The sequence below is a fragment of the Peromyscus californicus genome, unplaced genomic scaffold, assembly GCF_007827085.1.
Source record: "Peromyscus californicus insignis strain IS unplaced genomic scaffold, ASM782708v3 Scaffold_4__1_contigs__length_199733344, whole genome shotgun sequence".
NCBI classification, from domain to species: domain Eukaryota; kingdom Metazoa; phylum Chordata; class Mammalia; order Rodentia; family Cricetidae; genus Peromyscus; species Peromyscus californicus.
Genome location: NW_026294562.1, coordinates 193,702,677 through 193,767,679, shown reverse-complemented (window position 1 = coordinate 193,767,679; position 65,003 = coordinate 193,702,677). Strand labels below are relative to the sequence as shown.

Sequence of the window (65,003 nt, the reverse complement as noted above, 5' to 3'; positions counted from 1 at the left end):
ACAGCCTTCGCCATGCTGCCTCTGACCAGCATGGTTCCCTGCACATGCCGGATACCCTCAGGAGTCCCGTGTCCCCCCCCTTCCCCCGCCCCGCCTGCTCACAATAATTCATAACACCCTCTACTCCCCACTGTTATGCCCAGATCAGGGGGACCCCCCCAGAACAGGGGGACCCCCCCAAATACCACCACAGAGACTGAATCCTACAAAGAGCCTTTATTTCAAGATTGAGTTTAGACTCTCCATCTGTGTGACGCAGTGGTGAGAGCAGAGAGCCCTGAGCCCTGTTGGGGTAGGGTTTTTATCATAGCAAGGTTGGGGTGAGGGAATTTTCAGGGTTCAGGAACCTGATTGGTTGACATTTGTTTAGGGGGATCTTGGGACATCTGTCAATCTTATCTAATGGTTGGAATGTTTGGAATGTCAAGTATTTCCCCTTAGATGCTGGCCCATCCCTGGCTTTTCCTGGATGCTGGTGCTGCCTGCCAGTAAACTGAAACTCAGGCCTACTTTTTGGCTGGTTTCTATTAAGCCTGTCATGGCAGCTATGTGGCTAAGCTGCTGCTTGGGTCCCGCACCCATCACTCCACTTAATACTTGAACCATTTCTGCCCCTAGCATTCTGTCTTCCAATTTCATCTCACCTATCTACTATCTATCCTACTATTCTACTATCCATCCTCTCTTTTCCATCTCCCACTAATGGTCCATTTCTAGCTTCCTGACTTCTATGTGTACTCTTACTGTACACAGAGAACTTAATGTTTGATGCTAGGATTAAGTTATGACAGAGAACATGTGCTGTTTAACCTTTGGGGCCTAGATGGCATCACTCATTATCATATTTTCTATTGCCTACATTTACAACTAGATTTCACAGTTTCGTTTTTTATTTACAACTAATATATCTTTGTAGATATGTATCGCATTTCAATTACACATGTGTCAGTTGGTGGGCATTTGAGTTGATTGCATTAGTTTGAAAAAAAGTAGCAACAAATATGATGGGTGGCTGCTCACTGGTAAGATGTAAAGTCCTTGGACTTCATAGCCAGGAGTGTTATTGTGTATCAGTTTCTTCTGATTAAACCCTTCCACCTTGGATGAAGCTCTTTAAAATGTGGGGTGTCAAAAAATAGATAAAGAAATGCTCTAATGGGAGGTGATACATTCAGTCCTACAGAGAAGCTCCCAGAGCTCAGAAATAAACATCTTAATATCTTCAGTAAGTCAGAGAAACTAGCAAAACTCACTCGCGCCCTCCTGCCTCAAGCATAGATAGTCGGTAAGGACTGCTGACACTGTCAGACAGCTGAGCTGCACAGAAGATGCTCAGACCAGCCATGGAGCAGATACCAGTCAAGATGCCTGGACCAGACAAGACAAGCTGCCTGGAGGAGGTAGTGAGTGGCTTGAGAGACACTTCCAACCTCCCTTGAGCTGCCTGCAAGCTGTGCAGTGATCCCCACATTTCCAGCTTCATTAGCCATCACCTGCAAAGGGTGATGCAACTGTCATCAAATCCTTTCTGCTTCTATGAGTAACCCCTCACCTACACTCTTGTAAGGGACCCCAATAAAACTCACTGGTCGACTTGACTTTAGAGATGACTCAGTGGTTCAGAGCACTGTCTGCTCTTTCAGAAGACTCCCTTTGAATTCCCAGCACCCTCACATGGGCACTCAATGTGTAACCTCAAGTCCAGGGCATCCAATGCCCTCTTCTGGGTCTGTTAGCACTAGAAACACACATGGTGCACAGACGTACATGCTGGAAAAACATATCTGAAAAAGGAAAGAAACAATTCTCATTGGTTCACCAAGATAGACTTTGTTGGTTCCCAACTTTGGTTTTTATTGGTTCTCTTGTCTACTTTAGCAGATGTTTGCTATTGTTTTCACAGGAATAGTGTCACACATCAGTGCTGTAACTGGGTAGCCGGGTAGTTTTCTTTCTTTCATTTATTCATTGCTTTGAGAATATGAGACTGATTTCAAAAGTTGATTCTCTAGTTCTCACTCCCACAGCAGTGTATGACTTCCTTTCCTCACATTGGTGCTAACATTAGGTATCATTTCTATTCCTGATGATGGACATTGTAGCTAGGGCAGCATGGAGGCTTAAAGGAGTTCTAGTCTGCATTTCCTGATAGGTATATAACATTTGAATATTTGTGTTGATTTTACTTTGGATTACTGTTGTTTGTTCATTGTTTTAACATTTAAAAATTTGAGTGTATTATATAATCAGAACATTTCTCCTCTCACTTTTCTCCATCCAAATCCTTAGATGTACCCCTTCCTGCTCTCATTCAAGTTTGTAGCCACTTTTTTCACTAACTATATTGCATACATACACGAGTCACACATCACTGCTGTAATTGGGTCACATGGTAGGTGTCTTTCTTTCCTTTTTATTATTATTTCTGGAACATCTACTTGACTTTTAAAGTTCATTCTCTAGTTCTTGTTCCCACAGTCTATGACTGTCTTTCCTCACACTTGTGCACATTTGATATCATTTATATTCCCAACATTGGCCATTCTAACTGGCAGTGAGTCCAAGTCTTGCTTTCCCTGATAGGTTTGATTTGTTGCTTGTTTGGTTTGGTTTTAGTTTGGTTGTTGTTTGTTCTTTGTTTTATTTTTGTTTTACTTTGGGTTTTTTTGTTGTTGTTCTTTCTAAATTTTGAGCTTATAGTATGTTACAACATTTCTCCTTTCTCATTCCTCCCACCAAATCCTCCATCTCTTTCAAACCCGTGGCCTCTTTTTTTCATTAACTGTTATTACATATATATTTCTCTGTCTATACATATATATTCCTGTATATACCCTAGTCAGTCCATGTAATGTTACTTGGACACATGTTTTCAAGGCTAGCCTGTTGGCATTGGATAAACAGTGAGTGTGCTCTTCCCTTAGGGACAGTATTTCTCCAGTTCCCAGTATTCCTCAGCTGCCTGTGGTTCTCTGTGTACAGCTGAGGTCCTGTGGCCTTTTCACCATTCAGTTTTTCATGTTTGGTGTTTGTGTCCTTGCTTAGTTTCCCTTTTGGGTGGTCATGGCGGTGAGATTTTATGGATGTAGCTTCTTGCATTACTAGGAGACACAATCTCACAGCAAACTTCCTCTTCTGGCTCTTACAATATTTCTACCCCTTCTTCAAAAAATATTCCTGGAGCCTTATGTAGAGGAGTGTTTTGTAGATGTATCCACTGGGCCTGACATCCACACTTTTGCATTTGATTCCTTCTGGTGTGGCGTTTTTGTAGTTGTCTCTGTCTGTTTCAAAGAGAAGTTTCTTTGAGGGGAAGTTAAGACTAAGCTAATCTGTGGGTACAAGGACAAATGTTTATGGTTTTAGAGGGATTGTGCAGGGTTAGTAAAGTAATTGTAGAGAAGTTCTCCTCCAAGATCCATAACTTCACCAGCACTGAGTAGGTAGCAAGGTTTCCAGTACCAGTCATAGTTTTCCTTTTGTTATGAGGTCAATTTTGTTAATCGGTCTGTAAGTCCAATTAGAGAGCTGTTGGTTACCACCAAGTTCTGATTGCAGCTACTGCACCTTTAGGGTTATTCTGCAATGATGATCTTTGATGTGCTCCACAGGCATCATCACTGGCTAGGACTGTTGCTTGGTTCCCTCCTCTGGAAGCTTGCATTGTACTTCCGGTAGCATAAATGCTATTCATCAGGAGTGACTTTGCTTTATTTTGAGACAGAGTCTCTCTGTGTGTTCCCAGCTGTCCTAGACTCACTAAATAGACCTGAGTGGCCTTGGACTCAGAGCTTCCTTTGCTTCTGCCTCCTGAGTGCTGAGTTTAGGGCTTGCATGACCTTGCTCAACTATACATAACTTTTTCTTATCTTGTCTTGAAAATTACTCAAGGTAATTGCGCAACCTAATTGAAAATCGGATGATATTATCTTATCTCTACTGATATTAAAGACCTCTATCCCACTGAATTGTATACTCTAATTGACCAGGTTGTCAGGATTCTATCAGAACTTCTTTTTTTTTTTTCATCTTTTTTCCACTTTTTTAATTAAGAAATTTTATACTAATCCTACATACTACCCACAGATCCCACCTCTTCCCTCCTCCCACCCCCCAGCCCTCCCTCCCAAGCCACCCCCCATCCCCACATCCTCCAAATCAAGGTCTTCCTTGGGGAGTCAGCAGAGCCTGGCACACCTAGCTGAGGCAGGTCCAAGCCCCTCCCCACCGCACCAAGGCTGCGGCAAGGTGCCACACCACAGGCACCAGGCTCCAAAAAACCTGACCGTGAACAAGGGATGGATCCTGATCATCGCCCCCCGCCCCCCGCCCCTGCCCCCGCCCCCGGCCGGGTGTCCCCCCAAACAGTTCGAGCTAAACAACTGTCTCCTGTATCCCGAGAGCCTAGACCAGTCCCATGGGGGCTCCACAGCCACTAGTCCACAGTTCATGGGTCTTCACCAGTGTGGCAGTCATCTCTGCTTGTCTTCCCATCATGATCTGTAAGTCCCCTGCCCACGGAATCCCTCCTCTCTCTCATCAACTGGATTCCAGGAGCTCAGCCTGGCACCCAGCCTCGGATCTTTGCATTGGCCTCCATCAGTCACTGGATAAAGGCTCTATGATGACAGTTAGGGTATTCACTAGACTGGTCATCAGAGTAGACCAGTCCAGGCACCCCCTCGATCACTGCCAGCAGTCCAAGGTGGGGTCATCCCTGTGGATTCCTGAGAGGTTCCCCGGTACCCTGCCTCTTCCCACTCCCATGATGTCTTCATTTATCACTGTATCTCCTTCCCTGCTCTCCCACTCCGTCCCTGCTCCAGCTGGACCCTCCCATAACAGAGCCTGCCAGACTGGACTAAGCGGTGAGCCTTTATCCTCATACCTGAACTCACCAGCCCCTAGGCTTTGGGCCCAGGCGCACAACCATCTATCAGAACTTCTAAGGAGAACTAACAGCAAAGCTACTTACCAATACTTCTTGACTGGAAAAAAAAAAAAAAGACTGTTATGGACATTTAAAAAAACTATTATTAGCTATTTCACACACACACACACACACACACACACACACACACACACACACACACACACACATCTCAAATACTGTCCATTCTCATTTCCTACCTCTCTCCTATCCTGGTCCACAATTCCAACAAATCTCTGTTGTGTTCATCTCCATTCCTTTAGCTTTGAGATCCACTGAGATTATCCAGGACCATCTGTGAGACTGTGGCTTTGGAGCTGTTGGAGTCTGGTGGGCTCAGCAGAGGACTGCAGCTAAAGGCAGAGATTCTTCTCCTACACTCTATCTAAAGCCAACATTTGAAAGGTAAAGAGTGGGCTCTGTGAGCCTTTTCCTTTCCTAGACTGATTGTGGTCTAGTGTGAGGTCCATGCAGGTCAGTACAGCTGCTGTTGGTTACTGATTACAACAGCTGTGTGGAGTCTAGAGACTGGCATGTCTTAGCCCTTCCTCCTCTTTCCCTTCTTACTCCCTTTCCTCCCCCTCTTCTTCAATGTTCCTAGAGCCACTGACTTTTTTAGGACTCGGACCACGTACCTTACTGATTTCTGAGACAGCAAGTGTCTCTGCATCCACTGGAGGTGCAGGGTGGGTATGGATAAATGGGGATTAAAGTTGTATCTCAGACTTTTAGCCTGAGTCGCAGAACTTGTTCCTGAGTTAGTAAAATGCCAAGACCACCATCTAGTGGTGAGAACAGTACAGCGCGGGATGAACTCAGCACTGGGCTGACCACTGATTTACGGAGCCACGTATTTCTTTTCAAAATTCAGGTTCCTGTAATGTCTCTCCCCAAGTCACAACTGCAGTATTTGCTTTTGGCTTGTCATGTTTGTGTTAGCGATGGAACGCTGGCATCTGAATTTAGCGGGTTATATTTTCTGTAAGTTGAAGCCCCTGAGGCTGGTAGTCAAGTCGAGGTTAGGCTGCCTGTCTTTTATCTGAAGGGCTCGGAACTCACTGTGGGGATCACATACCAGGGTGCAGCGTCCTCCTATCCAGTTCTGTGGGGAGGCTGTGCAGAGCGGGTCCAGGGCAGCCTGACAGCTGGAGCTGTGTGGAAGGCAGCCTGAGACCGAGTGGGAGGGACGGGTCTCAGTGGGGCGGAGACATTCACCCGGAAACAGAGGTCGGAAGGATGTGGCTCATTAGGTGGGTGTAGACGAAGGGTTGAGAGAGGGAAGAGTTAAGAGAGTGAAGTGAAGGAAAGCTGAAAACCGTGTGGGAGAGAGCAGGGAAGTTGTAAGGAGGATAGAAATCGGAAGTGCCAAGTGCCCATTCTCTGTCGTTGCACCAGGTCCTGCACCGTGGGGATTCTTATGGTGCAGACCCGGGTGTGGAGGACACGGCGGGGTGTCGCGGGGACCTGAAACTCCCCGGAGCCGCAGTCGCCGCGCGGGGCGGCCTGGGAAAGTCACCAGTCAGCAGCGCAGTGGCGGGAACCGCAGCCCGGCGGCCCTGGAACCTCCCAGGTCAGAGGAGCTGCGGGGCTGGGACACGGGAGGGGAGGGACCGGGGGTGCGAGCAGTTTCTCTGCTGTTCATAAGGAACTGAAGTTCTGTTGTGGATGTTTCCCTTGTGGATAAATTTTAGACCATATGAACTGGACCAATCTTTTTTTTCCCCATTTATCTTCTGATTAGATTGCCAAAATGTTCTTATAAAATACTCTTATATAATATTTGAATTTATTTGTTGATATTTGCAAACACGATTCCTTTCCCTCTGGTGAAAAGATCAAAGCTCTTCAAATTTACATACATCTATGCTAACTTCCGTGTTATATCTGGGGACTTGGGCACTTAGCATCCCTGGAGAGCTTTTAGATATTAGTCATGGAAGGAACGACTGCAGATTTAATTGAATATGAAAATATCTATTGGCGACTTTTATATGTATGGTTATCAACATTAACATTTAAAAGTAAACTTTTTACCTATCGTTAATTTTTCACCTGAGACATATGCACTCTGTGATGTAAATATAGCATTCTCAAAAGTGTCTTAGCCATACCTGGTGGCACAGGCCTTGAATACTAGCATTCAGGAGGCAGAGGCTGGTGGATCTCTGTGACTTGGAGACCAGCCTAGGTTTCAGGACACCCATAGCTACATGGTGAGACTCTGTCTCTAACAAAACGAATAACAAAGGGGCAGGGGGCATGTGTCCTCTTGTGCTGAGTTCTTAATGTTGTACTTTGGAGTCTGGAAAGCACAGTGTGCTGTTTGAGGGTGTCAGGTCACAGTATTTTCATAGTTAGAAAAGGCATTCTGAGCCAGGCGGTGGTGGCACACGCCTTTAATCTCAGCACCCCCAGAGGCAGAGGCAGGTGGACCTCTGAGTTTGACGCCAGCCTGGTCTACAGAGTGAATTTCAGGACAGCCAGAGCTAATGATGGACCAGCCTGACTCCACCTTAAGGATGGAAGCCATTTTGTTACAAGGTCAGAACAAGTTCGTTTGTTTGCTGCCAAATTCAAGTTGACCGTGCTTTAACCTGTTTCTGGAATTTGACATGCTCCCCACCCTACGGGGTTTGACTCACAGCTTGAACATACCTTGATAAGATGTTCTGCCAAATAAGTATAAAATGTCCAGCCAAATTCCCTACTTAACAAAAGTTCCTCTGGAAATCCACCAGCCCTTGAAAACCCCCTTGCTCTGCAGTTTTGGGGGGATATGTGAGCCCCACTTCCTTCTGTGTTCAGTGCTTTATTTTCAAACCCAGCTTCAGGAAGATAGCCCTCTCTGACAGAAAATAAAGCTTGTTTAAGTTGCTCAAAGAATTTGGGTGATAGTCTTTACTCTCCTTCAGTGGGATAACCTACACAGAGAAACCCCATCTCAAAAGAATAAAAGGCTTTATAGTATAGGATGATATTAGAAAGCATCTTTCGAATAATTATAATCACTCATCTATATCAGAAAAATGTCTGCGATAGTCTTGTGTCTCCTCGGTTCAAGACAAGCACTCTGCCCATGGACACATTGTGGTGATATATTGTGAACCCTAATAAACTTGCCTGAGGATCAGAGGACAGAGTCAGCCACTAGATTAGACATAGAGGTCAGGCAGTGGTGGCACACACCTTTAATCCTTTCACTCAGGAGGCAGAGATCCTTCTGGATCTCTGTGAGTTCAAGGCCACACTGGGATACATGAGATTGATCCAGTACAGGAGAGAAAACAGAGCCAGATGGTGGTGGCACACACCATTAATCCCAGCACTTGAGATCTCATGCTTTTGCTTGGGAAGCACACATGCCTTTAATTCCAGGAAGTAATACGCCAGGGTGGAGAAAGGTATATAAGGCGTGAGGAAATGGGAACTAAAGGCTCCTTTTGACCGAGGCCTTTTGGGTGAAGACTCAGAGGCTTTCAGTCTGAGGATTCCTGGAAACAGGATCAGCTGAGGAGTTAGCGAGGTGAGGTTCGCTGTGGCTTGATCTGCTTCTCTGATCTTTCAGCTTTCACCCTAATATCTGGCTCAGGGTTTTTTATCATAGGACCTTTCAGGATTCGTACAACAACACATGACCAAACTGTTAGTTTTTGGTTCTTGTGTTTGCTGTGTTTGCCACCTGAAATCACTGTTTCTCTGTCAGGCACACAACTCACATGTAGACCAGGCTGGACTGGAAAACACAGAGTTCCACCAGCTTGTTTCTCCCAAGTGCTAGGATTAAAGGTTCGCACCAACAGGATGATTCAAACTGTTTGTTTTTTTTTTTTTTTTTTTAAAGATTTATTTATTTATTACGTATACAGCATGTATGACTGCAGGCCAGAAGAGGGCACCAGATCTCATTACAGATGGTTGTGAGCCACCATGTGGTTGCTGGGAATTGAACTCAGGACCTTTGGAAGAGCAGTCAGTGCTCTTAACCTCTGAGCCATCTCTCCAGCCCTTTTTTTTTTTTTTTTTTTTTTATTTTGTGGTCTGTTAACAGCCAGTGATGCGACTGTGAACTTCTCCCAGGAGGAGGGTCAATGCCTGGACCCTGCCCTGAGGTCTTGGTACAGACACTGAATACTGCAGAATCCCAGCAGTTTGTTTCCTGTAGGTGAAAACAGTTTGCTTGCGGTCTCCCTTGTGCCTGCTCAGGGTTCCTAGGAAAACTACTCTGCATGTGTGTGACCTGTGTGTGAACCAATCTCACATCTCACAGAGTAAAGTGGATCCTCAGAGGAACAAAAAAGAAATGTCATCTCTTCTTGTATGTGTCCCTTTGGGAGGAATAAGGCTTCCATCATTTTTGGTCCATGATAAATTAATAACCTCACCGGTGTACAATATTCTCGTCCCAGTCATTCAGTTCCGTTTCTCCCTGAGATTTGACTGAATTGTGAATGGAAGTGGGACTCAAGTTACACTAACTGAAAATGCTTTCTAAATGATTTCAGTATTCTGACCTTGCAAGACATTTGGGGACTCATTTGTGAATCCTCTATCTGCTGAGTACATTACTGTGTTTGAAATCCAGTTGCTTTACTGTACAGTCTTTTTCACATGCAGAGTTCACTGATCAGCCAGACCTTCTCACCTGTGGAGCAGAACAAAGAGACCTGGAGGATGGAGAGGGAGGAGACAGTGGCTAAGGATCCAGGTTTGTTGGAGGGATTGGTGAAGGGATGGCAAGGGGTTCAAGTGAATGTGGAAGTGGGACATGAAATCAGTTTTGCCGTGAGTATTTTGCTTGTGTGTATTACTGTATATCATATGCAGTCTAGTATTGTATTTATGGACAGATGGGAGCCACTGTCTGCGGTCTGGAAATGGAATTTGGGTCTCTAAAACAGTAATAGACACTCATACCCATTGAACCATCTCTCTAGCCCTACTAAGTTTTACTTAAGTGAATAGCAATAACATAAAGCCCTTATAAACACTGTTTATATAGATGATCTAAAATATTGACTTGCACAGGCAGCTTTTATTTCTTAATAACTTTTTCTTCCATTGTTGTTGTATGTTTGTGTATATTCCTAAACATAAAAATACAACCTACTCAGTCTGTATGCTTTCATGGTATTGGATAACCATATGGTGTACTCTGCTCTGGGAAAGAGTATTTCTCCAGCTCTCAGAATTCCTTAGTGTTTACCTAGAGTTCAGGCCTAGTGAGCTTTCTCCCTTCCATATTAGCAAGTCTCTTGGTGTTGTCCTTGTTCTGCTCATGTTTAGGATGTCGTGTTTGTACAATTTTATGCATATAGCATCTCTGACATTTCTAGGAGAAACAATCTCAGCAAATATCCTGTTCCTCTGGCTCTTATAATGTTCCCATTCCCTCTTTCTTACATATCCTTGAGCATGAGGTGCAGGAGTTGTGTTGTTTATGTGTCAGTTATGACTGAGCATCACAACTGTGTGCTGCTAAAATAACTTTCCTTGATGAAGTGTGAGGACTACATTTATCCGTGAGAATAATGGTAAATATTTAGAATGCAGTTAGGGATTAGGATGATTTAGTAAAGTAGTGGTTGTAGGCTCTCCTCCAGGATCCTTGACTTCACTAACTAACCCTGGGGAAACAGGCTAAGTTTCAAGTACCAGGCATGATTTCCCCCTTTTTGAGAGGGTCTTAATGCAAATAGAAGCTGTTGGTTACCACCAAGGTCTGTGTGACACTCTTACACCCTTAGGGCTATCATGCAGTGCAGATCATTGGTGTGGTTCATAGGTGTCATAGCTGGGTAGGTCTGTTGACTAGCTCCCTCCTTTGGAAGATTGCATGTTGCCTTCTGGTACCGTGAAAGCTAGTCCCCAGGGAGGAGGCTTTAAGGTCATATCCATGTGGAGTTCTCTGGGTTTTGAGTCTGAAGTGCATGGCTTCTTCAACAACAGGGACTTACCTTCTGCCTCTGGAAAGCCACCGTGGGCAACAGCAATCGCCTGGACTGTTACTGGAATGTGTTGGGCAGCTGTTACAAACAACGTCAAAGCAGGCTTCTTACACCTGGTGTTGGTGGTTTTGTTAGAAAACCTATGGCTCTTGTGAGGAGAATTATCACCCAGATGAGAACTTTTCATGTACACACCAAACCTATGTGCTTATACAGACTTATATGCATTATAGGCATTTTTTGGTAGATGATAATAGTATGACTCCTTATGACTTTTTAGCCATCCTTACTGATATTTTACCCTCATTCTGTGTTTATATCTGTCCCTTCTCCATAATTAAATCCCTCCCTGCTTTCCCATTTCCCCTTTCGGATCACTTGTTCCGTTACTCCATTTCTATTACTCCCCATCACCCCCAGTGATCTCTTCTTACTTTTCTTGTTGCTGCAGTTTCTCCAGGTTGTGGACTCACATCTGAAGATTTGGAGCTAGGAACTTCCTATGAGAGAGATCATGCAATGTCTGTCTTTCTGCATCCAGGTTACCTCACTCAATATGATCCTTTCTAGGTTCATCCATTTACCTGCAAAGCTCATGATTTCAATTTTCTTTACAACTGAATCATATTCCATAGATTATATGTACCACATCTTCACTATCCAATTGTCAGCTGAAGGACGTTTAGGTTGTTTCCATTTTGTAACTATTGTGATTAGAGCAGCAATGAACATGGCTGAGCAAGTGTCTATGGAATAGGAAACCAAGTCCTTTGAGCATATACCAAGGAGTGGAACAGCTGGGTCATATGCTAGATTTATTTAACTTGAGGATTTTTTTTTTATTATTTAATTGAGGATACTCCATATTGATTTCCAGAGTGGCTAGAATTTTTGTTGATAGGGTTTTTGTTCCCTATGTTTTTTTTTTTTTTTATGTTGTTGCTGGGTGTGTTATTGGTAGCATTCTTTCTTATCTTTGAGAAATAGTGTTTTGCTATCTTGCTAATGGATGATTACTTCCCATTTCTCCACTATTTATCTATTGTTCACATGAAATGTATTACTTCTCATGTTCTAATGGATAATTTCTCTTATTTTCTGAGTATATTTTTTCTCAAAATTAATATATGTTATGCAGTTTTAGTTAAATCAATTGTGTTAATTCGAGACTATCCTGAAATACACTTATGTCTCCATCAATTTTAAGAATATTTTTCTAGTTATAATAATACTATTGATGGTAATTTTCTCTTCAAGCTTTAAATGTGTTTCCATGCTCTCCTGGCTTTGGAATCATTGACCAGATACCTGGTGAATTCTGTTGCTTGTGTCTTTTCATGTGGTTTGACATTGTTAACAGCTTTTAGTATTAATTTTTGCTTTTTCTTTTTGACTTCTTATATGAAAGGGCAGCAAGCCATCCATTCATTGTTCCTGAAAGAGACACTCAAAGAAGAGAAAGAGGAAGAAATGGCTGATTCTCTAGTAAGTATGTCCCAGGTCAGTGGTCATGTCTACTATTTTTCTAGAAATGTTATATTTTTAGACATTGAAAGCATTTAATTTTCTACTTCTGATGTTTTTAAACTTTGTTGTAAAAAATGTTGCAAACAAACAAACAACAAAAAATTCATGTTTTGAAATTAAGCAGACATAAAATGTATACAACTCAATGTACTTTTATACAGTTGGAGTAGTTATTGGGAACAGAAGCTGTGCAGCCCCACATGGGATTTTATATTTTCACTATCAAATATATTTTGTTGTAATTATATACCACCCAAAATAAAAAAAAATTAAGCCGGGCGGTGGTGGCGCACGCCTTTAATCCCAGCACTCGGGAGGCAGAGCCAGGCGGATCTCTGTGAGTTCGAGGCCAGCCTGGACTACCAAGTGAGTTCCAGGAAAGGCGCAAAGCTACACAGAGAAACCCTGTCTTGAAAAACCAAAAAAAAAAAAAAAAAAAAAAAAAAAAAAATTAAAAAAAAAAAAACAGTGACAGAATTAGAACTAGAAAAGCAATTAGTTGCTGGGTGGTGGTGGTGCATGACTTTAATCCCACATTCAGGAGACAGAGCCAGGCGGATCTCTGTGAGTTCGAGGCCAGCCTGGTCTATAGAGCAAGATCCAGGACAGGCACCAAAGCTACACAGAGAAACCCTATCTCAAAAAAAAAAAAAAAGAAAAAGAAAAAAAAAAAGAAAAGAAAGAAAGAAAAGCAATTAGTTTTATATCCTTTTTCATAACTGGTGTTCATTACCTGCATTCAGTCCTGCCTCAACCCCTAATATTTAGCCTTTCTTATTCTTTTTTCTCCATGTTCTTCTGTTCTCACATATACATTGTTTGATTCTGCATATGAGGGAAAACAGTTTCTTTCTTTCTGACACTGTATGACCTCATTACATATTCTGAGTCTATTCATTTTCTTGCAAATTTTTATTATATTTTCCTCTTCAAGTGAATAGTATTCCATTTTATTTGTATACCATTTTCATTATCCATTCATCTGTTGATAGATGATTAGGTTGAGTCTAGAATTTTTTTTTTTTTTTTTTTTTTTTTGGTTTTTCGAGACAGGGTTTCTTCTGTGCAGCTTTGTGCCTTTCCTGGATCTCGCTCTGTAGCCCAGGCTGGCCTCGAACTCACAAAGATCCGCCTGCCTCTGCCTCCCGAGTGCTGGGATTAAAGGCGTGCGCCACCACCCCCGGCGAGTCTAGTATTTTACTGTGGTAAATATAGTAGCAGTAAATACAGGGTATAAATATCTCTGTATTGGGGTGTGGAGGTCCCTGGGTATATGTCCAGGAGTGAAAGAGCTGTTCATACATTAGTACTACCTTTAACATTTTAAATAATCTCCAAACTGATTTCCACAATGGTTGTATTAATTTGCAATACACACACACACACACACACACACACACACACACCAACAGTGAACAATGGTATCTTTCTCTCTTCATCCTCTCTAACATTTGTTGTCAGATTGGTTGATGACAGCTATATCTCAAAGTAGTTTTAGTTTGCATTTCCATGATGGCATTTTAGGGATTATAAACACTTTTTGCCATATTTATTGGCCATTTGTGTTTCTGTCTTCACAAAGTGTCTATTCAGCTCATTTGCCCATTTGTTGATTAGCAGCTTTATTTCCATGGTTTTTAATTTCTGAAATTGTTTGTAAATTCTAGGTGTGAGCTGCTATTCAAAGTGTCACTGGTACAAATTCTCTCCCACTCTGTGGGATGTCTGTGTGCTCTGCCGATTCTTTCTTTTGATAAACAGAAACGTTTTATATTCATGTATTGATACTTGGGATTAGTTCTTATGCTGTTGGAGATTTTGCTATTCAAAAAATTCTTCCCCATCCTGTTTCCTGAAAGGCATTCCCTATGTTTTCTAGGTTTCTGTGTTTCTGCTTTTAAAAATGTTTTTTGATTCATTGTAGCATGATCTACAAGTACAGCATTTGAAATCACATTTTCCCATCACAGATTTTCATTCTGAGACATGTCTGCTGTGATCCTGTGGAACATAAGCACAGCATCCATAACAGATAGATATCCATATCCGGACCTTAAATGTGTGTCTTGCTTTATGTGTATTGCTTATGAGACGATTGTGTCAACCTGTTTTCACAGTTAGAGAATCCATTATATAATGTAACTATGTTAGAAATCATTTTTTTGTGTAACTGTCTTCAATCATCTACATCCCTGACTTCCATAAGTCACCTTATACCAGGAAAGCACTCTTCTCAGTATCATGTGGTCAAACTGTACTTTTTTGTTTCAGGGTCTGTTGACATTAAGGGATGTATCTGTGGACTTCTCGAAAGAGGAGTGGGAATGCCTGGACTCTGCTCAGCGGTCTTTGTACATTGATGTGATGTTGGAGAATTACAGCAACCTGGTCTCTGTGGGTGAGTACATTTTGCTTGTAGAATTGCTAACTCAGGGTTTATATGTACCTACTTCATAGGTTTGCAAACTCTCTGTTAAGCTGTCTTGGAAACAACAGGAGACTAGGGAACATTTGGTAGTAGAAAAAGAACTTTTTTTTTCATATTTGTTGTTTTCTTTCCATTTTCCATTTTAGAGATGTCATGCACCCTTCAGTTTGGTTCTAAGATGCATTCAGAAACTCAGTAGTATATAATATTTCCACCTATATCTTCTTTTTCATATTTTTCTTTTATTGAAATAGATTCTTTCCTTATACAATGTCTTCATTAGGGTTTCTATTGTTGTTAAGAGACACCATGACCACGGCAACTCTTATAAAGAAAAACGTTTAATTGAGTTTCAGAGGTTTAGTCCATTATTATCATGGCTGGGAATCATGTAGGCTATGAATATGGTGGCATGCACACTTGCATGATGCTGGAGAGTAACTGAGAATTCTATATCTTGCAGGCAACAGAAAATAAACTGTCTCACTGGGTGTGGCTTGAGCATATATGAGACCTCAAAGCCAGTCCCATAGTGACAGACTTTCTCCAGCAAAGCCACACCCACTCCAACAAGGCCATACCTCCTAAAAGCATCACTCTCTATGGGGTCATTATTTTTTCATACCACCACATTTCACTCTCTGGCCCCCACAGTCTTGTAGCCATATCATAATTCAAAAATGGATTCAGTCCAATTTCAAAAGTGTCCGTAATGTGTAACAGTCTCAAATTTATTTAAAAGTCTAAAGTTCAAAGTTACTTCTGAGATTACTGTAATCTCTTAACTGTAATCCCTTATAAAATCAAAGTAAAAAAAAATCATGTCATATACTCCAACATGTAATGGCACAGGATATACATTACCATTCCAAAATATAGGGAGGAGAGCATAGCAAAGAAATACTAGACCAAAGCAAGACCAAAAACTAGCTGGGCAAACTCCATACTCTGCATCTCCATGTCTGATGTCAAAACACTCTTCAGATCTCCAACTCCTTTCAGCTTTGTTGATGGCAACATACTTCTTTCTCTTAGGCTGGTTCCACTCCCTGTTAGCAGCTTTCTTCAGCAGGTATCCCACAGCTCTGGCATCTCTAACAACCTGGGTTCTCCAAGGCAATCCAGGCTTCAACTTTACACTTTAAAGCAATGGTCTCTCTGGGCCTCAGTTCAGGGACACCCCTGACAAATGCCTGGCCTCAGCAGCTTTCCTTAGTCTTGGGGGCAGATTCCATAGCCTGTTTCTTCTGTGCTTAACTTCAGAACCACAAGCAAGAAGCTGCCAAGTTCTGCGGCTTGCTGGGGCTGGAACATGGACCCTTTGTTCAATCACATCTTCACCAACTTTCAGTTTTTGATTTCTTTTTTCACTGCCTAAGCTTGGCTCTTTGGCAATTTTCTCTGTAGACCAGGGGGCCTCAAACTCAGAGATCTACCAGTCTCTGACTTCCTACTGCTCTGATTAAAGGGGTGCACTACTACACCTGGCTCTAAACTTTTCTTCAGTTCCTTTTTACAGGTTGGAAACTTAGCTAAGTGAGATCTTGCCCTGATGTCACCACTCCCTTTATTCAATTTCTTAATCTGTTTATCTCCCTGAAACTAGGACTTGGCTCCATTGCACTTCCTGGTGCTCCTTATCCCCTCAAATTTTACTTTTTCTTTCTCCGTTTCATTATAAATCTTCGTTAGAGTTAATACTAATAACCACACAGCAGTCTATACTAGGCTGTTTTGAGATTTTCTCTACCAATGGAATTCTTCCAAAACTCTTCACTTTAGCCTCAGGTGTTGTGCCCAGATCGTGACCCCCAGAGAGACCACCAAGGACGAGCATACCAGAATGCAAAAGCAAGGTTTATTCTGCTACAAGTCATGACAGGGAACTCAACTCACTGGCAGTGAGGCAGGGAGGAGTTACTCTTTCTTGGAGAAGTTAGTTTTTATAGGCAAAACCCATAAAATTTCTTAGAGGGGACGGGGTTAGTACAGGTCCATCCTTGATTGGTCCAGTTTTTCCCGGGCCTGGACTTTGTCTTGTTTTAGCTTATCTGTTTGCCCTGTCAGGAGTTTTACAACTCATCTCCGGGGTCTGGTCATGTTATCTCTGGAGAGGGGCATCTCGTGGTTAATTGGTTACCACCAGACATCCTGACTTGGTTCTTTTGAAAACACCTGTCTTCACCCTCTCCAGGAAGGGGGAACTGACTCATTTTTAAGATATCTCTTTCCTCAGCTCTTTTGGGTTTCTGGGGAATCTGTGTCTGGGTCTTTTATCTCCAGTGCTGAGATTAAAGGCGTGTGTCACCATATTCCCATCCCATTTGGTTTTGAGACAGGATCTCTATAGCCCAAACTGGTCTGTGTTATGCGCAGATTGAGTCCCCAAAGCTGCCACTGGAGACTTTAGGTACAGAATGCAAAAGCAAGGTGTATTCTAAGTTTACAAGCCTAGGCAGGGAGGCTCGGAAGGGAGACCCGTTCCAAATCTCTCACACTCCCCTTTCTTTGTGAGGCTAGTTCTTAAAGGCACAGGCCATATAATTCATTTCAACCCACCTCCCTTTTTTAGTCTTTTGGTCGAATATCCTGACTCTGTGTTTTTCAAAATCCCTGTAGCAGATACAGCCACCTGGGAAAAAGGGGTCTAAGTTCTTACCTACACTTAGGAATCCTGGTTTAAGCTTCTCTTTCTCTGTAGGGGATAGAGTCGGGGGGTGGTTTACTGAGGTATCACACAGGTAGGTTCTGTGGACAAAGGCAAAAAGCAACCACTCTGTTCACCAAAATATCACAAGAATGATCTCTAGGCAACATACAAAAATTCTCCTCTGAAACCTCTTGAGTCAGCTCCCCATATTTCATCAGCACCATGCTCCTGCTACTATGGCCCATTAAGCAGTGCTTAAAACTTTCAACTGCTTTTCAAACCCAGAGTACCAAAGTCCAAATTCCTCCAAACAAAAACATGATCAGGCCTATTGCAAGAAAACCCCACTGCTGGTACCAAACTTCTGTCTTAATTAGGGTTTCTATTTCTGTGAAGAGACAACATGATCATGGCAACTTTTATAAAGAAAAACATTTAATTGAGGTGTTGACTTATAGTTTCAGAGGTTTAATCCATTATCATCATGGCCAGGAACCGTGTCGGCTGTGAATATGGCGGCATGCAGGCATGCATGTGGCTGAGAATTCTACACATTGCAGACAACAGGAAGTGCACTGTCTCACTCAGTATGGCTTGAGCATATATGAGACTTCAATGCCTGACCCATAGTGACACACTTCCTCCAACAAGGCAACATATCCTAATAGTGACACTCCCTATGGGGGCCATTTTTTTTCAAACCACCACATACAGTATATCCTGACTATACTTTCCCTACAACTTCAACTTCCTCCTCATATCCCATCCCCTCAATTTCCACTCCTTTTCTGTCTCATTAGAAAAAAACAGCCTTCTAAGAGACAACAACCAAGCATGACAAAATAAAATATAGTAAGATAAAGCAAAAACCATCATATTGAAGCTGGACACGGTGACCCAGCAGAAGGAAAAGAGTCCTAAGAGCAAGCACGAGCATCAGAGACCCATTCAATCTCATACTCAGACATCCCATGATAATACTAAGCTTAAAGCTACAACACCTATGTAGAGGGTCTGTTGCAGACCCATGTAGGCCCTGTGCCTGCTATCCAGTCTCTGTGAGTTCACTTGCACTTGGCTTAATTGATGTGAGAGTAATGTGGGGATTTAACAAGGCAACTCCACATAGTTAAAAAGGTTGTTTATTTTGGGGTAACTTACAGCCAGTAAAGGGGTTGGTTACAGGATCCGGGAGAGGTGAGGTGCAGTCCAACGGGGTTCTCTGGAGAACTCTGACTCGGTCTTCCATCCAGCATCCAGGATCACCAGGAACCAAGAGGCCCGGCCCTTGGGTCTTAAGAGCTTAAGTCTTAAACTCTTGGGTCTTAAGAGCTCATGTCTTGGCCCCGCCCCAGGGGTGGGTCATAGGTAGGTGTGGCAATTACCAGAAGCCTCACTAGGGGTAGTACTTCCAGGTGAAAGCTGGAACAGCTACCCACTACATGAGGGTCTTGTAATGCCAGTGTCTTCCTTCCCCTCTGGCTCTTATACTCTTTGTCTCTTCTATATGGTTCCTTAAGCCCTGAGGGGAGGGATTTGATGGACTCATGTAGACTCTCTCTCCACATACGTCTAGCTGTGGCTCTCTGCATCTGTTCCCATCAGCTGCTAGAGAAAACTTCTTTGATGATGACTGAATAAGACAATTATCTATGAGTATAGCAGAATATCATTAAGACTCATTTTATTGATACTTTTTTTTAGATCAGTAGTTTTTGATATTACCCTAGGTCTCTGTGCTATCTAGTTTCTGCCCTCAGTTACCCAAGCAGTTTACAGTATGGGTTTGTCTTGTAGATTGGGCCTTAAGTCAAATAAAACATTTGTTGTCTACTTCTACAATTTCTAAACCCATATTACCTTAGCATATCTTTTAGCAAGAGAGATTGTAGGTCACAGGTTTTGTAGCAGGTTCCAGCCATATCTTAACGCTCTATGTCCATCATTGCATTTTACATTGTTTTAATTGTGAGAAATACTCACAATTAAAAATACTCACAACTTAAAATTCTCCATATATACGCCAAAGATTCTGTTAGGGAATAGCAATTGGGAAATCATTCCTATTCCCTCTACTTTGTGTTCTCTTCATGTACTGAGCCCAGTACTGTGTTAAATGTATTCTTATTTAAAATTCTGCCATAGGTCCTGGGCTACCTCATAGGACATGTGGATTATTCTGTGTAATGTAGGCCTGGTCACCTGTCCAGAGCAAATGAGATTGCCCTGGAATGTGGATAGGAGAGATAGCCACCAGGGTAGGACAGCGAATGAGTGGGACAACAGTGTTGGCTTTTAGCGAAAGAGAAAGCAAGAGCTGAGAACGCACTTGCAATATTCAATTCCACTTGAAAGGATTCCTGAACACTGAGCGTAAAGTAGTGTCCTGGTGCCAGGGCGAATCCTGTCTGTTGTGACTGTTAGAAGGTGTGGTATCTATTGCACTTGAACTATGGTAACTTAATACTAGTGCAGAATGTAATTTTATTTGAATGTGCTGACATCAAATTGGAATAATTTTATAAATTCTAATGTTAGTCCATGAGGAAAATTATTCTGTAATTGCCTTCTTTGCATGTTTGTCTTCATATTACATGTTTCAGTTTCGTTCCAGTGGAGAATACACAGACACCCTTCTGGGAAATAATCTCAGCAGTCCGTGTACAGAGGTGGACTTGAGAATAACCCTGTGAGGAAAGTTAAGGAACACAGCAGTGTGTGGAGCTCAGACAGTGGAGGATAGAAATAAGCAATAGGTGCCTATGACAGCCCTGCCTCAAATGACCTAGAGTTTCTGATGTCTGGCAGAATACTGTCTTTGTATCGATTACTTTTGAAGAATCTAATGTGTTTTCTAGAGAGAAAAACCCTTTGATGCTTTTGAGTAAGCCTTTAATCTGAAGAGGACTTCTGAACAGTACTCCTCATTGCTGTACATTAGGAAGTACGAACACTGTGAACCTGGAATTGGATTAAACTCCTCTTCATCAATATCTGAGGAAATAAATATTTAAAAATAGAGACATGTATTCTAATTATAATCAGTCAGTGAGCTCCATCCCAAGGACTAACTACAGATTTCTCAAATATTGCTTTATCTTCCATGAAGGTTGTCATCCTGTTTTTTTGTAAGATTACACATAATTATAGTGAAAGAATATGTCAAATACTGGGAGCTCTATTCTAAATAGTTGCTGTTTGACTTCCCTTAAGAGAAAACTTACAGAGACAATCATTTATCAAATGTTTAATCTTGGAACAAGCCAGTTAATCTGAACTGTACTCATTTTCAGAGAACTATTGCAAATGTGATCCTGTCCATCAAGATGTGAAGACTGAAAAGGAGTCTTGTCAGTGGAATGCACTTGTCAAAGTGCTTCATGACCCCTCCATATATGCACTTTATAGAACAAGTCAAACTACAGAAATCTCTAATAACTACACATGCAGTAATCACAGGGATGCCTCTATTGACTCCATCCCAGAGAGACATGAAAGCATGCATATTGGAGAAGAACCTTGCAAATCTGAAGGCTGTGAAAAATCTTTAACTTTGTTTTCCAACATGACTCAAGATCAGAGATTCTACACTGCAAAGAAAGGGCATAGACAGGAGGAACACAATGACTATTTCAGCTCTACACACAGTCTTTTACAACAAACAATCTACATTGGAGCAAAACCACACCAGTGTGGGAAATGTGGGAAATGCTTCAGTACTGCCTCAAGCCTCACTGTACATCAGAGAATTCATACTGGAAAGAAACCCTACAAATGCAACATTTGTGACAAATCCTTTAACCAGTGTGCAAATCTGAAAACACATCAAAGACTTCATACTGGGGAGAAACCTTACATATGCAAGGAGTGTGGAAAGTCATTTCGTCAGTTATCAGCACTTAAAAACCATCAGAAAATGCATACTGGAGAGAAGCCTTACAAATGTAAGGAATGTAAAAAATCCTTTACTGTGAAGTCAACTCTTACAAAGCATCAGAGAATTCATACTGGAAAGAAACCCTATAAGTGCAATGTTTGTGACAAATCCTTTACTCAGTGCTCAAGTCTTAAAACACATCAAAGACTCCATACTGGAGAGAAACCTTACAAATGCAAAAAATGTGAAAAGTCATTTCCTCAGTTGTCAGCACTTCATAGCCATCAGAAAATGCATACGGACAAAAGGCATGCTGGAGAGAAGCTTTACAAATGCAATGAGTGTGACAAATCCTGTAGACACTACTCATCACTTAGAAGGCATCAGAAAATTCATTCTCTAGAGAAACTATACAAATGCAAAGAATGTGGTAAGTCCTTTCTTGAATTGTCACATCTTAAAACACATCACAGAATCCATACTGGTGAGAAACCTTACAAATGTGAGGTATGTAACAAATCGTTTACTACAACCTCAACTCTTAGAACACACCAGAAAATTCATACTGGAGAGAAACCATACAAATGTATGCAATGTGACAAATCTTTTACCCAGGACTCACATCTTAGAAGACATCAGAGAGTTCATACTGGAGAGAAACCTTACAGTTGTAAGGAATGTGACAAATCTTTTTCTAAGTGCTCAACTCTTAAAGAACATCAGAAAATTCATACTGGAGAGAAAACTTACAAATGCAAAGATTGCGGCATATCCTTTACCCAGTATTCAAATCTGAGAAAACATCAGAAAGTTCATTCTGAAGTGAGACATTACTTCTGTAAGGAATGTGACAAATCTTTTACTCGAAGCTCATATCTTAGAGTACATCAGAAAATTCATACTGGAGAGAAACCTTACAAATGCAAAGACTGTGACAAATCCTTCATCCAGCGTTCAAATCTTAGAACACATTACAGAGTTCATACTGGAGAGAGACCTCACATATGTAAGGAATGTGGTGAATCTTTTACTAAGTCCTCAACTCTTCGAGCTCATCAGAAAATTCACACCAGAGAGAAAAATGCCATTATAAACAATGTGATGTAGCATTTATCTGGTATTCTCTGCTAACAAATCACAACAGTGTACAAAATAGAAACAAAGAAACTAGTGAAAGCCTTTAGAGAATGTTCAAATCTTAAAAAAGTACCACAGTATTTACATTAAAATAAAAATCTGCAAATGTAACTTGTGAAAAGCTTTTGAACAGAAATGTCTATAGATATTTTGACTGCATGTGTGTTTATACATTATATGTATGCTTCCTGCCTTTGGAGGCTAAAAAGAACTTGTTTGAGTTAGTCAAATAACAAGACCATCATCTAGTGGTGACAGCAGTACAACTAGGCATGAACTCTGCCCACTGACTTCTGGAGACACCTATTTCTATTCATATTCAAAGTTCCTGAAATGTCTCCCCCAAGGCACAATTGCAGAATTTTGTTTTTACTTGCCTTGTTTGTGTTGTGGGTGGGACGCTGACATTTGAATGTAGCCTGTTATCGTTTGTGTAGGTATGTATGTAGCCCAGGAATCTGGTAATCAAGTCAGGGTTAGGCGGCCTGTCTTTTGTCTGAAGATTTCAGAACTCACTGTAGGGCTCAGATACCAGGGTGCAGCGTCCTCCTAGATCCAGTTCTGGTCCAGGCTGGCAGCGAGCATGTGGGGAGGCTGTGCAGAGCGGGTCCAGGGCAGCCTGAGACCTAGTGGGAGGGACCGGGCTCACAGAGGCGGGGACACACAACGGGAAACAGCGGCTGGGAGGATGTGGCGTATTGGCTGGGAGTAGAAGAGTGGAGTGTGGGTGGGATTAGGGAGTGACGTAAGCGGAAGCTGGGAAACCTCGTGGGAGAGCGGGGAGGAGTTGGACTGAGGAGGCAAAGGCAGAAGTGTCAAGTGTTCATTCTCTGTCGTTGCACCGGGCCCTGCACGGTGGGGAGTCCCGTGGTGCAGACCTGGGAGCGGAGGACACGGCGGGGAGTCGCGGGGACACAAAACCTCCCCGGAGCCGCAGTCTCCGCGCGGGGCGGCCTGGGAAAGTCACCAGTCAGCAGCGCAGTGGCGGGAACCATAGCTTGGCGTTCCTGGTTGCTGCTCGAATGGAAAGGGATCCCGGCAGTCGGGAGCCAAGGAATACCACAAGTCACTGTAAGTCCTGCTCCAGGGAAAAGTTTCGCCAGCGAAAGTGTGCTCTGCTCCACTGCCCAGGCCGGGTCTCTGCTCAGCAAAAGAAGTTCCTCACCCAAACCTCATTCAAGAGATTTATTAGGAAGGAAGAATGCAGAAGAGTAGCTGCCTCTGCTGGAGGGGGAAAAGGCAGCACCAAACTGAATAGATTCACAGTTTATATTAGGCTTCTTAGGGGCGGAGTTTTTCCAGGGAGAAGATTTTCAGGTTAGGAATTGGTCGGATTTCAATCACTTTGAGTTTGAACAAGCTCAGATTGGCTAGATTTCATGCTCAGGGATTGGTTGGTTTTCTGCTCAGGGATTGGTTGGTTTTCTGCTCAGGGAATGGTTGGTTTTCATGCTCAGGGATTGGTTGGTTTTGTTCTCAGTTGGTCAAGGGGCAGATTTAGCTCTGGTTGCAGGGCCAAAGTGTGTTTCTTTGGCTCTGGGTTCAGAGTCAGAGTATGTTTTTTTGTTCTAGTTTCAGGGCTAAAGTGTGTTTCTTTCACTGGCTCCGGTTTCAGGACCACGGTGGGTTTCTTTCACTGGTCCTTTTACCTTACAGCAATCAGTCGCTGTTCATAAGGAAGCCGGCTGTGAAACATTGCTGTGGATGTCTTTTCTTGTCTGTAAATGTTAGATCATTTGAACTAGACTAATCCTATTTTTTTTCTTTTTCATAGATCCTCTGGTTTCCAAAATATTCTTATAAAACTACTCTAGTAGAAAGTCTGAATTTATCTGTTGATATTTGCAAACACGGTTCTCTTTGGTGGAAAAGTCAAAACTCTTCAAATTTACATTCATCCACACTAGCTTCCTTGTTATACCTGGGGACTTGGGGATTTAGCATCATGGGAGAACTTTTAGGTATTAGACATGAAAGGAATTTTTGCAGATTTAATCGCATAAAAAATATATTTTTGCTAGTTTTACATGTATGGTTTGTAAACGCTAACACTTGAAAGTAAACTTTTTGTACACCATTATTCTTCCATCTGAGACATATGTACTCTGTGGTGTAAATATGGCATTCTGAAAAGTGTCTTAGCCAGATCTCGTGGCACAGGCCTTGAATCCTACCACTCCAGGGGCAGGGGCAGGTGAATCCCTGTGTTTGAGACCAGCATAATGAGTTCTAGGACACCCATTCCTACATGGTGAGATACTCTGTCCCAAACAAAGAAAAAAGCAAACAACAACAGAAAAAAAAAAAAAAAAAGAGGAAAGAAAGAAAGGAAAAGGGAAATGTGTCCTCTTGTGCTGAGTTCTTAGTGTTGCACTTTGGAGTCTGGAAAGCACAGTATATTGTTTGAGGGTGTCAGGTCACAGCGTTTTCAGTTAGAAAAGGCATTCTGAGCCAGGTGGTGGTGGCACACACCTTTAATCTCAGCACCCCCAGAGGCAGAGGCAGGTGGACCTCTGAGTTTGATGCCAGCCTGGTCTACAGAGTGAATTTCAGGACAGCCAGGGCTAATGATGGACCAGCCTGGCTCCACCTTAAGGATGGAAGCCATTTTGTTACAAGGTCAGAACAAGTTCGTTTCTGTTTGCTGCCAAATTCAAGTTGACCGTGCTTTAACCTGTTTCTGGAATTTGACATGCTCCCCACCCTATGGGGTTTGACTCACAGCTTGAACATACCCTGATAAGATGTTCTGCCAAATAAATTTAAAATGTTCACCAAAGTTCCTAATTAACCAAAATTCTTCTGGAAATCCACCAAACCTCAAAAACCCCCTAGCTCTGCAGTTTTGGGGGATATATAAGCCCCACTTTCTCCTTTATTCAATACTATATTTTCAAACCCCACATTAGGGATATAGATCTGTCTGACAGAAATAAAGCTTGCTTAACTGGATCAAAAAATTTGAGTGATGGTCTTTACTCTCCTTCAGTGGGATTATACTACGTAGAGAAACCCTCTCTCGAAGCAAAGAAAAAGCATTATAGTATAAGATGATATTAGGAGGCATATTTTGAATAATTATGATCACTCATCTACATCAGAAAACGTCTGCAATAGTCTTTTCTCTCCTCAGTTCAAGAAAGGCACTCTGTCCGTGGACACATGACCAAACTATTCGTTTGTGGTTCTTGTGTTTGCTGTGTTTGAGACTCAAAATACCTGTGTTGCTCTGTTGACCCCAAAATTCACCATGTAGACCAGGCTGGACTGGAAAACAGAATCCACCCACCTGTTTCTCTCAAGTGCTAGGATTAAAGGTGTGCACCAACAGGACGATTCAGACTGTTGTGTTTTACTTTGTGCTCTGTGGACAGCCAGTGGTGTGACTACGGACTTCTCCCGGGAGGAGGGGCAATGCCCGGACCCTGCTCTGAGGGCTTTGTACAGAGACTGGATGTTGCAGAATTGCAGCAGTTTGGTTTCTGTGGGTGAGAACAGTTTGTTTGCAGTCTCCCTTGCTCCTCCTCAGGGTTCCTAGGAAAACCAGTCTGCATGTGTGTGAGCGGTGTGTGAAGGAGTCTTCACACCTCACAGAATAAAGCGAAATCCTCAGAGGAACAAAGAAAGTTGTCATGAAATGTTCTCTTCTTGTGAGTCCTTTTCCGAGGGCTTCCATCACTTTTGGTCCATGATAAATTCAGAACCTCACTAGTGTATGATATTCTCATCCCAGTCATGCGTTTACATTTCTGCCCCTGAGATTTGACTGAGCTGCGCTTGGAAGTGGGATTCAAGTGACACTAACTGAAAATGCTTTCTAAATATTTTCAGTATTCTGACCCTGCGTTACAGCTGGGGGGGAGTCATTTGTAGAATCCTGTGTTTCATTTTCTCCTCATCTACTGAGCACAGTCCTGTGTTAGAAATCCAGGTGCTTTCTGAAGAATCTCTTTCTCTTGTGCAGGGCTCACTGATCACCCAGACCTGCTCACCTGTGCAGCAGAACAAAGTGGCCTGGAAGGAGAGAGGAGACAGGAGCTAAGGGTCTAGGTATGTTGGAGGGATTGGTGAAGGCGTGGAAAGGGGATCAAATGAATGTGGATGTAGAACATGAAATCAGTTTTGCCAAGACTGTTTTGCTTACATGTATGATTGTATATCATGTGCAGTCTGTAATTGTATTTATGGACAGATGGGAGCCACTGTCTGGGGTCTGGGAATGGAACCTGGGTCTCTAAAACAGTAACAGATGCCCATACGCAATGAACCACCTCTCTAGCTCTATTAAGTTTTACTTATGTGAGTAGCAGTAATAGAAAATGATATAAAGCCCTTATACACATTTTTATGCAGATGATCTAAAATCTTGACTTTGCAAGGCAGTTTTTATTTCTTAATAACTTTTCCTTTTATTGTCATTTTATGTTTGTATGTATTCCTAAACATAAAAATATAACTTACACAGTCTGTATGTTTTCAGGAATGAACATTTGGTATTGGGTAACCATATAGTGCATACTGCTCTGGGAAAGACTATTTCTCCAGCTCTCAGAATCCCTTGGTGTTTGATTAAGGTTAAGGCCTAGTTTCTCCCTTCCATGTCAGCATGTCTCTTGGTGTTGTCCTTGTTCTACTCATGTTTAGTCAGCCATGTTTGTAAGATTTCATGCGTGTAGCTTCTCTGACATTTCTAGGAGACACAATCTCACAGCAAATGTCCTGTTCCTCTGGCTGTTACAGTGTTCCCACCCCTCGTTCTCAGTGATCCCTGAGCCTGAGGTGAAGAAGTTGTGTTGTTTGTGTCGGTTGGGACTGAGCATCACAACTCTGCATTTTCACTGATTTTGGTTTTCTATAATAATCTCCCTTTGTTGCTAAAATAGCTTTACTTGGTGAGGGGTGAGAAACTACATTTATCTGTGGGAATAAGAAAATATTTAGAATGCAGTTAGGAATTATGCTGATTTAATAAATTAGTAGTTCTAGATTCTCCTCCAAGATTATTGACTTCACTAACTCTGGGGACACTGGCTAGGTTTCCAGTAATAGGCCTGATTTGCCCCTTGTTGACAGTGTCTTAAATTCAGTTAGAAGCTGTTGGTTACCACCAAGGTCTGTGTGCCACTCTTGCACCCTTAGGGCTATCATGCAGTGCAGATCACTGTTGTGGTTCATAGGTGTCATAGCTGGGTAGGACTGTTCGCTGGCTCCCTCCTTGGGAAGCTTGAATGTTGCCTTCTGGTATTATGAAAGTTAGTCCCTAGACAGGAAGTTTTAAATTCTGATCTACTCAAGTCCTCTAGGATCAGTGTGCAAAATGCATGGCTTCTTCAACAATAGGGACTTACCTTCTACCTCTAGGAGGCAAGTATGGGCAACAGCAGTAGCCTGTAATGTTTCGATAATCTCAAGGATAGTTGTAACCAACAACTTCAAAGCAGGCTTCTTACACCTAGTGTTGGTGGTTTCATTTAAAAAAAAAAAAATTGTGGCACTGTAAGGACCATTATCAGCCCAGATGGGAAACTTTCATTTATACTCTAACTCTTAACTGTATACACAGACTTATGTTATAGGCATTAATGGTAGATGACAATAGTATGATTGCTTATGACTTTTTAGATATTCTTAGTGTTATTTTACTGTCCTTCTGTGTTTACATCTGTTTCTTCTCTATCATTAAAACTCTCCCTGTTTTTCCATTTCTCCCTTTAGATCACTTGTTCCCTGTTCCTTCCCTCTCTGTTAGTCCCCTATATCCCACTGTGGTCTATTTTTATTTTACTTGTTACTGTACTCACTCCAGGTTGTGTACTCCAATCTGAAGATTTGGAGCTAGGAACTTCCTATGAGCGAGAACAAGCAATGTCTGTCTTTCTGGGTTTGGGTTACCTCACGCAATATGATCTTTCCTTGGTCCATTCATTTACCTACAGAGTTTAGGATTTCAATTTTCTTCGAAGCTGAATAATATTTTATAATATAAATGTACCATGTTTTCACTATCCATTTGTCAGTTGAAGGACATTTGACTTGTTTCCCTTTTGTAGCTATTGTGAGTAGAGCAGCAATGACCAGAATGAGCAACTACCTGTAAGTAGGATGTCAAGTCCTTTGAGCATATGCCAAGGAATGGTACAGCTGGCTCATGTGCTAGATTTGTTTAAATTAAGGATTTGTATATTTGGTTTAAAATTCTCTGTATTGATTTCTAGAGTGGCTAGAATTTTTGTTCATCGGATTTTATTTCTTATGGTTTTGATTTTATTTTATTTTATTTTTTTTTGGTTTTTCGAGACAGGGTTTCTCTGTGTAGCTTTGCGCCTTTCCTGGAACTCACTTGGTAGCCCAGGCTGGCCTCGAACTCACAGAGATCCGCCTGGCTCTGCCTCCCGAGTGCTGGGATTAAAGGCGTGCGCCACCACCGCCCGGCATGGTTTTGATTTTAATGTTGCTTTTAAGCGGAAGTTTCCCTGTCCCACAACTGCTCTCAAGTAATCACTCAGAGTCTTATATTAATTGTAAATGCCTGGCTAATAGCTCAGACTTATTACTAACTAACTGTTGCAAATTAACCCATTTCTATTAATTCATGTACTGCCCCAAGACTTTTGGCCTTTACCTCCATCCCATTTTGTGTGTCTAACTAGTTCTCCATCTGGGTTGGCAGCTCTCCTAACTTTCTTTTTCCAAGCATCCTCAGTTTGATTTTTCCGCTTAGCCTTGTCCTGTCCAGTTTTCAGCCAATCAGCTTCTTTATTAAACCAATCACAGTGACAAATCTTCACAGTGTACAAAAGTTTTCCACGGCAGTTGCTGGTTGAATATTTGAGAGTATTGTTTCTTTACTATGAGAGTTAGTGGCTTGCCTCCCATTTCTCCTCTACTTATCAATTCTTCACATGAAATGTATTACTTACCATGTTCCAATGGATAATTCCTCTGATTCTCCTCTGTATATTTTCCCTCCTATTTAATATCTGCTGTGCTGCTTTATTGAAGTGAGTTGTATTCATTCATGCCTATCTTGAAATGCACTTATGTCTCCATCAATTTTAGAGACTATTTGTCTGGTTGCAACAATATGGTTGATGATGATTTTCCCTCCAGGCTTTAAATGTATTTCCATGTTCTCCTGTCTTTGGAATCATTTACTGGACACATGATGAAATTCTGCTCCTTGTGTCTTTTCATGCAGTTTGACATTTTTCTTTGTCAGTTTTTAGTATTAATTTTTGCATTTTCTTTTTGATCTCTTATATGAAAGGGCAGCAACCCATCTATTCATTGTTCCTGAAAGAGAAAGTCAAAGACGAGAAACAGAAAGAAATGGCTGATTCTCCAATAAACATATCCCAGGTCAGTGGTCATGTACACTATTTTTTCTAGAAACGTTATATTCTGAGACATTGGATGCCTTTAGTTTTCTGCTTCTGATTTTTTTTTAACTTTGTTTTAAAAGTCATTCCAAACAAACACACAACAAAAAATTCACTTACTGAAATTAACTATACCCAAAGACTATACAACTTAATGTAATTTTATACAGTTAGAGTTGCCATTAGGAATAGAAGCTCTGAGCCTCACATGTGATTTTATATGTTTACTATTGAGTATGTTATGTTGTAATTATACACCACCCAAAACCAAAAGACGTGTCACAGAATTAGAACTAGAAAAGCAAGTAGTTTTATATAATTTTTCATAACTGGTGTTCATTACCTGCATTCAGTTATACCTGAACTCCTGATTTAAAGTTTCCTGTTCTCTTTACTCCATGTTCTACTGTGCCCACATGTACATTGTTTCTCATATACACATATTATTGGCTAGATTCTACATATGAGGGAAAACGTGATTTCTTTCTTTCTGACTTGTATGACATTACTTACTATTACATATTCTAAGTCCCACCATTATCCTGAAAATTTTTATTACATTTTTCTCTTCAGCTGTATAGTATTCCATTTTATATGTATACCATTTTCATTATCCATTCATCTGTTGATAGACAATTAGGTTGATTCCAATTCTTTGCTTTGGTGAATAAGCAGCAGTAAATATGGGCTGTAATTATCTCAATAGTGGAGAATGGAGTTCCCTGGGTGTATGCCCAGGAGTAAAAGAGCTGTTCATATATTAGTTCTATCTTTAATTTTTTTCAATGCTCTCTAAACTTATTTCCACAATGGTTGTATTAATTACACTACACTACACACAAACAGTGACTAAGGGGATCTTTCTTCCTCGTCCTCATCCTCTCTGACATGTGTTGTCAGATTGCTTGATGTCATTCTGCCTGGGGTGAGATGTATTTCAAGTAGTTTTAATTTGCATTTCCATGATGGCATTTTAGGGATTCTAAACACGTTTTACAAAATTTATTGGCCATTTGTGTTTCTGTTTTCACAAAGTGTCTATTCAGATCATTTGCACATATATTGTTTGGCAGTTTCATTTCCATGGTATTTAGTTTCTATAATTGTTTGTAAATTCTAGGTAAGAGCCCCTATCCAAAGCGTCACTGGTACAGTCTCTCTCCCATTCTGTGGGGAGTCTGTGTGAGCTGCTGATTGTTTCTTTTGATAAACAGAAACACTTTATATCCATGTAATTCCATCTGTTGATACTTGGGATTATTTCCAGTTCGGTTTGTGTTTTTTCCTTTCAGTAAATTCTTGCCTATCCCATATTCTGAGGGTATTTCCTGTGTTCTTTAAGTTTCTGTGTTTCTCATTTTAAATATGGGTTTTAATCCACTGTAGCATGATCTACAAGTACAGCATTTAAAAGCACATGTCCTCATAACAGATTTTTCTTCTAAGACATGTATGCTGTGATCCTGTGGGACATAAACACAGCATCCATGACAGATAGATAACCATGTCCAGACTTTAACTGTGTGTCTTCTTTTGAGTATATTGCATGTGAGACTACTGTGTCATCCTGTTTTTCACAGAGTTAGAACCTTCATTATAGGATGTGACTGTATCAGAAATAATTTTTTTGAGTAATTGTGTTCCCTCATCTATAGCTCTAATTTCTTCAGGTCTCCTTATATCCAAGAAAGCACGCTGTCCAGTATCACATGATCAAGCTGTACTTTTTTGTTTCAGGGTCTGTTGACATTCTGGGATGTAACTGTAGACTTCTCAAAAGAGGAGTGGGAATACCTGGACTCTGCTCAGAGGTCTTTGTACACTGATGTGATGTTGGAGAATTACCGCAACCTGGTCTCTCTGGGTGAGAAATTTTGCTTGTAGAATTCCTAATTAATCCTTTGTATGTACCGACTTTATAGGTTGTTAGCTCTGTGTTAAGCAGTCTTGGAAACAACAGAGGACTATGGAAACTTTGGTATTACAGAAGAACTTTTTCACGATACTTAATTTTTCCCTTCCGTTTTCCATTTTAGAGGTATCATGCACCCCTCGCTTTGGTTCCAAGATGCATTCAGAAATGTCGCCGCATATAATGTTTGCACCCAGATCTTCTTTTCCATTGTTTTCCTTTTATTGTAGTGGATTCTTTTCTCATACAGTATATTCTGATGATACTTTCCCATCCCTCTACAACTCCTTCCTCCCCATATCCCCTCCCTTCAATACCTACTCCCTTTCTGTCTCTCATTAGAAAATAATAGCCTGCTAAGAGATAACAACCAAGCCTGACAAAATAAAATATAATAAGATGAGGCAAAAACCATCATACTGAAGTTAGACAAAGTAACCCAACAGAAGGAAAAGAGTTCCACGTATAGACACGAGCACTAGAGACCCTTTCATTCTCACACTCAGGCGTCCTATGAGAAGACTAAGCTTAAAACTATATAAATACATATGCAGAGGACCTGGTGCAGACCCGTGTCGGCCCTGTGCCTGCTGCTTCAGTCTCTGTGAACTCTCTTACACTTAGCTAGTTGGTTCAGAGGGCCTTGTTCTTCTGTTGTCCTCTATCCCCTTGGGATCTTACACACCTTTCACCTCTTCTCTGCATGGTTCCGTGAGCTCTGAGGGGAGGGATTTAATGGAGACATCACATGTAGACTCTCTCCACATACTGACCGACTGTGGGTCTCTGCGTCTTTTCCCATATGCTGCAGGAGGAAGCTTGTGAGATGGTGACGGAATAAGGCACTGATCTATGAGTATAGTAGAATATCATAAGGAGTTATTTTATTGACACTTTTTTTTTCTTTTTATACCAGTAGTTCTTTGTTTTACTGTTGTTCCCTGATCTATCTAGTCTTTGGTCCTTGGTTACCCAAGCAGTGTTGGCTATGGGTTCAGTCTTGTAGATTGGGCCATAAGTAAATTCAGACATTTCTTGGCTACTCCCTCACTTTCTGCTGCACCATTGCCCTAGCATATTTTACAGACAGGACAGATTATAGGTCACAGGATTTGGGGCTATTTCCACCTATATCTTAAGTTCCATGTCCATAATTGCATTTGACATCATTTTAATTATGAGGAAAACTCAAGGTATAGAAACTGAAATTTCTCCCTAAATATGTTTAGAATACTTACAGGAAATAACAATTGGGAAATCATTCCTATATTCCCATACTTTGTGTTCTCTTCATGTACTGAGCACAGTACTGTGTTAGATGTCTGTATTCTTTCTAGAAACTCTGTCATGAGTCATGGGCTACCTCACAGAACATGTGGATGGATTATTATATGCAAGGTTGGCCTGATCACCTGTCCAGAGCAAATAAGATTGCCCTGGAATGTGGAGAGGAGAGAGTAGCCACAACCAGGGTGGGCTCATGAATGAGCAGGACAATGGTGGCTTCCAGTGAAAGAGAAAGCAAGAGCTGAAAATGGTTTTGCTGTATTTAATTCCACTTGAAAGGATTCCTGATCATTTAACTTACTATAGTGTCCTGGTCCCGGGATGCATTCTACCTGTTGTAACTGTTAGAAGACATTGTGCTTTATTGCATCTGAACTATGGTGACTTGATACTAGTACAAAATGCAATTTTATTTGATTATGCTGACATCCAACTGGAATAATTTTACAAATTTTGTGTCTAAAATGAGTCCATGGGGTAGAATTATTCTGTAATTGCCTTCCTTGCTGTCTGTCTTTATATCACATCCTTTTTATATTTTTCCCAGTGGAGAACACACATACACCCTTCTGGGAAATAATCTTTGGAGTCAGTGTACAGAGTGGACTTGAGAATAACCCTATGAGGAAAGTTAAGAAACACAGCAGTGTGTGGAGCTCAGACAGTGGAGGGTAGAAATAAGCAATAGCTGCCCATGACAGCCCTGCCTCAAATGACCTCTGATGTCTGGCAGAATACTTGATTTGCATCTATGAATTTTGAAGAATCTAATCCCTTTTTTTTTTTTTAAGAAAAAAGAATTCTTTGATGCTTTTGAGTAAGCCTTTAATCTTAAAAGCAATTCTCAACAGTACTCTTCATTGCTGGTATTAGGAAGTACAAATACTGTGAATCTGGGATTAGATTAAACTCTTTTTCATCAATACCTGAGGAAATAAATATTTAAAATTAGAGACATGTATTCTAATTATAATCAGTCAGTGAGCTCCATCCCAAGGCTGGATTACTGATTCCTCTAATATTTGTTTCATCTTCCGTGAAGGCTATCACTTTGTTTTTTTGTGAGAATCCATATAATTATAGTGAAAGAGTAAGATTGACTACTAAGAACTCTATTCTAAATAGTTGCTGGTTGATTTTTCTGAAGAGAAAACTGAAAGACTCTGTCATTTATCAAATGTTTAATCTTGGAACAAGCCCATGTAATCTGAATTGTACTCATTTTCAGAGAACTATTGCAAATGTGATCCTGTCCATCAACATGTGAAGACTGAAAAGGAGTCTTGTCAGTGTAATGAGCTTGGCAAAGTGCTTCATGATCCCTCTACATGTGCACTTTATAGAACAAGTGAAATTACAGAAAACTCTAATAACTACACATGCAGTAATCACAGGGATGCCTCTATTGACTCATCAAACCCAGACAGACATGAAAGCATGCACACTGGAGAAGAACATTGCAAATCTAAAGACTGTGAGAAATCTCTAGATTTCTGTCCCAATATTCCTCAAGATCAGAGACACTACACTGCAAAGAAACATAATCGTCGGAGAGAATATGATGACTGTTTTGGCTCTACATACAATCTTATAAAACAAATAATCTGCATTGGAGAGACACCACACCAGTGTGAGAAATGCAGAAAGAAACCCTACAAGTGCAACATTTGTGACAAATCCTATAACCAGAGTGCAAGTCTTAAAGCACATCAAAGACTTCATACTGGGGAGAAACCTTACAGATGCAAGGAGTGTGGAAAGTCATTTCGCCTGTTGGTAGTACTTAAGAACCATCAGAAATTACATACTGGAGAGAAGCCTTACAAATGTAAGGAATGTGACAAATCCTTTCCTGTAAAGTCAACTCTTACAAAGCATCAGAGAATTCATACTGGAGAGAAACCCTACAAGTGCGATGTTTGTGACAAATCCTTTAATCAGTGTTCACATCTTAAAATACATCAAAGACTCCATACTGGGGAGAAACCTTACAAATGCAAAAATTGTGGAAAGATGTTTCATGACTTATCAGCACTTCATAGCCATCAGAAAATGCATACTGGAGAGAAGCCTTACAAATGTAAGGAATGTGACAAATTCTTTTCTCTAAAGTCAACTCTTACAAAACATGAGAGAATTCATTCTGGAGAGAAACCCTACAAGTGCAACGTTTGTGACAAATCCTTTACTCAGTGCTCAAGTCTTAAAACACATCAAAGAATTCATACTGGGGAGAAACCTTACGAATGCAAAGAATGTGGAAAGTCATTTCCTCAATTATCAGCTCTTCAAAGCCATCAGAAAATACATAAAAAGAAAAGGCATGCTGGAGAGTAGCTTTACAAATGCAATGAGTGTGACGGATCCTGTAGACACTACTCATCATTTAGAAGGCACCAGAAAATTCATTCTCTAGAGAAATTATGTAAAGGCAAAGATTGTAGTAAGTCCTTTCTTGAATTATCACATCTTAAAATGCATCACAGAATCCATATGGGTGAGAAACCTTACAAATGTGAGGTATGTGATAAATGCTTTGCTATAACCTCAACTCTTAGAACACATCAGAAAATTCACACTGGAGAGAAACCTTACAGATGTAAGGAATGTGACAAATCTTCTAAGTGCTCAACTCTTAGAGAACATTAGAAAATTCATACTGGAAAGAAAACTTACAAATGCAAAGACATAGCCTTTCCCCAGCATTCAAATCTGAGAAAACATCAAAGGAGAGACATTATTTCTGTAATGAATGTGGCAAATCTTTTACTCGAAGCTCGTATCTTAGAGTACATCAGAAAATTCATCCTGGAGAGAAACCTTACAAATGCAAAGACTGTGACAAATCCTTCATCCAGCATTCAAATCTTAGAACACATTACAGAGTTCATACTGGAGAGAGACCTCACATATGTAAGGAATGTGGCGAATCTTTTACTAAGTCCTCAACTATTCAGGCTCATCAGAAAATTTATATTGTAGCGAAAAAAGCTATTGTAAGCAATGTGATATAGCATTTATCTGGTATTCTCTGCTTATAAGTCACAACAGTATACATAATAGAGCCATAAAGATATGAAACTTGTGAATATCTTTAATGAGGTTTAATTATTAAAAAGTATCACAGTGTTTATATTAAAACAAAATTCTGCAAATGTAACTGTGTGAAAAGGTTTTTTAAAAAAATATGTATAGGAATTTTGACTGCATTTCATGTCTGTGTACTCCATATATGCTTCCTACCTATGGATGCCAAAAGAGGGTATTAGATTCCCAAAGCTGGAGTTATAGGCAGTTGTGAGCTGCTATATCTTGCTGGGAATTGGACCCTGATTCCCTGGAAGAAGATCCAGCGCTCTTAACCACTAAGCCATCTCTTCAGCCCCTGAGAAAAGCTATAATAAAAACATTTATCTTGTTCGGCCTCTAAAAATTCATAATAATTCCAATCATGGTGGTGCTCACCTTTAATCCCAGCACTTCAGACACAGAGGCAGTGGGATTTGTGTGACTTCAAGGCCAGCCTGATGCAGGACAGGCAGGACTATATAAACCCTGTCTCCAATAACAAATAATAATAATAATAATGACAAAATGTAGTATCAAAAATTTTGAGAAAGCTTTTAATTTTTCCTCTAATTTTGCTATACCTCACTAAATTCATACTTCAGGCAAACCTTATAAAGCTATACCATATAGTCCCCATGTCTTGCTGTTCATTGGAAGTTCCATCCTCCAAATACATTCAATTTTATAAATCCTTTACCTAGTGCTGAAATAGTAACCATGAAAGAAAATTCATAATGAAAGAAAACAAATGCTCCAATAAATTCTCATCTTTTATTCACCTTCAAAAATCTTCATACTAGATTCAAACTATACAAATAGCAAGAAGTTGAGAAAGTGTAAATAGTTTAACTGTGAATGTGACAAAATGTACATACTCACTTATAGATTATAAATCCCCAGATCGGGACTGGAGAGATGGTGCAGTGATTAAGATCACTGGTTGTTCTTCCATAGGACCTGATTTGATTCTCAGTATCAACCTGGCAGCTCAGAACTGTTTGTAACTATAGTACTAGGGTATCTGATGCCTTCTGAATTCTGTAGGCATGTCATGCAAATACTGTACATACATACATGCAGGCAAAACACCCATACATATAAAATTGAATAATTAAAAAGAAATCCCTAAGGTCACAAGGCATGGTAGAACATGCCTTTGATCCCTGGACACTGGAAATAGAGATAGGTTGATCTCTGGGAGATTAAGGCACCCTACAGAGCAAATGCCAAGACGACCAGGGTTACACAAAGACCCTGTCTCATAAAAAGAACAAAGAAATCCCTGAAAACATGCAGAAATTACTTTTGAAGTACTGACAGAAAATGGGGAAGTATTTACTCTGTCTTAATTAAGAGTTTCTATTGCTGTGAAGAGACACCATGACCACCACAACTCTTTTTTTTCATTTTTCTTTATTAAGAAATTTTCTACTCCACATGCTACCCACAGACCCCCCCTCCTCCCTTCTCCCACCCCCAGTCCTCTTTCCCAAGCCACCCCACATCCCTACAACCCCCAAATCGAGGTCTCCCATGGGGAGTCAGCAGAGCCCAGCACACCGAGCCTAGGCAGGTCCAAGCCCCTTCCCACTGTACCAAGGCTGTGCAAGGTGTCACACCACAGGCCCTGGATTCCAGAAGCCTGCCCATAGACCAGGGACAGATCCCGATCCCCCTGCCTGGGTTTGGGATCCCAACAATTCAAGCCAGACAACCGTCTTCCGTGTCCAGAGGGTCTAGTCCACTCCCACGGGGGCTCCACAGCCACCAGTCCACAGTTCATGGGCTTCCACTAGTGTGGCCGGTCATCTCTGCACATCCTCCCATCATGATCTTGACATCCCTCGCCTGCAGTATCTCTCCTCTCTCTCATCAATTGGATTCCTGGAGCTCAGCCTGGTGCCTAGCCGTGGATCTCTGTATCTGCCTCCATCTGTCACTGGACAAAGGCTCTATGATGATAGCTAGGTTATTTGCTAGGCTGGTCACCAGAGTAGACTGGTCCAGGCACCCTCTGGACCACTGCCAGCAGACCAAGGGACCACTGCAACTCTTACAAAGGAAAACATTTAATTGGGGCTGGCTTACAGTTTCAGAGGTTTAGTCCATTATCATCATGGCGGGACATGGCAGCATGCAGGCAGACATGGTACTAGAGAATGAGCTGAGAGTGGAGAAGGAGTTACATCTTGACTTGTAGGCAACAGGAAGTGGTCTGAGTGTCACACTGAGCTAAGATTGAGCAAAAACAGATCTCAAAGCCTGCCCCCACAGTGACCCACTTCTTCCAACAAGGCCACACCTACTTCAACAAGACCAAACCTAATGTTACCATTCCCTTTGGGGGTCATTTTCTTTCAAACCACCACATACTCTAAAATAACATACCTGCCACTAACTGCCAGTAGATGTTCATTGAGGGAAAGGAGGCTCCTGGCGCCCTCCTTCAACCATGATTAAATGGTAATTGTGCCAGTCTTGCACAGTTGCTTGTTCTCAGTACTTTTTGAACAACTATTTCAATCTGGATTATCTACTACCAACTGCAAGAGGAAACTTCAAGTTTCAGAGTAGTACAAATTGATATTATAAACATGAATATTCAGATGGCAGATTAACATGATCATTAATAAAACATCAATAGGTTCTGCCCTTGGACCTGTAATTCCCAAGCCATGACTTTTTTTTTTTTTTTTTTACCTATGTGTACAGTACCAGACATGAATTCCCTTCTATGGATCTGGTGTCAATCCTATCAAGAGACAGGTTGGTTATGCCCATAAACAGATGTGCCAGTATTGCACCAGTGTACACATCTTGCCAAGTAGGTTTGTATTACTGATGCAGGGTCCAGGGTAAATGAGACCGCTGATATCTTTTCCCTGCCAGGTACCTGCACAGAACCTTGCACTCCTATGGAAGCTAGCCAGCAGGAAGAGTTCCCTGGTACATTCAAAACTGCTTTCTCTCTATCTCATAACCAAAGTGTTTTGTGCCTTCAGCAATGTCATGTACTGATGATGTCCAAGGAAGAGCACTGGCAATGAAGACCTGTTTGATGTGCCTCTGGTGTCTCCATGACTAGTAATTCTTAGTCAGATAACCAATACTTGGTATATAGCATTTCATTTAATAGCCCTGGTACCTAAGATCAGCATTATTTACCTATGTGGGTTGCTGCTGTTCAAAGTTTGAAAAATTATATTTCCTGTTAACTTGTAAGACAATGTGATTTCATAATACTTCATATACCCTTCATTTTCATTAACCCACCCACTATTACTCCTTTCTTTTTTCCCCATCCCCAGTTAAACATCTAGTACACATTATCCAATGATCCATCTTTTTATATCACATGTGTTCTCCTATCCTCTCATTATATTTTTTGCTTGGGTTGCAAAATGATAGACTCCCATCTAGCTTTTTTACAAACATCTCATTTTAGTTGACCTTTGAGCAACCTTCACTTATCCTCAACACTACTGTGGTAGTTTGAATGTAATTGACCCCCATAAGCTACTAGGGAGTGGAACTATTAGGAGGTGTGGCTTTGTTGGAATAGGTGTGGTCTTGTTGAGGAAGTGTGTCACTGTGGAGGTGGCCTTTGAGATCTCATATTTGCTCAAGATACCACCCAATGTCATAGCCTACTTCCTGTTGCCTTCTGATGAAGATGTAGCCAGCACTTTATCTGCCTGAACACTGCCATGCTCCCCACCATGATGATAATGGACTAAACCTCTCTACTATAAGGGAGCCCAATTAAATGTTTTTTTTGTTTTTTGTTTTTTGTTTTTCGAGACAGGGTTTCTCTGTGTAGCTTTGCGCCTTTCCTGGGACTCACTTGGTAGCTCAGGCTGGCCTCGAACTCACAGAGATCCTCCTGGCTCTGCCTCCCGAGTGCTGGGATTAAAGGCGTGCGCCACCACTGCCCGGCTAAATGTTTTCTTTGTAAGAGTTGCCATGGTCATGGTGTCTTTTCAGAGCAATAGAAATCCTAACTAAGACAAATTATAGTACATATTTAAATCATTTTAAATTCCCACTATCTAATTTCATATAACCTATATTCTATCTAACCTCTTTTCCTGCATCTACACTACAGGTCTACTTCTAGTTTCCTGGCTTCTACATGTCCTCTTACTAAAATGCAAAAACAAAATGTTTGGAGCCATGTAATAAGAGCCAGAGCTTTTCTTTGTCCCAACCACCCATCCCCAAATAATCACACAAAGGTTTACATTAATTACAAATGTGTGGGAATCTGCTGGAGCCCAGCTTCAACCTGTTGAAGGGCTCTTGGGTGGAGGAGAGAGGAATGAGGAAATATTAGGTAGAAAGATTGAGACAATAAGGAAGACAGAGACACAGGATGGCTTTGGGAGGGCCCTAGGTCAATACCCAGTTGCCCAGAGGTTTATTCTAAGGGGCTTTTTATAATATGCCAAGGGGAGAGGCAAAAGACCTCCCCCTTGCAAGATCAAAGCACACCTTACAGCCAAGTGTAGACCCTCCCAAACACCTGGTAAACATGTCCCAGGCCAAATCATCCTATTATGCAGCTCTGTTGGGTAAAGCAAGCTCAGATTCTCTGACATTGAGTAAGGTCTCACTAGGAAGCCTCTGTAAGTCACCACGTAAATGGTCGGCCAAATAGCTCAGTCTTCTTCTTAGCTAACTCTTATATCTTAAATTAACCCATTTCTATTAATCTGTGTATTACCACATTACTGGTCTACTGGCATCTTGTTCCTTGGGTGGCTGGATCGTGTCTCCCAGACTCTGCCCTCTTCTCCCTATATCTCTGTTTAGATTTCCTGCCTGGCTATATTCTGCCTTGGCATAAGCCAAAGCAGCTTCTGTGTTAACCAGTGATGATAAAACATATCCACAGCGTATAGAAACACATCCCACAGAAGAGCCAGGACACTAAGTTCTGTTTATCCATGTGTCAGTTGATGGACATCTAAGGTAATTCCATTTCCTAGATACTGTCAATAAAGAAGCAATGAATATGATGGTCAAGTGCTTATTGGTAAGATGGCAAGTCTTTAGAGTTTATGCCCAGGAGTGGTTATTGTGTATCAGCTTCCTCTGAGATTAAACCCATCCATCTTGGAAGACTTTCCTTAAAACACAGGATATTAAAAGAGAGGGAAAGAAACAGGATACTCTAAGACAAGCTTCCTAATGTGACCTTTAATACAGTTCCTCCTGTTGTGTTGACCCCCAAACATAAAATTATTTTGTTGTTCCTTCATAACTGTAGTTTTGCTATTGCTATGAATGATAATGTAAAATTCTAATATAAAAGATATCTGATATGGAACCCAAAAGGGATCATGACACAAGGGTTCAGTGCCATTGCTAAAAGTGGAGGTGAAATATTTTATCCTGCAGGAAGCCTCCTGAAGCTCACAAATAGACAACTTAATTATAGGCAAGTGTGTTGCAACTCTGGGGGGGAAGGTATCCTGACTCTTCATGAGTCAGATGACACCTTGAGCTACTAGGACAGCTCTGACAACTGGAGCTGCAATGGGACAGCTCAACTCTGGAGGGAAAGGTATCCTGACTACTCGGGAGAGTCACGCCTGGAGCTGTTAAGAAAGCTCAAAAGAAAAAGTTATCCTGACTGTCCGGGCTGCTATACCTGGTGTGGTTGGGGGATGGTCTCCCCACAGGATATAGCAATCTTGCTCCTCTCCTGGAGAGCTGCTACAGCTGAGCTTTACTCAACCTCCACTTAAGGGGGCTTCCTAGCAGAGTACTGCTTCTTCTCCAGCCTAAGATGCTGCTTCTTTTGCTTCACTCTGCTAAAGGGGAAACCCCTGCAGAAATGCAGCAATTTTCTCTGACTCTGGCGAAAAGTTGTTACTTTTTCTGCTCCCCCTTGTTCAGCTCCCTACGAGATGTCTCAGCAAGGTTCTTCTGTTCAGCCCACTATGGGACGTCTTAGTAATCTCTGTGCCAGCAAATAAAGATCTTCATGCCCAAGACTCTTTTGAGAAAGAAATTTATTTGAGAAGGAGGAGTCCAGGAGAGTGGCTGCCTCTATGGGGGGGGGGGGGGGGGAGAACATCCCACAACTGACCAGGCAGAGTGGTTTATGTGGGATCTCTTGGGGACAGAGTTAACCAGGGATTGATTAGATTTTTTTTCTGCTCAGGGATTGGCTAGTTTTGTGGGTTAGGGGCAGAGATGGACCTGATTTCAGAGCCAAACTGTTTTTCTTTCACTGACCTTTTTTGGCTTTTTGACCCTAATTCTAAGACCAGGGCATATTTCTTTCACTGGCTGTGATTCTAGGGACCAAGAGTGTTTCTTTGGTATGGGTTTCAGAGTCAAGGCATGTTTCTTTGGTTCTGGATTTGGGGATAAAGTGTTTCTTTCTCTGGCTCAGGTCCCAGATCCAGGCTGTTTCTTTCCATGGTTCTGGGCTCCAGGGTCAGGGTGGCGTTCTTTAGCCAGCCCCTTTTTCCTACATTAATACCTTCAGGAGGTCATCACAGAAACTGGCAAGACTCATTAGTGCCCTCCTGCCTCAAGCACATATAATCAGTAAGGACTGCTGACACTGTCAGACAGCTGAGCTGCACAGAAGATGCACAGACTAGCCGTGGAGCAGACACAGTCCAGCTGCCTGGACCAGACAAAATAAGACAAGCTGCTTGGAGGAGATCGTGCATGACTTGAAAGACACTTCCAACCTCCATTGTGCTACCTGCAAGCTGTGCAGTGATCCCCAGGTGACCAGCTTCATTAGTCATCACTCTCACAGGATAATGCAGCTCACATTGAATCCTTTGTCCTTTTATAAGTAATCCCTCACCGACACTCTTGTAAGGGACCCCAATAAAACTCATTGGTCCACTTGACTTTAGAAATGACTCAGTAGTTAAGAGCACTGTCTGCCCTTTCAGAAGACTCACTTGAAATTCCCAGCACCTTCACATGGGCACCCAACATGTAACCTCACTCCAGGGCATCCAGTGCCCTCTTCTGGCCTCTGGTAGCACTAGGAAAACACGTGGTGCAAAGACATACATGTAGACAAAATATCCCTAAAAAGAAACCTTATTGCTTTAGCAAAGTTGACTTTGTTGGTTCCCCAACTTAGGTTCCTATTGGTTCCTTATCTGCCTTAAGTGAATGTTTATCAGTGTTTCCACAGGAAAAATGTCACACATCAGTGCTGTAATTGGGTCACACAGTAGTTTTCTTTCTTTGATGTATTCATTTCTTTGAGAACATCTACACTTATTTCAGAAGTTCATTCTCTTGTTCTCTATCCCACAGCAGTGTATGACATCCTTTACCCACATTTATGCCAACATTATCATTTCTTTTTCTGATGATTGCCACTGTATCTAGGGCAGCATGGAAACTTAAAGGAGTCCTAATCTGCATTTCCTTGATAGATATATAAATTTGATTTGGCTTGATTTTAGTTTGGGTTTGTTATTGTTTGTTCATTTGTTTTTAGTTTGTTTTTCTTTTACACTTATAATTATGAGTTTAGTATATAACTGGAACCTTTCTCCTCTCATTTTCCTCCCTCAAAATCCTTCCATATACCGTCTGCTCTCTTTTAAATTCATGACTTCTTGTAGCCAAAAGTTTTCTCTGGTCCCACCTGGTCCCATGTTACTCCAGTTCTGCCCAGCCCCAGGGTCCCTCAGCCACTTACAAAATAATCATTCAGAGGCTTATATTAATTACAAATTGGAAAGCCTATGTCAGGCCTTTTGCTAGCTAAGTCATAGTTTAACTCAACCCATAACTATTAAATCTATGTATCACCGTGTGTTCTCTGACTTTACCTGCATTCCATTAGATGTTGTTCTCTGGATGGCAGTCTCCCCCACTCCGCCTTTCTCTTTCCTGTCTCTCTCCTTAGATTTCCTGCCTGCCTCTAAGCTGCCTTGCCATCGGACAAAGCAGCTTATTTATTAACCAATGGGAACAACATATATTCACAGCATACAGAAAGACATCTTACAGTAGCTTCTTTCTTCATTAGTTGCTACTGCATACATATATTCCTAAATAAACTACTAAGTCCATCCATCATACTTATAAATACGTTTTGAAAGATGACTATTTGTTATTGAATAACTAGTTGGTTATTGGCTTTTCCCTGGTGGAGACTATTTCTCCTGCTACCACCATTTTTCAGTTGCCGTAGTTTTCTATGTAGGGTTGAAGCCGTGTAGACTTTTCCCTATACATTTTGGTATGTTGTTCTTGCTTTTGCTAGGTTCACTGTGGGGCAGTCAGGTTGTTGAGATTTTATAGATGTAGCTTCTGGAATTTCTAGGTTTGATGAGGAGTTCAGTAATGAAGTAGATAGGATAATCCATTCTGTGGACAGTCAGCCTCTTTTCCCAGCCATTCCTGCCATTGCCCAATGGGCCCATGAACAAAGAAGCCATGGTGGCAGAGAAGGGGATTATGTATGGGCTCAAATACATGGACTTCCACTCACCAAGGCTCACCTGGCTATAGCTGCTTCTGAGTGCCAGATCTGCCCATAGCATAGAACAACATTCAGCCCCAGATATGGCACAATTTCTCAGGGTGACCAGCCAGTAGCCTGGTGGCAGGTTGACTACATTGGACCACTTCTACCATGAAAAGGACAATACTTTGTCCTTACTGGAGTAGATACTTATTCTGCTTATGGAATTGCCTTTACCGCATGAGATGCTTCTGCCAAAAACACCATCTGTTAACTTACATAATACTTTACCTACCATCATGGTATTGCACACAATATTGCTTCTCACCAGGGAACTCACTTCAGAGCAGAGAGGTGTAACAGTGGGCCCACAATCATGGAATCCGCTGGTCTTACCATGTTCCCCACCATCCTGAAGCAGCTGGCCATATAGAAAGAAGGAATGGCTTTTTGAAGAAACAGTTACAGGGCCAATTAGGTGGCAGCAGCTTGGAGGGCTGTGGCAGGGTTCTCCAGAAGGCAACACACGCTTTGATTCAGTGTCCAATATATGGTAAGGTTTCCTCCATAATCAGGACCTGGGTGTCCCAGGAATCAAGATGGGGAGAAATAGTTTCTCTCACCATCACCCCTAATGACCCACTAGGAAAATTTTGTTTCCTGTTCCCTCAACCTTAAGTTCTGTATCCTGTAAGTTTCAGTTTCAGACAGAAGAGTATTCTGCTAGGAGCCCAAACAAACATTCTATTTAACTGGAAGCTCAGACTTCCCCATTGTCACTTTGGACTTCTAATGCCCTTAAACCAACAAGCTAAGAAACAAATAACCATGTTAGAAGGGGTGTAGCTGGAAAGTTTCTCTCTGGGTCCCACCAATCCCCCACAGTCCCACAGCCCAATTATAAAATAATCACTCAGAAAGTTATATTACTTATAAACTATATGGCTGTGGCAGGCTTCTTGCTATCTAGTTCTTATATCTTAAATTAACCGATTTCTATAAATCTATATCTTGCCACGTGGCTCGTGGCTTACTGGTACTTTACATCCTGCTCCTCATGGTGGCGTCCCCTTTCTCAGCCTTTCACTTCCCAGAATTCTCCTCTCTCCTTGTCCCACCTATACTTCCTGACTGGCTACTGGCCAATCAACACTTTATTTATCAATCAATCAATCATCCACAGCACCTCCCCTTTTCTTTTTTTTCCAAAAAGGAAGGTTTTAACTTTAACATAGTAAAATTCATATAACAAAGCAATTATCAAGCAAGAATTACAGTTACAATATCTAGTCTATTTATAATATCTAGTCTATTTGTATTTGGCAAAATTAAAGAAGATATCCTATCTATCCTATATTTGTGAGTCTAAGGTTTCATATCTAACTTATATTTTATCATAACTAAGGAAATTATAACTATCTAGTCTTCAACTACATCAAAGACCTCAGAAGGATATAATATTACCTGAGAAATGGGAGAAGGATGCAAGCAACTTTCAGGAGTCTTGCAAGAGTAGACAGAGACAGCTGGCAGCCTGGATAGTTATACAGAGTTCTTCTGTAAAGTTGGGGCATCTGTCTTCAGCCCACAGGCCTAGAGTCTCTCAGTTACTTTTCTCTGTGTCCTGTAGACTGTATGGCAGTTTCCTCTGCTAAGCAAGAACCTGAAGGACCACTTTGCCAAGCAAAGTTCAGTGGTCACTTTCCTATGGGTCTTACATGTCCAGTCGATATATTTTTTCAAGCAGTCCAGGCAAGAACAGTTTCTTGCCCAAATGGCTATTTTTGCCAAGGTGAAGATAAACTCCATACAGAGTGTCTTCAATGCCCATCCTCCTCTCTGAAGTAAATCGGTGCTGCCAGGAGCAGACATGTCTCACTGTCCAGAAAGTCTCAATTTTTAAAACATTTTGAATGCCATATTTTGTAGGTCTTTGAAGTGTTTGAAGATTACCTATCTATCTGAAATATATCTATGTAATCCTAGAAAACTTAACTAACATGTTACAAGTTTGACTATCATAGAAGACAAATTATTAATCTGTATTTATTTATTGTCCATTACAATCTAAATGAGTTACATAAACATAATACCTCAAACAAGAGTAGAAATATATATATATATATATATATATATATATACAGTATAACAAAATTAAGTTTAAACTTATATCAATAAACTAAAATCTACAGCAATGTAAAACATTTCAAACAAGTCATTGCTCTTTAAAAGTAGGTTAACAATCTACCCTTTAATCCTATCATTATCTATACTATCCCCTTTTCTTTTTTAGAAAGAGATTGCATTTATAAAAATATTGTTTTTTCTCTGTTCCACACCAGAGGGCTCTTTTGATATGGGACTGAAGAACCTCTCAACCTTTTCTTTTAGTAATATGCTTGGGTTAGAGAAGGAGTGAGCCAATTTATCTTAAAGCCAGCTTGGTATTTTTGGGAATTTAGGCGTAGATTCTCATACTACTTTTTGCTGGGTGAGGGCGCTGTATTCTTATGGGGACATAAAGAAAATGTTAGGATTATGGAGTAGTCTGTGTGGCTGTATTGTCTGAGCCAGTTGCCTGAAACCGTTCCGGATGTTGGATCATCTGGGCCATGGTGTCATTGGAGACCTTTCAGGGGGTCTTGGCTGGTCAAACCTGATGTATCTTAATCTGGAACAAATCCATAGCCTCTGGCTTTCTGTGGAAACAAAAGCAGAGCCGCCTTTCCAAAGCAACACATCCTTAGATCCAAATTTTGAAGTCAAGTTACCTTTAAAATATACATATTGGTTTAACTTATCTGTCTTTACAATCTAATGTCTCTCTGTAGTTAAAAATCTCAAAGACAACACAATCCAGATTCTCTGTGTGATATCTATCTTTATGTGGCTTATTTTTTATATTACCTTTACTGTCTCTTTAAAGACTTTGTTTTTAAAAACTATTTATTTCTTTATATAACTGTATATATATTTTTTCTCTTTCAAGTCTATCTACATTTTTACATACATTGTAAACTATTTCATCTGAATCTGTCTTATTGCGAACCTGTTGCTTTAAACTGCAGCAGCTAGTACTGAAGCAGAAGCCTTGGCTGCTAGCTCCGCCCAATTTAGCTTTTGAACATGGTGGAGATAATTTACCACCAGCGCTGGGAGCCATGGTCTGCTGACTCTGGGAGGCAATGGGTCTATGTTTCTATCCAAGCAGCGTGTAACCCAGAAACATCTCTCTCTCTCTCTCTCTCTCTTTTTGACTAGCAAAAACTATATCCAACATACAGCATAGTGCGCAGCTTGGAGACATCTCTATGTAACATAGCATAGGTCAAGCCGGCATGCCACGAACCCACCATAGAGTAGCTCAAACCCGCAGGTATAATTATATTATGTTTAGCTGTTATTATGGCCTGTTTAGTGTTTTCACTGGGAAATTAATCATGACATAAGGAGACATGATTGTGTGTCAAGTTGACAAGGGGTGGACTTGTGATGGCTACACTTGCTTGTCTAATTTACTATATGTGGAATGGACTACAATCCAGAAATGGAGAGCACACCTGTGAGAGATTACATTTCCTTGGTTTGATGTGTGTGGATCCACTAGTACTCCAGAGCTTAGAGGTAGGAAGACAAACACTTTTAATCTATACCTTGAGTTGGGAGGACACATAATTTTGAAAAGGATCATGAGGCTGAAAGTTAGACCTTTAATGTGGGCCACACCTTCTGCTAAAAGCCTATATAAGGGCATGGAAAAATGAAACTTTTGCTCCTTGTCTGCTTGCCATACCCCCCCTTTTAGCACATCTATTCTTTTCCTGGCACCGGAGCCTACTTCATTGGGATTCCAGCATATACTGAAGACCAGGCAAGATATCCAGTCTTGTGGATTGAGCAACTACTAGATTGTAAGGATTTCTATTTACAGCTAGCCATTGTTTGATTAGCTAGACAGCAGGCTGTAAATTGCTGTGGGATGTTCTGTATGGCAAATGTGTTGCTCTGATTGGTTAGTAAATAAAACACTGATTGGCCAGTAGCTCAAACCGGCAGCTGCCGCTCATTTGAGAGAGACAATTAGGAAGCTGTTTTTAGCTCCGTTTTAGAATCTTTTCTCAGGTTTTAGGTGGAAACTCTTGCCTACTCGTTGGGCACATTTGTAGCTAGAGTTTTCCTGCCTGGCCCACAGTCAGGACAAATCTCTCTCACCTGCCAGTCCCACAGCCACTCAGACCCAACCAAGTAAACACAGAGACTTATATTGGTTACAAACTGTATGGCCGTGGCAGGCTTCTTGCTAACTGTTCTTACAGCTTAAATTAATCCATTTCTATAAATCTATACCTTGCTACGTGGCTCGTGGCTTACCGGCATCTTCACATGCTGCTTGTCATGGCGGTGGCTGGCAGTGTCTCTCTGACTCAGCCTTCCACTTCCCAGCTTTATTCTCCTCCTTGTCCCGCCTATGCTTTCTCATGCCTGACTACTGATTCATATAAATCCCCTTTATGTATATGTGTGTATCTATATCTATATCTGCACAGAGCATGTGCATATGAGTGTATGTGTATGTATCTGTCTCAAATACTGCCCACTCTCACTTCCTACCTCTCTATCATCCTGGTCCACAATTCCAACAAATGTCTGTTGTGTTCATCTCCATTTATTTAGCTTTGAGACAGACTGAGATTGACCAGAGCCATCTGTGAGACTGTGGGTTTGGAGCTGTGTGTTGGAACCTGGTAGGCTCAGCAGAGGACTGCAACCCAAGGCAGTGATTCTTCTGCAATGCAACCATCACCAACATTTGAGAGGTAAAGTGGGCCCTGTAGCCTTTCCCTTTCCTAGACTGACTGTGGTCTAGTGTGAGGTCCATGCAGGTCAGTACAGCTGCTGTTGGTTACTGATAACAACAACAGTTGTGTGGAGTCTAGAGCATGGCATGCCTTAGCCCTTCCTCCCCTTTCCCTTCTTATTCCCTTTCCTTGTCTTCCTCTCTGTATTCCCAGAACCATAATAGATGGGATGCTGTAACTGATGCTTTCACAGCTGGAACCACATACCTTACTTCTTTTCTGCATCTGGGACAGCAAGAGTCTCTGCATTCACCACTGCATTAAAAAAAAAAAAATCCTATGTTTTATCTGACAGCATGTTTACCAAGAGTCACAAAAGAAACATTTGTTTGATAGTAAAATGATAAGACCACCATCTAGTGGTGAGAGCAGGACAGTGCCAGATGAACTCAGCCCTGGGCTGTTAGCAATGAGGGACCAGTGACTTCTTGAGATACCTATTTCTTTTCAAAATCCAAGTTCCTGAAATATCTCTCCCCAAGGCACAATTGTAGTATTTCATTTTGGCCTGTCATGTTTGTGTTATCGATGGGACGCTGGCATCTGAATTTAGCATGTTATGGTTTGGTGTAAATTGTAGCCAGGGAGGCTGGTAGTCAAGTCGAGGATAGGCTGCCTGTGTTTCATCTGAAGGGTTAATAACTGACTGTCGAGGTCAGATACCAGGGTTCAGCGTCCTCCTAGATCCAGTTCTGGTCTAGGCTGGCAGCGAGCATGTGGGGAGGCTGTGCAGAGCGGGTCCAGGGCAGCCTGACAGCTGGAGCTGTGTGGAAGGCAGACTGAGACCGAGTGGGAGGGGCGGGTCCCCGATGGGGCGGGGCCACCTGTCAATCAGAAGAGTTTAGGGGAAAAGAATCAGTGGGGTGGACTTGGGAAATTAACCAACAAAGAGACCGCAGTGGGTAGTTCTGTAGCAGCAATGTGACCGGAAAGGAATTTTTTTTTTTAAGTGGGAGGGTCCAGGAGGAATCTCTCCAAGGGATTTGGCGAAATAACAGGAAATTCTACCATTCTCTGTTGGACTCGGGGATACTGGTAGTGCAGCCCTTGGTGGGTATTCAGGGACCTGAAACCTCCCCGGAGCCGCAGCCGCCGCGGGGGGCGGCCTGGGAAAGTCACCAGTCAGCAGCGCAGTGGTGGGAACGCAGCCCGGGTCCCTCTGGGTGGGCTTGTCCAGAGTAGGGTAGTGACTGGGTTCCCAAGCAGAGAGCACACTGACTGGACATACCGTTAGACAGTCCCTGGGACCCAGCCCTGGAATCTGGCATGAATTCTGCAGCCCTAAGCTTCCCAGTTTTGAGCTGTAGGTGATAACCAAGTCTACCGGCGGCCCTGGAACCTCCCAGGTCAGAGGAGCTGCGGGGCTGGGACACGGGAGGGGAGGGACTGGGGGAGCGAGCAGTTTCTCTGCTGTTCATAAGGAAGCCGGCTCCGAAATTCTGCTGTGGATGTCTTTCCCTTGGTGTATTTTAGATCATACGGAATAAAATGAGTTTTTTTTTTTTCAATTGATCTTCTGACTGCCAAACTATTTGTGTAAGAATAATCTAATCGAATATTTGAATTTATCTCTTGGGATTTGCAAGCAGATTCTCTTTGCTGTGGTAGAAATGACAAAGCTCTTGGAATTTACAATCATCCACACTAACTTCTGTGTTATACCGCTTCCCTATTTAAGAGAGTGGCACATGGAACTGGAGACTTCGATTCGCCCAAGCTTTTAGATTATAGTCATGAAAGGAAAGCCTGCAAATTTCATTGAATTTGTTAAGTATATTATTTTGCGAATTCCACAGTGTTAGTTATTTAGTGGCACTCTTACCCTGCGAGGAAATGTCACGAAACATGACAGAATCCACTGACAAGAGTTTTATTAAGATGAGAGAGACAGACCAGTGCTCAGGCCTGCAGAGAGACACGTGTGTGGAAAAGAAGAAGGAAGCCGGGAATATGGCGCCGGCTTGTAAAGGCTGGGTGGCGCATGAGTACACAGATAGATGTGGCTACTCCATGCATGCGCAGATCACATGGTTGTGTTGCGTGCTCTTACGCAACCATGCAAAGCCACGGGGTCCTGGTCACAGGAGACGCCTTGGCCCGGAAATGGCTATTTTGACCCGGAACTGGCTAGGCGGAAGTGTCTAGGTCCGCCGGACATGCACAACCGTGGGGGCGTGTTGTGGGTCTATCACAATATACTTGTAAACATTAACTTTTAAAAGTAAATTTTTATCCACCATTAATCTTCCATCTGAGACATATGCACACTGGGTTGTAAATACAACATTCTGAAAAGTGTCTTTGCCAGGCATGATGGCACAGGCCTTCAATCCTAGCACTCAGAAGGCAGAGGCAGGTGGATCTCAAACAGCTGGAGGCTGGCAAGGTGTACATAGTGACTTCAAGACCAGCCAGCACTGCACAGAAAATACACTGCTTCAGGCAAAATAGAAAACGAAAAACATAAATTTAAAAGCATTATAGTATAGAATAATATTTAAAAAGCATCTTTTGGAATAATTATGATAACTCATCTATATCAGAAAAATGTCTCCAATCGTCTTTTGTCTCTTTGGTCCAAGAAAGCACGCTGTCCATGGGCACATGACCAAACTGTTATTTTTTTGGTTCTGTTGTTTGCTGTGTTTGAGTCCTAACTCACAGTGTTGGTCTGTCTGGCCCAAACTCACCATGTAGACCAGACTGGACTGGAAAACACAGAATTCCACCCACCTGTATCTCTCAAATCTAGGATTAAATGTGGGCAAAAACAAAATGATTCAAACTGTTTTTTTGTTCGTTTGTTTGTTTTTCTTTTGTACTCTGTTGACAGCCAGTGGTGAGACTGTGGACATCTCCCTGGAGGTGTGGCAATGCCCGGACCCTTCCCTGAAGGCTTTGTACTGGGATTGGATGTTGCAAAATTTCGTAGAATGGTTTCTGTGGCTGAGAATGGTTTGCTTGCAGTCTCCCTTGCTCCTCCTTAGTATTACTTGACAAACTAATCTGCAAGTGTGTGATCTTTGTCTGAATGAGTCTCACATCCCACAGAATAAAATGAAATCCTTAGAGGAAAACAGAAAATTTTCATGAAATGTTCTCTCTTCCTCTTGTAAGGCTTCATCACTATTGGTCCATGATCAATTCAGAACCTCACTAGTGTATAATATTCTCTTCCCAATCATTCAGTACCATTTCCGCCCTTGAGTTTTGACTGAGCTGTGATTGGAAGTGGGATTCAAGATACAATAACTAAAATGTTTTCTAATATTTTCAGTGTTCTGACACTGCAGGACAGTTGGGGAATCATTTTATAATCCTGTATTTAGTTTCCTCCTCATCTATTGAGCACAGTACGGTGGTAGAAATCCAGGTGCTTCCTGAACAATCTCTTTCCCATGTGCAGGGCTAACTGATCACATGACCTGCTCACCTGTGCAGCAGAACAAAGTGGCCTGGAAGGAGAGAGGAGACAGTAGCTAAGGATCCAGGTATGGTGGAGACATTGGTGAAGGAGTGGAAAGGGGATCAAGTGAATGTGGAAGTGGGACATGAAATCAGTTTTGCCACATTCTGTTTCACTAGAAATAATTCTGGAAACTTCCACTGAAAAGAATCTCCTCAGGATTATCCTAATGTAGGTGTGAGAAGGCTTTCTTCAGAAGAATTGATAATGGAGTCAAATAAAATTTTATTTAACTATGCATGTGAGTGATGCTGTCCTTATTCATTCACATCATGGATCATGTTTTCATACCATTATTGAGTCATTTCATTTCCTTGATTTTAATATATTATAAAAATAATAGAAATTAATATCTCTAGGTTTATTTATTGTTTTCAGAAATTTGGAGCTTTGGTATTGTAGCAAATTCTCTACGTTTAAGTGTTTTTGTCTCTGTGAAAATAATGCCAACAGAGTTTTGATAAGAAACAGGAAGTGTATTTACAGCCTGCTGAACTCCACACTCCTATGGTGTGATGTAGATTAGGATCAATATTTAGAATGTGGTAAGGACTTATGCCGATTTAGTGAAGTACTTGTTGTAGGTTCTCCCCTAAGATTCATGTCTTCACTAGCCCTGAGGAAACATGCTAGGTTTCCAGTACCAGGCAAGTTTTCCTTTTTGTTGGGAGGGTCTTAATGCAATAAGATGCTGTTGGTTACCACCAAGGTCTGTGTGCCACTCTTACACCCTTAGGGCTATCATGCAGTGCAGATCATTGTTGTGGTTCATAGGTGTCCTAGCTGGGTAGGACTGTTGACTGGCTCCTTCCTTGGGAAGGTTGTATGTTGCTTTCTGATACTATTAAAGCTAGTCCCCAGGGAGGAGGCTTTAAGGTCAGTTCCATCTGGAGTCCTCTAGGATTGGTGTCTGAAGTGTGTGGCTTCTTCAACACTAGGGACTCAACTTCTGTCTCTAGGAGGGACCCATGAGCAACAGCAATACCCTGTAATGTTTGGAAGTCTCTTAGACAACTGTGACCAACATCTTCAAAGCAGGCTTCTTACACCTGGTGTTGGTGGTTTTGTTAGAAATTCTATGGCTCTTCTGTGGATCTTGTTAGGAGCATCATCGGTCCAGTTGGGTAATTTCCGTTTACACTCTAAATGTATATGCATTCAGATGAAGGTGAAATGTGAAGCTGACTGCTTCTGCATAGAACAGTAGAAGCCTGAGAGGGTTTCAAGGCAGCTCCTTAGTTGGCAGCAGCCAAAGAAGGGGGTTCAGGGAAAGCCCACAGCCCACTTGGAGAGAAGCAGCCAAAGAGCCAGCCATCTGCATGGGGAAGCATGGGGAAGTGGCTAACTCCTGTGGCCTGTGAAGCCCAAATGCCTGTGGAGTTTGCTGCAGACAAGCTCTCACAGAACAATCCAAAACTCTCTCAGAGGCGTAGGGAAAATAGAGAGAAGAACCTAGCTAGTGAGGTGGTGACTCCTGCGGGAGCCCCTGCATGCAGCTCCAGCGTGTGCCAGTAGCAGCAACTCCACAGACAAGTGGCTTATTTGGGAATTCCTGGCCCCAAGTTGGATGCCAGATGTTGCATGAAATCTAATTGGTCTTAATAATAAAAACCCAGAGTTGGATATTGGAGTAAATGCTGAAAGATCAGAGAGGTAAAGGAGCCAGTCACTAGAGACAGGTCTTACCTCTACCAAATCCTCAGTCCAAAGGGGCGAGATCCTCTCTCCATCTGCCTTATATTCTTGTCTCCACCTCCCTAGTGCTAGGATTAAAGGCATGTGCCTCCAACTGCTGGGATAAAGGCATGAGATCTCAAGTGCTAAGATCAAAGATAATAGATCCCAAGTGTTAGGATGTAGCATGAATCTTAAAAGTTCTTATTAATAAAATCAAACCCAGAGCCAAGTATTGGGGTGAACACTGGAAGATCAGAGAGACAGAACAAGCCACAGCTATCTCACCTCTCTGGATCCTCAGCTGGTCTTGTTTTCTCAGCCTGGAGGCCTCTGAGTGCTCATCCAGAATGGGTCTCAGCTGAACTGTGCTGCTCAAAACCTAAAAGCTTAACCAGCCAAATGCTTCTAGTTTCTGGTTCTCACGCCTTATATGCCTTTCTGTTTTCTACCATCACTCCCTGGGATTAAAGGCATGAGTCACCATGCTTGGCTGTATCCTTGAACACATGGATTTCTGCCTCTGGAATGCTAGGATTAAAGGTGTGAGCTACCACTGCCTAACCTTTATGTTTAATATTGTGGCTGTTCTGTCTCTGACCCCAGATAAGCTTATTAGGGTGCACAGTATTTTGGGGAACACAATAATACCACATTAGGATCAAAGGCATGAGATCCCAAGTGCTGGGTTCAAAGGTATGTGCCACCACTGCTTGGCCTCTGTGGTTAGTTAGTGGCTAGCTTCACCCTCTAACCTTCAGGCAAGCTTTATTTGTTACATCACTAACAAAATCATCTTAGTGTCTGCAAAACATCTGTCCAAGACCTTCTGGATTTTAGAGTCTCCATTGAGAAGTCAGGTGTAATTCTGATAGGTCTATTTGTTACTTGGCCTTTTTCTTTGTAACTCTTAATATTCTTTCCTTATTCTGTATGTTTTGTGTTTTGATTATTATGTGTCGAAGGGACTTTTTTTTTGGGGGGGTGCAGTCTATTTGGTGTTCTATAAGGTTGTTGTACCTTCAAAGGCAAGTCCTTCTTTAGGTTGGGAAAGTTTTCTTCAATGATTTTGTTAAATACATTTTCTGTGCCTTTGACCTGGAATTCTTCTCCTTTTTTTTTTTTTTAAAGACTTATTTATTTAATATGAATGCAGAGTTCTGCCTGCATGTATGCCTGCAGGCCAGAAGAGGGCACCAGATCTCATTACAGATGGTTGTGAGGCACCATGTGGTTGCTGGGAATTGAACTCAAGACCTCTGGAAGAGCAGCCAATGCTCTTAACCTCTGAGCCATATCTCCATCCCCTTCTCCTTTTTTAAAAATCCCTATTATTCTTAGGTTTAATCATTTCATGATGTGCCAGATTTCTTGGATTTTTTGTGTTGAGAATTTTTTGAATTTAACATTTTCTTTGAGTGATTAATCTATTATGTTTAGCTGTTATTATGACACTTTTATTGTTTTCAATTGGAAGTTAATCATGACATAAGGAATCTGATGGTGTGTCAAGTTGACAAGGGATGATGGACTTGTGATGGCTACTCTTGATTGTCTAATTTACTACATCTGGAATGAAATACAATCTAGAAATAAAGGGCACACCTGTTAGAGATTATTTTTGCTTGGTTTGAAGTGTGTGAATCCACTTTTAGTCCAGCCCTTAGAAGCAGAAAGACAAATGCCTTTTAAACCATATCTTGAGGTGGGAGGACACATGCCTTTGAAAAGCATCAAGAGGCTGGAAGATACAACTTTAATCTGAGCCACACCTTCTGCTGGAAGTCTGTAAAATAACATGGAAACAATGAAGCTTTTGCTCCTTGTCTGCTTGCCCTAGCCTTGTTAGCACATCCATTCCTTCACTGGTATTGAAGCATACTTCTTTGGGATTCCAGCATATACTGAAGACCAGCTGAGACATGCAGCCTGTGAACTGACTACTAGATTCTTGGACTTTCTCTTCACAGCTAGCCATTGTTGGATTAGCTGAACAGCAGGCTGTAAGTCATTCATATAAATCTAAATACATACATATATAAATACCTAGATACACACACACACACACACACACACACACACACACACACACAGAGAGAGACAGAGACAGAGAGAGATTCATTCTATCAGTTCTATTACTGTAGAGACCCCTGCCTAATACAAAAGGAGACACAATTTCACAGCAAACTCCCTGATCCTCTGGCTCTTACAATCTTTATACCCTCTTCTTCAAAAGTTTTCTTTGAGCCCTATATTCAGGAGTGTTTTATACATCTATCCATTGGGCCTGGCATCCACAATTCTTCATTTTGAATAGTTGTGGTTTATTTGTAGTGGTCTCTGTCTGTTGCAAAGACAGTTTTCCTTGATGACAAGAGAAGACAATGCTTATCTGTGGGTATAAGGAAAATGTTTACATTTTGTTAGGGATTATGCTGATTTAGTAAAGTGGTAGTTATTGGTTTTCCTCCAAGATTCATGACTTCACCAGCACTGAGCATTCAGCCAGGTTTCCAGTACCAGTCATGGTTTCTCTTTTGTTAAGAATTTCTTAAAGTCCAATTAGAGAGCTGTTGGTTACCACCAAGGTATGCTTGCCACTGCTGCCCTCAGGGTTATTGTACCATGATGATCATTAGTGTGGTTCATAGGCATCATAGCTGGATAAGAATGGTCATTGGTTTCCACTTTTGGGAGCTTGCATGGTGCTTCTGGTACCATGAAAACTATTCTTCAGGGAGGAGTTTTTGTTGCTTTGAGACAGGCACTCTGCATATTTCCAGTTGTCCTAGACTCACTATGTAGACCAGGCTGGCTTTGAACTGGGTTTCAAGGTTGCATAACCTTGCAAACTATACATAACGTTTTGTTATCATGTCATAATAGTTACCAAAGGTAACTACATGGCCTACTTGATAGGCATGAGTAAATGAATGCATCTTACTTCTACTGATATTAAAGACCTCTATTCCACTGAATTGGAAACTCTAAATGAAACATATGAGTCTCCAGATGCACTTAACATATTAGATTTAAACATCCTGTAATAAATATGTAAGCACAGTAGCAATGAGACTGGAGCAGTAATAAAATGCCCACTATGCAACCCAATGACATGATTGACAGGATTCTATCAGAGCTTCAAAGAAGAACAGCATCACTACATAAATACTTGTAACAAAAAAGGGAGATTCCTGACTCTCAGTATAACCTGATAATAAACCATATACTGATATAACCAAAGAGAAACTACAGACTGACTTGCTCATTTAAAAAAATTTCTATTATAGTCTCTCTGTCTCTCATATCTCTCTCTCTCACACACATACACACACACAAATACACACACAAATACACATGTGATGCAGATGTGTGTATGTGTGAGTGTGCTTCAAATACTGTCACTTCTCACCTCGTACCTCTCTACTATCCTGGCCCACAATTCCAGCAAATCTCTGTTGTGTTCCTCTCCATTCATTTTGCTTGGTGTTCACTGAGATAAACCAGAGTCATCTCTTGGAGCCTGGTTGGCTCAGCAGAGGGCTACAGCTAAAGGCAGTGATTCTTCTACAATGCATCCACTTGCACCATTTGAGAGGTAAAGTGTGGGCCCTGTGAGTCTTTCCCTTTCCTAGACTGATTGTGGTCTAGTGTGAGGTCAAAGGTACAGTTGCTGTTGGTTACTGATTACAACTTGTGGAGTCTAGAGAATGGCATGTCTTAGCCCTTCCTCCTCTTTCCCTACTTCTTTCCTTCCTTCCTTCCTTCCTCCTCCTCCTCCTCCTCCTCCTCCTCCTCCTCCTCCTCCTCCTCCTCCTCCTCCTCCTCCTCCTCCTCCTCCTCCGTATTCTCAGAGCCATAGATGGATGGTGTAACTGACATTTTTAGGGCTGGAACCACATACCTTACTTATTTTCTGCATCTGGGACAGCAAGAGTCTCTGCATTCACCAGTGCATTAAAAGTGTTTCTCTATATTTTATGTAAACGTATCTTTAGCATTAGTCTAAAAAGAACTTGTTTGAGTTAGTAAAATAACAAGACCACCATCTAGTGGTGACAGCAGTACAGTAGGCCTGAACTCAGTCCACTGACTTCTGGAGACACCTATTTCTATTCATATCCAAAGTTCCTGAAATGTCTCTCCCCAAGGCACAATTGCAGAATTTTGTTTTTACTTGCCTTGTTTGTGTTGTGGGTCGGACGCTGACATTTGAATGTAGCCTGTTATCGTTTGTGTAGGTATGTATGTAGCCCAGGAATCTGGTAATCAAGTCAAGGTTAGGCGGCCTGTCTTTTATCTGAAGGGCTGGGAACTCATTGTAGGGGTCAGATACCGGGGTGCAGCATCCTCCTAGATCCAGTTCTGGTCCAGGCTGGCAGCGAGCATGTGGGCAGGCTGTGCAGAGTGGATGCAGGGCAGCCTGACAGCTGGAGCTGTGGGGAAGGCAGCCTGAGACCGAGTGGGAGGGACGGGTCTCAGTGGGACAGAGACATTCAACAGGAAACATCTTCTGGGAGGATGCAGCACATTGCCTGGTGTAGAAGAGAGGAGCGTGGGCCGGTGTCTAGTGGTGACGTAAACGGAAGCTGGAACACAAAGTGAGCACAGGGAAGTCGTAAAGTAACCCAGATCAGCAGTGCACGGTGCACCATTCCTGGCCTTTGCTCATGGTCCTGCATGGTGGGGAATCTCATGGTGCAGACCTGGGTGCGGAGGACACGGCGGGGTGTCGCGGGGACACGAAACCTCCCCGGAGCCGCAGTCGCCGCGCGGGGCGGCCTGGGAAAGTCACCAGTCAGCAGCGCAGTGGCGGGAACCGCAGCCCGGCGGCCCTGGAACCTCCCAGGTCAGAGGAGCTGCGGGGCTGGGACACGGGAGGGAAGGGACCGGGGGTGCGAGCAGTTTCTCTGCTGTTCATAAGGAAGCCGGCGGCTGGGCGGTGGTGGCGCACTTTAATCCCAGCACTAGGGAGGGAGAGGTAGGAGGATATCTGAGTTTGAGCCCAACCTGGTCTACAAAGTGAGTTCCAGGACAGCAAGGACTAAACAGAGAAACCCTGTCTTGAAAAACAAAAAAGAAAAAGAAAAGAAAGCTGACTCTGAAGTTCTGCCGTGGATGTCTTTCCTTTTGTGTATTTTAGATCATATGGAATAAGCCTGGATTTTTTGTAATCGATCTTCTTATTGCCGAAATATTCCTGTAAAAATAATCTAATCAAATATTTCAATTTATCTGTTGGGATTTGTGAGCACGATTCTCTTTGCTACAGTGGAAACGACAAAGCTCACGAAATTTACAATTATACTAACTTCCATGATATACCACTTCCCTGTTCAAGAGAGTGGGTACATGGAACTGGAGACTTGGATTCTCTGTGAGCTTTTAGATAATAGTCATGAAAGGAATGCGTGCAAATTTCATTGAATCTGAAAGTTTATATGTCTCTCTCTCTCTCTGAGAGAGAGAAAGGATATATATATCCTTTCTTTTGTGTCCTGCTTGACCATTTTGGGCAGCATACTGTCAGCAGTCGAGGTAAGGGCACTTTCTTGCTCAATGGCTAACTTTTGCCAAAGCTCTATGGAGTTTCTTCAATGCCCATCATAGTCTCTGAAGTAGATTGGTGCTGCCAGGATCAAACATGCCTCATATTCATAAAAAAAGAAAAAAATCTATGTTATTAAAACATCTTAAGGGGCTGGAGAGATGGCTCAGAGGTTTAGAGCACTGACTGCTCTTCCAGAGGTCCTGAGTTCAATTCCCAGCAACCACATGGTGGCTCAAAACCATCTGTAATGAGATCTGGTACCCTCTTCTGGCCTGCAGTCATACATGCTGTTTACATAATAAATAAATAAATATTTTTTAAAAATCTTAAATGCCATATTCTGTAGATCTCTGAAGTGTTTGAAGATGACCTATCTAAAATATATTTCTACTTGACCTTGAAAACCTACCTAATATGACTACAAGTTGAATTGTAATGACCAACTAATAACCTGCTTTTCTTTATTATCCTACAAAGCTGGTAATAACTTTCAAGGACTAGAAAATTGCATTACATTGTTAAATGAACTATATTGGTACAATACCTTGAACAAAATTACAAATATATGTACAGCATTTTCTAACAAAATCAATCTCAGATTTGTATCAGTATACATAATTTGTATATAATATACAAAAATCCAATCCAATGTAAAATATTTAAAATTAGTAATTGCCTTTTAAAAGAAGATTCAATAATCTACCTTTTTATATTATCATATCTATATTATCTCTTTTTTCTTTTCAGAGTAGATTCAAAAATCTACCTTTTATTCTATCACTTTTATGTCTTTTTCGGAGTTGATTCAATAATCTACCTCTTATCTATATCCTCTTTTTATTTTTCTTTTAATTTTCAAACAAGAACCCTGAATCTAATCTCCTTGTTTAGCTTTTTCCCCCCAGACAATTATCAACTTGTAACCAACCATCCTAAACAATGACAATTATCCATAACCCATTGAATGACGGAAAACCACCACCCCACCTCTTGGAAATTATGGGCATCTTGTTCTTAAAATTACTTCCTGCTGTCTGGGGGTGATGGCATCTTTAGGGGATCCTGAAAAGAAAATTTTTGGGTTAATTGTCAAGTCCTGGGAGAGTTAGCTGTATCATTTGTTGTTCAGTCTCTGCATAATGCAAAAGTACAGAGCTTGTCTCAAGTCCTTGCTCAAATAGTCTCTGAAGCTGGATCATCTCAGCTAGCTATCTCAAAATTGTCCTGAGCAGTTTGCAGTCCAAAGGTGATCTTTGGGTGGTGTTTGTCAAGTTAGTGGTGTTATCATCCTGATAGAATCATCGTTGTGGAGCCACATTATCTTTTTGGAGACTTCAAAGTTGCTGTTAGGTGTGGTCATGGTTCCCTGCAGAAAACTGATAGAGACTCAAACACAAAATCATGTACAAGAAGCTAGATGAAGCCTTTTTTCTAGAATTAGTTAGTACTCTATATGACAATTAACATAATGATATATATATATAAATCTTATAAATTTTGATATAAAATTCATACCCTAAAAAGAGTTTTAAAGAGTCAAAATAAAACCAAAGAATTATAAGATTAGTGTCAATAGAATAGACCCATACTTTCGGTTTTTCTTCTGTCCCATATCAGGTGGCTCTTCTGACATGATACAGAGATTTTACATTTCCTTTTAAGAAGCATGCTTGGGTTTAGAGAAGGAGAGAGCCATGCTCCAACTCCAAAGCAAGCTTTAATTTTTAATTGAACTGGGACTATATAAAGGCAATTTGCATTATGTGTCTGTAGAGAACAGAAGAAACAAACATTTAGGAAGACTTATGAAATTTTTTCCTGTTAGATATATGATATATCAATAGGCCAATTTACTCTTTTTCTTGGGACATTTTTTCTTTCCTACTTCTTCAGTTCTGTCCCAAGGATTCAAGGCTGCCATTTGGAATAAAATTAAGGTGTGGTCATCATATAGAGATTGTCTTGTATATCAGCATAATCGCCTTCTCCAAGAAGTTGATCTTGGGAAATTTTCATACTTCTAGCTCTACATTGTTGTTCAATAGTCTTAGCCTCATATTTCCACCAGGTCCTCCACTGTAACTGTGGACCAGCTTCCAGAACAGCTGTAACCAAATCTCTCCAGTCTTGAGGGATAATTCTGTTACAAGTTGACCATGAGTTTAACATTTACTACACAAATGGAGAATGCATACCATATCACACTATAGCTTCTTTGAATCTCCTCAAATCTAACATTTGCACAGGAGTCCAGTCAGCTCGTACACAGCCTTGAGCATTTTGCAGTTCCTGTAAAGTTACCAGGTAGATTAAGGTTGACTGTTTGAAAGCCTTAGGCTGTTTTTCTGTAACCGTATAATGCATTGCTGAGATAGGTTCACCTTTACATTCCTCTGTCTGGGTCTGAGTTTCTCTGTGATCTGTTTTAACAAGTTTTTCTAAAACTTTTATCTTGGCACTCATATTAACCAACTTTTTTAATGATAAAACAAAAATGACCAAATAATTTTTATAATTGACGTTATGTGAATCCCATCAACAGTAATTATCCTCTTATTTAATTGTTACATTTTCAGACCATCAATTGTATTATCAAACAGAGACCAGATTCCCTCCATTGTAAAAATATTTCACAGTTTTTAATGTGGGGAAAAAATTTCTCTTTTAACTAAGTCCTCCCTTTAAGAAATCTTAATTCACTCACCAAATTTGCCGACTGACGATTCAGATGTGAGGCTGACTGCTTCTGCATAGAGCAGTAGAAGCCCGAGTGAGTTTCAATGCAACTACCTAGTGTGGTAGCAGTCTGAGTTGGGGATCCAGAGAGAGCCCACAACCCACCAGGAGAGAAGAAGTTAAAGAGACTGGCCCATGTGGGGTCGAGACTCAGGCTGCGTGCAACTCCGGTCTGATCTGGGGGCCTGTAAGGCCACAAGCAGCTTTTTAGTGAATTCGTACCACAAACACTGGGTTGCCAGATGTAACACAAGTTGATAAACAGTCTTATTAATAAAAAACCAGAGCCAGATATTGGGGTCAAAGCTGAAAGATCAGAGAGGCAGAACAGCAAGCCACTAGTTCTTACCCCTACCAAATTCTCCACCTAAAGACAGTGAGCTCCTCTCTCTAACCCACTTTATCATTTTCTGTCTCCACCCAGCTCTGTCACTTCCTGTCTGTCTGTACAGACCTCCAGAACTCTGGTTAACTAGTGGCTAGCTCCTCCCTCTGATTTTCAGCCAAGCTTTATTTGTTAGAGCACAAATAAAATATCACCACAGAGCATCATCAGTCCAGTTGGGAAATTTTCATTTACACTCTGAATGTATATGCTTACAGAGACTTAGATGAATTATAGGAGTTTTTTTGATGAATGGATAAGAGTCAAGGAATAGATGGATTCTTTATGAATTTTACAGACATCCTTATTATTTTATCCTCCTTCTGTGTTCATATTTGTCCCTTCTCCATAGTTAAATCCTCACCCCATCTTCCCACGTAAACCTTCAGATCACTTGTTTCCTGTTACTCCACCTCTATTACTCCCCCGACATCACACTGTGATCTCATTTTACTTTTCTGGCTACTTCAGTCACTCCAGGTTGTGTACTCACATCTGAACATTTGGAACTAAGAACTTCCTATGAGAGAACATGCAATGTTTATCTTTCTGGGTCTAGGTTAACTCACTCAGAATGATCTTTTTTCAGTCTATCCATTTACCTGCAAAGCTCATTATTTCAATATTCTTTACATGAATAGTATTCCATAATATATATGTACCAAACTTTCACTATCCAATTGTCATTTGAAGGATATTTACGTTGTTTCCATTTTGTAGCTATTGTTAGTAGAGCAGCAATGAACTTGGGTAAGCAAGTATCTGTGGAGTAGGATGTTAAGTCCCTTGAGCTTATATGAAGGAAAGGAACAGCTGGGTTGTGTGCTGAATTTATTTCACTTCAGGGTTTGTTTATTTAGTTGAAGAGTCTCCATTTTTATTTTCAGTGTGGTAATGGCGGTTTTTATTTCCTATGGTTTTGTTTTTATGTTGTTGCTCATTGGATTTTTGGTAGTATTTTCTTCCTTCTTTTTGAGAAATAGTGGTTTGCTCTCTTGCCCATGGATGATTCCTCCCCTTCTCCTGTATTTCTCTATTCTTCTCATGAAATTGGTTATTTCCCATGTTCTCATGAATGATTCCTCTGACTCTCCTATATATGTTTTGCCTCTGATTTATTATCTGCAGTGCTGCTTTAGTGAAATCAATTGTGTTAATTGCTGACTATCTTGACATGCACTTAATTGTCTATCAATTTTAAGAGAGTAGTGTAGATGACTCCAGAGTAGTTTTCTTTGTGCAGCAAGATGTTTGATGGTAATTTTCTCCTCAAGCTTCAAATCTTTCCATGATCTCCAGCTTTGATATCATTGACTAGACACCTGGTAGAATTCTGTTGCTTGGGTCTTTTCATGTGGTTTGACACTGTTCTCTAACAACTTTCAGTATTAATTTTCACTCTTCCATTTTGACCCCTTGATTTGAAAGGGAAGTGTCCATCTATTCATTGTTCCTGAAAGAGAAACTCAAAGAAGAGAAACCGTAAGAAGTGGCTGATTCCCCAGTAAACATGTCAAAGGTCAGTGGTCGTTTCCACTCTTTATCTAAATCTATTATACTTTGATGCATTAAAAGCCTTTAATTTCTGATTCTGATAATTTTCTGAAATTTTATTATGAGCAGTTTTACAAAGAGACAAATAACAAAATCACACACTGAAATTAAGCAGACCCAAAGACTATACAACTCAATGTACTTTTATACATTTACAGTCATTATAGAGAAAAGAA

The 65,003-nt window shown here is 41.4% G+C and overlaps 3 protein-coding genes across 4 annotated transcripts in view; all 3 read left to right on the top strand.

Moving 5' to 3' along the window:
* The first annotated feature begins 5,242 nt into the window (after nt 1–5,242).
* LOC128095648 (zinc finger protein 54-like) lies at nt 5,243–22,605 on the top strand. Its single transcript, XM_052714813.1, has 6 exons — nt 5,243–6,500; nt 8,979–9,092; nt 9,545–9,635; nt 12,284–12,375; nt 14,674–14,800; nt 20,774–22,605. The coding sequence occupies exons 3-6, from the start codon at nt 9,602–9,604 to the stop codon at nt 22,462–22,464; spliced, it is 1,944 nt and encodes a 647-aa protein (XP_052570773.1). The 5' UTR covers nt 5,243–6,500; nt 8,979–9,092; nt 9,545–9,601; the 3' UTR covers nt 22,465–22,605.
* A 130-nt stretch (nt 22,606–22,735) lies between these two features.
* Nucleotides 22,736–35,481, top strand: LOC128095655 (zinc finger protein 54-like). Its single transcript, XM_052714828.1, has 5 exons — nt 22,736–23,565; nt 26,459–26,544; nt 29,762–29,853; nt 31,611–31,737; nt 34,301–35,481. The coding sequence occupies exons 3-5, from the start codon at nt 29,824–29,826 to the stop codon at nt 35,407–35,409; spliced, it is 1,266 nt and encodes a 421-aa protein (XP_052570788.1). The 5' UTR covers nt 22,736–23,565; nt 26,459–26,544; nt 29,762–29,823; the 3' UTR covers nt 35,410–35,481.
* Nucleotides 35,482–58,706: 23,225 nt separating this feature from the next.
* Nucleotides 58,707–65,003, top strand: part of LOC128095654 (zinc finger protein 54-like) — an 11,237-nt gene continuing 4,940 nt past the window's right edge. Inside the window, exons 1-2 of one of the 2 annotated variants that reach the window (XM_052714827.1) lie at nt 59,345–59,450; nt 64,702–64,792. In XM_052714827.1, coding sequence (XP_052570787.1) covers nt 64,784–64,792 — 9 coding nt within the window. In that variant the 5' untranslated portion in view covers nt 59,345–59,450; nt 64,702–64,783. Of the gene's footprint in view, nt 59,451–64,701; nt 64,793–65,003 lie in introns of both variants that reach the window. The other variant, XM_052714826.1, reaches the window with a different exon arrangement.

What these genes read in the sequence shown, in the direction of transcription:
- LOC128095648 (XM_052714813.1), top strand. Translation starts at nt 9,602, where the DNA reads ATGGAGAGGGAGGAGACAGTGGCTAAGGATCCAG. An exon ending in GACAGTGGCTAAGGATCCAG is followed by an intron (nt 9,636 to 12,283) that starts GTTTGTTGGAGG and finishes CTTATATGAAAG; the next exon opens with GGCAGCAAGCCATCCATTCA. An exon ending in CTCTAGTAAGTATGTCCCAG is followed by an intron (nt 12,376 to 14,673) that starts GTCAGTGGTCAT and finishes TTTTTGTTTCAG; the next exon opens with GGTCTGTTGACATTAAGGGA.
- LOC128095655 (XM_052714828.1), top strand. Translation starts at nt 29,824, where the DNA reads ATGGCTGATTCTCCAATAAACATATCCCAG. An exon ending in CTCCAATAAACATATCCCAG is followed by an intron (nt 29,854 to 31,610) that starts GTCAGTGGTCAT and finishes TTTTTGTTTCAG; the next exon opens with GGTCTGTTGACATTCTGGGA. An exon ending in CCGCAACCTGGTCTCTCTGG is followed by an intron (nt 31,738 to 34,300) that starts GTGAGAAATTTT and finishes ACTCATTTTCAG; the next exon opens with AGAACTATTGCAAATGTGAT.